We start from the raw sequence: 72,089 nt of genomic DNA on the forward strand, positions 1-72,089 counted from the left end.
CGTATGTTCAGTTGACGGACTTTGAGCGATGGCGTATAGTGGGCATGCGGGAGGCCGGGTGGACGTACCGCCGAATTGCTCAACACGTGGGGCGTGAGGTCTCCACAGTACATCGATGTTGTCGCCAGTGGTCGGCGGAAGGTGCACGTGCCCGTCGACCTGGGACCGGACCGCAGCGACGCACGGATGCACGCCAAGACCGTAGGATCCTACGCAGTGCCGTAGGGGACCGCACCGCCACTTCCCAGCAAATTAGGGACACTGTTGCTCCTGGGGTATCGGCGAGGACCATTCGCAACCGTCTCCATGAAGCTGGGCTACGGTCCCGCACACCGTTAGGCCGTCTTCCGCTCACGCCCCAACATCGTGCAGCCCGCCTCCAGTGGTGTCGCGACAGGCGTGAATGGAGGGACGAATGGAGACGTGTCGTCTTCAGCGATGAGAGTCGCTTCTGCCTTGGTGCCAATGATGGTCGTATGCGTGTTTGGCGCCGTGCAGGTGAGCGCCACAATCAGGACTGCATACGACCGAGGCACACAGGGCCAACACCCGGCATCATGGTGTGGGGAGCGATCTCCTACACTGGCCGTACACCACTGGTGATCGTCGAGGGGACACTGAATAGTGCACGGTACATCCAAACCGTCATCGAACCCATCGTTCTACCATTCCTAGACCGGCAAGGGAACTTGCTGTTCCAACAGGACAATGCACTTCCGCATGTATCCCGTGCCACCCAACGTGCTCTAGAAGGTGTAAGTCAACTACCCTGGCCAGCAAGATCTCCGGATCTGTCCCCCATTGAGCATGTTTGGGACTGGATGAAGCGTCGTCTCACGCGGTCTGCACGTCCAGCACGAACGCTGGTCCAACTGAGGCGCCAGGTGGAAATGGCATGGCAAGCCGTTCCACAGGACTACATCCAGCATCTCTACGATCGTCCCCATGGGAGAATAGCAGCCTGCATTGCTGCGAAAGGTGGATATACACTGTACTAGTGCCGACATTGTGCATGCTCTGTTGCCTGTGTCTATGTGCCTGTGGTTCTGTCAGTGTGATCATGTGATGTATCTGACCCCAGGAATGTGTCAATAAAGTTTCCCCTTCCTGGGACAATGAATTCACGGTGTTCTTATTTCAATTTCCAGGAGTGTAGTAAGTAAAATTTTCACTAATAAAACGAAGAACTGAATCACCTCTGTAGGCGTTTTCCATTAATGGCCGAAATGATAATTGCATACACTGTTGCTGAACTCACAGCCACAAACTATTTAAATTATCTTTTAACAATATTAAATCTGTTTGCAGCTGGAGGATCAGCCCCTAGGTCAGCAGTCTCAGCCTATGATCCAATTGTTTTAGATCAAATGAATGCGGCATTGATGGACGGACCCGTACGGACTAAAACGTAAATATTTACCTGATAACTCCGTTCTTAACTTTTTTTACTATAAACCTTAAACTATAAGGTGAATGACTGTTCTTACACTCGCTACCATTTCATCCAAATATACTGATGAGAGAAAAATTATGACGACCCAATTAATAACTTCTTTGTCCGTCTTTCAAACGAAAATACACCACTGTTTCTGTGTATCAGGTATCCGACAGTTTGTTGGTATATTTGTGGAGGTATGTGGCGTTAGATGTCTAAGCACAGGTCGTGCAATTCGCGTAAGTAATGGCCTCTGATTTGCGTACACGGCGGTGGCGCCCGTTTGCGACCAAGATGCGTTTCGTAGCACTTACATCAGACGAATTTGGTCGCCGAGACATCAACGAGAGTTCACTATAATGCTCTTCAAATCACTGTAGCACGGTTCTGGCTCCGAGACGCGGACAATTATACTTCTGAAAGATGACATCTTCGTCGGGAAAGATATCAAGCATGAAGGGATGCAGTTGGTTCATAGCTGTCAGCGTGTCTTCGATTACAGTTACAGGTTGCATGTAACCGTAGGAGAATGTCTCTCATAGCATGATACTGCTCCCACCAGCCTGCTTCCACAGGGCGCTGCACGTTTCGAGCCGCCGTTCACGTCTATGACGGCTTTTGTGGAGTCGAAAATCGACCTAGTGCAGCACAAATGTGATTCGCACGAAGAGCCGACACGTTTGCACTTGTCGACGTACGAATACCAATCGTACCGCGCCCACTGTAGTAGTAATTGACGATACTGTTGGGTCAACATGTGAACACGTAGGAGTGGTCTGCTACGGAGCTCGATGTTCAACAATGTACGATGAAAAACGGTGAGCTCCGAAAAATTGTCCATGCACCATCATTGTGCTCTTTCGGCAGGAAGGTCGCAGATCACCAGCTCTCCTACTTTGCAGAGGGGACAAGCCTCTTAACCCCATGTTCTATGAAGAGTCATTGACGTCCAACCATTTAGCACCTATAAGTTCAATTCTTTTATCTTGGCAGTTCGCGCATGCCCGCCCAGACGCGGGAGATTGCTGCGTTGCCAGTCGCACACGACGCACGCGCCAATAGCAGCAGCGCCATAGTATAGCATAGTTCGCAAGCTTACGTTTAGGGGGGAGCGCGCAGTTCCTGAAGTAAAGCCACCACGGCCGTATTAACCCTTTCGCTGCTACAAAGACGTGCTCCATGCATTCCGCGCTGTGCGCGCTTTTGTCACTGCACTGCTCGCCTGTGCAGACACATCATGTTCCGACTGCTTTGACACCCTTATCATTCGATTCCACAAAAACTATTTGGCCCAAAAATTAGATTTTTACATGTCTTCTTGACTGATACCTTCCCCCCATAAATGACTTAATTTTGTTTCGATGTTCAACGCAGTTATTATGCCAAATTAAATATAGTAAACCATTGCACGAAATTTTGAATAGTTTGCAGAGGTAAAAGTCCATAGAGTATACTTTCCATATGGTCGATTTTAGTTGCCACAATTTTGAGAATGAAATGTGGACAAGATACCTAAATTTCATATAAAATTACTACATGTAATGCTGCATAATAACTGCATTGAACATCGAAACAAAATTAAGTCATTTATGGGGGGAAGGTATCAGTCAAGAAGACGTGTAAAAATCAAATTTTTGGGCCAAATAGTTTTTGTGAAATCGAATGGTAAGTGTGTCAAAGCAGTGGGAACACCATGTGACTGCACAGGCGAGCAGTGCAGTGATGACAAAATCGCGCACAGCGCGGAATGCGGGGAGCACGTGTCTGCAGCAGCAAAAGGGTTAATGAAGGGACAAAGCACTAGAAATTTCATAAAAATTGCATTCAAACGAATATAATTCGTGAAGTAAGGCACTTCGATATTGTTTTTAAATAATGAAAATATTAAGCAGTGCACAAGGTTTGAACTCATAACCTTTCGCATAGAAGCCCAAAACCTTAACTCTTACGCTAACGCAGCTCGTCTAACTACTAAACGCCATGAGAACTATAACACGTCACGCAAAATACTGACAAACACTGTTGGTATGACTATGAATTACTCACGCTTCGTCGAAGTTCAATAGGAAATAAACAATTAGCGCTGTTCTTTATTGCGAAAAAGCGGTTCGTGAGATTGATACAAACAACTTTCCTTGCTATCGCCTGAATTAGGAGTCTTATTGCTGGTTTGGTTTAATTAATTAATAGAATATGAAGCAATTGGTATAAAGAATGTTTTTTCCAAACTTTCTATAAAAGAAAGTCTGCTATCAAGACATTGCTTTTGTTCTATTACTTTATTTATGACTGAACGTTTCTAAAACTGAAGACACTCGTCCATGCTATGCACTGCAGTCGAGATCTGGCAACGTCGTTCTCTGTTCATTGGCTGACTGTGTTTTGTGACGTCAGATGCGCAGAACGAACCTAAACTCGGCCGCCAACATAAATGACGCGCACTTTAGTGGTAGTTTCACGATACCCATACTTCTTTTCGTAGATGCTCACGACAATAGCACGTAATATTAGACCAGCTTTGTCGATTAAGAGGTAGTCGTTCACAGGCTCTGCGTAATAATAATCTGCCCGTTGTCAAAATCGCTTATCTCAACGGGTTTCCCCATTTGTAGCCCATACCTTCGCTGTGGTGATCCCGTCCGTGTCTGCTCCGCTTACATGTTTTCGTTAACACTTCACGTACCCACAACGCCACCAGGCGTCATCCAATGTCGCGGTGGGTAGTGGTCATAATGTTTTGGGTTATCAGTGTAAATAGGAAACATACAGCTGTCAATTCTCTACTGAATCGTTGCAATGTCTCACTAATTCGAAGGTAGATGATCCCACCACGGATCTAACATGTCAACTGTCAGTTTGTTTCGATTAAAACCAATGGTATTTCGCACCTTCCGCTGTCGTCACTCAGCTGTCTTCTGTTGCAGTGAAGGAGGTCTCTCGATACCATTTCTGTCGACGATTAGCACTGACTGTAAATATTCCGTGGTACCGTCTAGTAAATTAAATAAAGTGGCTGAAAATTTGGGCCGGCCGCGGTGGCCGAGAGGTTCTAGGCGTTACAGTCTGGAACCGCGTGACCGCTACGGTCGCAGGTTCGAATCCTGCCTCTGGCATGGTTGTGTGTGATGTCCTTAGGTTAGTTAGGTTTAAGTAGTTCTAAGTTCTAAGGAACTGATGACCTCAGAAGTTAAGTCCCATAGTGCTCAGAGCCATTTGAACCATTTTGAAATTTTGATTAAACCAGGGCATACGATATTACCCGTCAGCTTAGACCAATAACGTCATACCATGTGGCAAGGTATAGCACACACAAGGTTTGAAGGTGGCGACCAGTACTCATAACCGTTTCTAATGGTAACCAAATATGATAACGATCTACAAAATCGCGAAAATTCTTATTTCTAATTTTAGAAACTGACGGGTCAACCACGGGAAAATAGGGGATTTGGACGGGAAGAAACTATCTTCTAACATAACAACCGGAAAACCGCATTAACAGGAAAATATACAAAACGAAAAAGAAAAAAAAATATAAAGCGAAAACCACGAAAACTGACAACACGCGGTGTCGACAACTTGAGTTGAGCTGTATAGCTCACCTCGAAAGACCAATACCGATACAGAAATCCTAAAGAAAAGAACCACCGGAAACGAAAAATCACCAAAAGTACCGAAACGTGGTGCTGACAACCTAAGTTGACCTCTACAGCTGAACATGACAGATCGACGCCAAAATACAAATTATCAAAAAAATAGCACTACATACCTAACGCAACTTCACGAAAACTAACGAAACGCGGTATCGACATCCAGAGGTGACCTACATAGCGCATCTTGACATACATATACCAAAAGATAAATCCTAAAAGAAATCCTATTACACACCTAACGAAAAATCACGAAAACTAACAAAATGCAGTATTGACACAATGAGTTCAGCTAAATAACATAAAACACCGACACTGAAAATGAAAATGACTTATTCATAAAAAATTACATTCATTCAAAAAATGAAATTCACCTGACACGAAATTCCAAACCAGTGAGAGATCGAGACTTATAAACATTAGCAGACGAAAAACAAGAAACAAAGAATAAGCAAAACCAAAATTAAACATTTCATGAATCATTTTACAAACACCCAAACAATAACAACACGCCAAAATTAATAGAAACAGTGCCATACATGAAACACCCCTATAGCAGTCCCAATTCCCCCTCCCAACGCAACAGGAACAGAGACAACTCACTTTACCGCCGGCCGCTGTGGCCGAGCGGTTCTAGGCGCTTCAGTCTGGAACCGCACGACCGCTACCATCGCAGGTTCGAATCCTGCCTCGGGCATGGATGTGTGTGATGTCCTTAGGTTAGTTTGGTTTAAGTAGTTCCAACTTCTAGGGGACTGATGAGCTCAGATGTTAAGCCCCTTACTGCTCAGAGCCATTTGAACGATTTTTGAACTCACTCCACCAACCCAATGAAATCCCCTCTTCCCGCCAAAATCCAAACAAACCCAAAACCTCTCTTCCCCCAACACAACCCAACCAAAATCTCCTGTCCAACCAACCCATTCTAACCAGAACCACGCACCCCCCAACCAAACAAATAAAAAAGATAATAAAAAATGTGCAACTCACTGTCAGTTAACTAACAGGCTGCGCGGCGCGTACGTTTCCCCAACTAACTTCACGAAAACGTGAAACACATTATGTACCTGCGGAATACTGTTTTCATTACTAAGTGAGACTGCGGAATGGTGTACCGCCTTTTAATCCTCCCAACAACAGATTTTAAAGCCCCCCAATATCTCTCAATAGTATTAGTGCTTTCCGCAGTCGCTTAATTCTTAAGTAATTCAACATTATGATTAACAACCAACTTATTATACCTCCTTCCGCCCAACTCCTTATAAGAGGCAAACCTGTTAGATGTAATGATGCATCCCTCTGCAACATACTCCTCTATTAAAGACGTCAAAGCCCACCTGGTACGATTTTCTACCATCCGGAAAACTGTATTTGCCCCCCCCCCCCCCCCCCCAGAAACAACTACCTCATGCCCCCTTCCACTCTTCAGCTTCCCAAAACATGTCTAGTTACACTATGACCCCCGCCCACCAAATGACAATACAAACTTAAAGAATTCCACCACACACCTAGCCGCAAAGCGAAACCCAGTTATTGACAGTAGTTTCAAAAACCACGTTTGATACATGGCTTTCTTCACTGACGACTGATAACAAAAGTAATACGTCAACATAACACTCACATCCAGATCATGTCTCAATCTCTCAAACCACGATCCTTTCGGCGTCGCCTCATATAGGCGTCAGAAGATCGTAAAAAGGACACTTTCGTCAATTTCATGTTACGTAGCAGTTACAATATTCCGCAAGAACATCCTAATTTTGTGAAGCCTTACGGTAGATTCCAAATCCCACATCTAGTTCCACAAAATACGACCGTTCAGAACAACTGTCAGATCCATTATATACACAGACACAAAGCTCAATCAAAACCACAACAACCTGCTAATAAAACACCACTTCTACCAAAAAAGGTATACAATAAAAAATAAACGATTGTATCACAGAAATGAAAGATATAATGTGACGTAAACTGGAATCATAGTCTACGCCATTTAGTAAAACAACAACAGATAACATTTAATAACCGGCCGCTTACATCCTTCACACTGTAAACTCGTGGTGTCACACATGACATCATTGCTCAAAGCTGACAATTGGAAGCACACATTAGAATTGATCCGAAATTTTGTATGACAGGAATACTGCTTCATAACACTGTCTGGCGACAAGAACTGTTCTAAACAATTTCTGTAGGTCATATGGATGGGATCCAGTGAGTAATTTAGTAAAAACACACAGTTATTATTTGCAACAATGGATACTCACACAGTTATTTATTTTAGTTGACGGAAAGTCAATTTATTCAAAACTTCCGCTTGCAAAATAATGTTCGCTATGCCCTTACAAAACTAATTCTGATTTAACTGCCCAGTTTCTATTTCCTTCGTCTGATACTAAACTTCACATAACAGTTACTTTTCTATAACCAGGCTCATTCGTGTGCGGCAGCCCATCTATGCTTCTGCTCGCTCTGTCGATAAACAACTAATAACTTCTTCACTCATCGTTGTCTCTCCGATTATAGTGTCCAGCCAAGCTTCTTAAAGGCGCAGGCAGGATTTCCCCATTACGTCCAATGCTGGGGTGCTATTCCAGTACCAGAGACCCTCAGCAATAGTGACGTTGTAAGAAGGGGGAAATGAGCTGAAAATGTGAACTGATGTGTTGGAGAGGGCACTGGACTAGGGTGGTCTGTGCAGCTGTTTTAGCTGTACTACTGAGGTCGTCCGCAGCTCGTGGTCGTGCGGTAGCGTTCTCGCTTCTCGCGCCCGGGTTCCCGGGTTCGATTCCCGGCGGGGTCAGGGATTTTCTCTGCGTCGTGATGACTGGGTGTTTGTGTGATGTCCTTAGGTTAGTTAGGTTTAAGTAGTTCTAAGTTCTAGGGGACTGATGACCATAGATGTTAAGTTCCATAGTGTTCAGAGCCATTTGAACCATTTTAAAACAGCCGGCACGGTAGCTCAGCGTGTTCGGTCAGAGGGTTTAGCTACCCTCTGTAATAAAAAAAACTGAGTGAATGGTTCAACGAACAACCTGAACGGGTGTCATGAGACGTCCGCCCCGATCATATACAACGAACAAAATGAGATCAACAAAGCAAAAAAAAAAAAAAAAAAAAAAAAACCAAAAGTGGTGTAATGGCTCCCACGTCTGTATAATAGGCGAAGAAATGTGGGTTCAAGTCCCAGCAGAGGCATAAATTTTAATTCATTTCTTCACCTTCTATCGCTGTCGTAGATGAAGTTGAGACTCAAATAACTCAAGGAAAATTTAATTATATCAGAAAGTCTAAACGATTCTTTCTCCTGCGATGTCTTCATCCCTTACTGGGAGGTGATTTTCTGCATCAGTTTTAGCTTTTTTTTTTCTTTCTTCCGTTCTTGTTCTCTTCTCCTCATCAGGCCCTCTTCAGAGTTTAAAACCTCAGTGTTTCATCTTGAAATTTCAATGAATCGTTACAATAACGACGCCTTCACCTATATATGACAACGTCTTGGTTCTGCTCGCTGCTAGTCTTCAAGGAACTGCTTCATTTTAACTATTCCTCGTGACAATATTCCTGCAGCACTCTTCTCCGCACTTTACCATCCATTTACTGTTGCAAAATACATCTTCCCCACCACAAAGTACAGCTTGATTTGTCACTAACAAACTTCCATGCTCTGTTCACTTACGATCGTCTCCGTTCTCGACGCTAATTACAGAAATGATTTTTACTCTACTGGGTCGCAGAACTTAGTTCTGTATCAATATTACTTACAGTTAAGGCTTTGCATGAAATACAACAAGATGTACGATTATATATAACATTACATTCCTTTAATTATAGACTTAACCTTAGGATTTGTAGAAAAATGTTAATAAATCATGTACGAGGGGCGTTCAGAAAGTAAGCTCCGATCGGTCGCGAAATGGAAACGACTATGAAAATCCGATAAAGCTTTGCACAGATGTGTTGGGTAGTGTCTCTAGTATAACCCCAGTTAGCATCACGTCGCTCTTCTCATTTCTGAGCTCGCAGTGAGTGCGTAAAGATGTCTAGAAAATAGTGTCTGCCGCCAAGTACGAGGGCCTGGTGAGAAATTTCGCCTGAAGCTATGCAGCTAACATTACATAACTGTCGTGCTGTTTCTTCTTCAAGACAATTCTCAGCCGCATTTTGCAGGGGCAATGAAGATGCTCCTGCATCGTGTTCAAATGGAACTGTGAGATTACCCACAATACAGTCCGCAATTGTCTCCCCCTGAGTTTCATCTCTGGTCACATGAACCGCTGTCTTTGAAGACAACATTTTGACACAGACAACGAGGTGTAGGCCAGCGTGGAGAATAGGCGGAAAGCACTGGCGGCTGCCTTCTATGAAGAGGCTATTGAAAAGTTGGTACAACGCTATGACAAAAGTCTAAGTCAGAACGGCGACTGCGCAGAGAAGTAGCTGAAAGGTGTAGCTAATTCTTACAAGTTAAACATTTCTGATGTTCACTGTGGTTTCAATTTGGCAATCAATCGGAGCTTACTTTCTGAACAGGCCTCGTATTTCATTAAATCATCAGTAAAATCACAAAGCACTGATGAAACAATGTACTCCAAATCTGCGTCTAAACTCTGAAAACCACTGTGAAGCGCATGGTACAGGTTACGTCCGGTAGTACTAATTATTACCGTTTTCTCCCATTCCATTCACATATTGCTCGTGTTGAAGAATGATTGGTTCAAATGGCTCTGAGCACTATGGGACTTAACATCCGAGGTCAGCAGTCTCCTAGAACTTAGAACTACTTAAACCTAACTAACCTAAGGACATCACACACATCCATGCCCGAGCCAGGATTCGTACCTGCGACCGTAGCAGTCGCGTGGTTCCGGACTGAAGCGCCTAGCACCTCTCGGCCACCGTGGCCGGCGAAGTATGTATATTGTAGTTAGCCTAATCTTGTCTTTACGATTACTATGGGAGCAATACGTAGGTTGTATTATATTCCCAGATTCAACACTCAAAGTTGGATCTAAAAACTTTCTAAGAAGGTTTTGACGAGACACTTTGTGTCTATCTCCAAGCGTCTGCAAGTTCAGTTATTTCAGTGTCTCCACGACACTACCTCGTTGGTTAAAAAAAAAAAAAAAAACTGTGGCCGTTCGTACTGCCCTTCTTTGAATCCGTTAAATATCCCCTGTTCCCCTGTTAGTGCCATCTAAATTTGAATAATATTCTAGGACAGGTCGCACGAGGGTTTTGTATTCGGTGTCCTTTGTTGAATGTGTGAATTTCTCTAGCATTCTACAATTCAACCGCAGTCTGCCACGTGCTTTACCTAGATCTCAGATTATGTGATCGTTCTGTTTGATAACACCACAAACTGTCATTCGAACACACAATGAAGAAAACTCTCCGACACAAAATCTGACGTTCGCGGAATACGATCTCAATTCCATTAATTTTGGTGTGAGTACGGTTCTGTCATAACACAATCCATGTATGTTGAACGGTGTAAGACCAATAGACGACAAAGAAGCACTGAAGTACCTTCTACCCTCATTGGATTCCTTAGGCACTTTTGGGGAAGGGCCTCCCAAAAAATGGTTCAAATGGTTCTGAGCACTATGGGACTTAACATCTGTGGTCATCAGTCCCCTAGAACTTAGAACTACTTAAACCTAACTAACCTAAGGACATCACACACATCCATGCCCGAGGCAGGATTCGAACCTGCGACCGAAGCAGTCGCGCGGTTCCGGACTGCGCGCCTAGAACCGCTAGACCACCGCGGCCGGCGAAGCGCCTCCCCAAACTGCTTCTATTGGTCTTCATCCCATGATAACAATGCCTGTGACGATCCTCCCCATACATTCTCAGTTTATTTTGCTATCTGCTTTGATGTTTCGTCCTCTTATATTTCTTGTGTGTGGCGGAAGGTACTTTTTTATCATAGCCACATCCCCACTTTCACGTTTCAGTCACTAATGTTTCGAGGAAAGAACGATTGATGGTAAGCCTCCTTGTGAGCACCAATCTTTCTAATTTTATCTTCATGGTCCCTGCAAGAGATATTGGTAGGAGGAACAATATGTTGGTTGACTGTTCTAGGAACGTACGCTCTTGGAATTTTACTGGTAAATTCACACCGTGATACACAACGTCTGTCGTGTAGCGTCTGCCGTTGGAGTTGGAGGAGCACCTCGGTGACGCTTTCAGGCTTACAAAATAAATCGGTGACGAAACGCGCGATCTTCTATGAATCTTCTCCATTTTCTCTTTCAGTCCTACCTGGTACGAATCCCAGACTGACGAGCTATGTTCGACCAGAGTTTTGTAAGCTAGTTCCTTTGTGGATCGACTACACTCTCTGAGGATACGAGTTTTTCTCTCGCTCTTTAGCTAGAAGAACTGAAAAAAATAGATGATATTGATTGGACTATTGGTTGGACTATGCACTGTACAGTGGCTTGGAGAGTGTATATGGAGATGTAAGTACGCGATGGAAAGTATATGATTGGTCTCAAATTGATATTGACTCGTTCCGCGGGGTACTTAATAACCGGCAGTATTCGCACAGTCTCATCGAATGATACACAGCTTATATGTCTCTGCACTGCCCTATATGTTGTAGGCTCACGATCGTTACGTCATATTTGGTGTGGAACCATCATAAGGGTCGCACAGTTTTCTTCTAATAGAGATTTTATAAGTTTACTGGTATTAGACGGGCGAAGTTCCCCAAGACTTCAAGAAGAATATAATAATTCCAATCCAAAAGAAAGCAGGTGTTGACAGATGTGAAAATTACCGAACTATCAGTTTAATAAGCCACTGCTGCAAAATAATAACACGAATTCCTTACAGACGATTTGAAAAACTGGTAAAAGCCGACCTCGGGGAAGATCAGTTTGGATTCCGTGGAAATGTTGGAACACGTGAGGCAATACTGACCCCACGACTTACCTTAGAAGATAGATTAAGGAAAGGCAAACCTACGTTTCTAGCATTTGTAGAATTTGAGAAAGTTTCTGACAATGTTGACTGGAATACTCTCTTTCAAATTCTGAGGGTAGCAGGCGTCAAATACAGGGAGAGAAAGGCTATTTACAATTTGTACAGAAACCAGATGGCAGTTACAAGAGTCGAGGGGCGTGAAAGGGAAGCAGTGGTTGCGAAGTGAGTGAGACAGGGTTGTAGCCTATCCCAGATGTTATTCTATCTGTAAATTGAGCAAGAAGTAAAGGAAACGAAACAAAAATTCGGAGTAGCAATTAATATCCATGGAGAAGAAATAAAAACTTTGAGGTTGAGCGATGACATTTTAATTCTGTCAGAGACAGCAAAGGACCTGGAAGAGCAGTTGAACGGAATTTACAGTGTCTTGAAAGGAGGGCATAAGATGAACATCAACAAAAGCAAAACGAGGATAATGGAATGCGGTCGATTTAAATCGGGTGATTCTCAGTGAATTACATAAGGAAATGAGACACTTAGGTCGATCCGTTCTAGGCGCTTCAGTCAGGAACCGCGCGACTGCTACGGCCGCAGGTTTGAATCCTGCCTCGGCCATGGATGAGTGTGATGTTCTTAAGTTAGTTAGTTTTAAGTAGTTCTAAGTTCTAGGGGACTGATGACCTTAGTGCTCAGAGCTATTTCAACCATTTGAGACACTTAAAGTAGTAGATGAGTTTTGCTATTTGGAGAGAAAAATAATTGATGTTGGTCGATATAGGGAGGATACAAAATGTAGTCAGGCAATGGCAAGAAAAGTGTCCCTGAAGAAAAGAAGTTTGTTAACATCGAGTATAGATTTAAGTGTCAGGATGTCGTTTCTGAAAGTATTTGTATGGAGTGTAGCCATGTATGGACGTGAAACATGGACGATAAATAGTTTAGATAATAAGAGAATAGAGGCTATCGAAATGTGGTGCTACAGAAGAATGCTGAAGATTAGATGGGTAGATCAAATAACTAATGAGGAGGTATTGAATAGAATAGGGGAGTAGAGAAATTTGTGACACAACTTGACTAGAAGATGGAATCGCTTGGTAGGACATGTTCTAAGGCATCAAGGAATCACCAGTTTAGGATTGGAGGGCACCATCGAGGTTAAAAATCGTAGAGGGAGACCAAGAGATGAATTCACTAAGCAGATTCGGAAGAATGTAGGTTGCAGTAGGTCCCTTGGGAAATGAAGAGGCTTGCACATGATAGAGTAGCATGGAGAGCTGCATCAAACCAGTCTCTGGACTGAAGACCACAACAACAAGTTTACTCGACAGGGTTTTGTGAGAATATGTCGTTTGTCTTCCAAAGACTCACATTTAAGTTCTTCAGTCTTTTCTGTTACTCTTTACACTGTGCAGCTGGTGGTTACTGTTCTTTTTTTCGTTGACTATGTAGAGAGGATTTTATTTTGTATCCTGAGGACAGATGCAATCTAGCAGTTTGTTTTGACGAGACGAAAAAGTTGTGTAAACAGGTGGCAGCCAACGAAGGCGAGATTTTCAGTCTATTAACAGTTTTATGAACAGAGTTGCCTCACAGTTTATGCAAAAGCAATGCGACAAGCCGTTCCACCTAGCCCGTTGCGTAGATAAGTAACTGCGATAGAGCGGTATCTCTGCATTCTTCCTGTAGCTGTAAGTGTATATCTCGAGGTTCTCACATATTCCAACACCATATGTAGTCTACAGAAAGATACACATGTGACAAGAGTTTTTCTTGCTGCAGAATCGAATTAAAAATGTTTTGAGTGAATTATAACGACAAAGGTCGTAGAATGTTGCTGATATGACATTCTCCCGCCTTCTCTAATTCGCCGTTGAGGAAAACACGGATCATAACATAGGAATGGTTAGTCGTTCGACATAATATCGCGACGTAAAGCTATGGTTGCTCGCAGTATAGAATGATAAATGGAGCCTACGCACTGCTTACCCTCCAGTTTATGCTTCACGCGGAACTGCAGCGCACAGCCAGAAGCAAACGATAAAGGGGCCCGTAACCCATTCACATGTGACGGAAATCTGATACAATTAGTTCACGGAAGGCCCCACACGAAACAGGATCTCTCTTCTCGGCTAACGAAAGCTTGTCCGCGCCGGCCAGTGTAGCTCCTATCCCTGTCCATAGTGTCTTCGGTTCGATCCGCTCCTGGTACGGACATAACTACCCCATACGGGCATTTACAATTACGCAAGTTCCCATACTACCAAACGATTGTTAAGCACTCACATACTTACTGTACACACCACACTAGTTACAATCAAAATACGATAACTGATGTCAGCGTAAAACGGTAAATCACCACTTACCCGTGTCTACATGCCCAATAAAGACAGCAGTAACCTGAAGATTTAAATATGTGAGATGTTGTTCATCTCATTTTGTCCATTAAAAATAGTTTTGTGAAAACCTGCAACTGTGAAAACAATTATATTATTATAAATTATATTATTATATTATAAATAACTTTTATGCTACTAGTCAAGATTTTCTTTTGCTCATATTTTTACACGACACGTCTCAGGAAATGATTCCCATCTGCAAGTGCGTTTTATCTGTACTCTGTGCCATTTTTACATAATGTTTTTGCTTTGTTTTGTTGAGTATAGTGCAGCACATAAAAACGCCCAACTTTAAGTTAGTTATCGATTTTTATATGTAGTTAGTGACGGAATTTGGAAGGATTTGTACTTACAGTTTTATAATGGTCCATTTGTGCAGAGTCTCACACATGTTAAACATCACACACAGTTTTCTATGCACAGTAACAGTTACAAAGATGTTTTTAGATGTAATCGACAGAGGTAATGTAACAGGTCTATGCTTTAGGACAATCTTAATCATAATTTGCTTATGTCTCAAATATACCCATACAAGAAGCTATAACAGTAATTCAAAAGAACCTTATGAGACACAATAAACTTGCACACACAGAAATTAGCTAGTCCTTAGTTACAACTACTTTACCTTTAATGGCAACATTTATAAGCAACCAGATGGTCTAGCTATGGGATCTTGTATATCAGGTACAATTGCTAACATGTACTTAAATCACTCGGAATAAAAGTTTTTGGCAACCAAGAGCACTGCCTGAAGAAAAATGAATTTTACTGGAGATATGTAGTTGACACACTAATGTTAGTGACTGGGGATACCAAAGACATAACAGACATTCTAAATTGCTTCAGTAATCTACATGAAAAAATCTACATTTACAGTGGAACAAGAACAAGAAAAAAAGCATTAATTACCTAGACCTAAATATTACAAGACACAACAACGTATGCAAATTAAAAAATTTATAGGAAAAGTACAGTGACTGATGCCACAATCCCTGCAACCTCATGTGACCCAAACATTCGTAAACGGGCAGCATACAGGCCAGTGCTAGAAAGGGTGACTAAAATACCTTTGAACCAAGAAAACATGTAACAAGACCCGGGTTCCCGGGTTCGATTCCCGGCGGGGTCAGGGATTTTCTCTGCCTCGTGATGGCTGGGTGTTGTGTGCTGTCCTTGGGTTAGTTAGGTTTAAGTAGTTCTAAGTTCTAGGGGACTTATGACCACAGCAGTTGAGTCCCATAGTGCTCAGAGCCATTTGAACCATTTGTAACAAGAAATAAACATATTGAAACACATTGCAGTTGCCAATGATTATACTGCTTTCATCGTTAACATAGTCCTAGATAATCCGAAGAAAGACTCAAACACAAAGTGCACCACAGAAGAAAAAGACAAAATAAATGGATATCTAGCATCCCATACATTGGCAATGTATTGCAGAAGTTTGGAAATATTTTCAAAAACCTGAAAGTAAAAGTTGTATTCTCTACATCTAATAAGCTACAACAAAAACTAATACACAATATAAAGTGTAATCCTGACTCACACTCAGGCTCTGGAACTCAGGAATATACAAAGTAACATGCCAGGAATGTTACATGTCCGAGCTAGGACAAACAGCCCGAAATTTCAACGCCAGGTACACAGAGCACATTAAAGTCTAAACGCACAAAGGACACACAACATCAGCAATAGTTATACACATACATAACACAGGACAACCATTGGAAAAATAGAGCAAAATGTCGAAGTAATCCATCGACTAAATGAAGGGCTAAAGTGGATCTGTTAGAAGAAAAAAATGTGTGTGAAATCTTATGTGACTTAACTGCTAAGTTAATCAGTTCCTAAGCTTACACACTACTTAACCTAAATTATCCTAAGGACAAACACACACACCCATGCCCGAGGGAGGACTCGAACCTCCACCGGGACCAGCCCCACAGTCCATGACTGCAGCGCCTGAGACCGCTCTGCTAATCCCGCGCGGCTGTGTTAGAAGAACCGGATAGAAAATACGAAGATAAAATGTTAAACGAAAAACATGGAAGTGAATCAGTGAGTTTCTTCAGATGCTTCGACAGTATACTTAAATGAAAATAGTAAAACATAGAAATAAGCACCATTGTAAAATAGGTATAAGCAAATCATGATCCAAATTGTTGAGATAAAAGCCGTCTGTAAAAAAGAATATCATACTCTGTGGAACATTTGTAGCATTATCTCTGTTGACTTCATCTAAAACACCTTTGTAACTCTTTGTTGTTGTGTAAGTTATTCTCGATGTATACTGTGCACAGAAAATTGTGTGTGACGTTTAACATGTATGAGTATTTGGACAAAGGGACCATAAGAAAACAGTAATTACAAGTTCTTCTATATTTCTCCACTAAATACGTGTACGAATCGATAACTAACTAAAATTTGGGCCTTTTTTATATATTACAGTAAAGTCAACAAACCGAAGCAGGACCTCACACATCAAAGACATTACGAAAAAATGGCATAGTACACAAAGAAAACGCACTTGAAAGTGGGAACCTTTTCCGGAACGCGTCATGCAAATTATGAATAAAATAAAATCATGACTGGCACCGGAAAAGTTACTTGTAAACAAACCCAGATGTCACTGAACACAAATATCTAGACTTCTACGATGTTTGTACTAACGGACCTGAGCTCTTATAGAAATTAGGGTGCACCATTTTCTATCGAAATACTGGGAACCTTTTACAACCTCACTTCCCTAAAGAAAAATTCATACTCTAAGTGGAAGCACGTGCCATTCGAGAAGCAGGTTTGTACGATTTAATAATCGTATGTAGGGAACTTGTTGCAGTAGGTACTGGGAGATGAAGAAGCTCGCACAGGATAGAGTAGCATGGAGAGCCGCATCAAACCAGTCTCTAGACTGAAGACCACAACAACGAACTTGTAATTACATAATATAGTATGAACCTTGGACCTTGCCGTCGGTGGGGAGGCTTGCGTGCCTCAGCGATACAGATGGCCGTACCGTAGATGCAACCACAGCGGAGGGGTATCTGTTGAGAGGCCAGACAAACGTGTGGTTCCTGAAGAGGGATAGCAGCCTTTTCAGTAGTTGCAGGGGCAATAGTCTGGATGATTGTCTGATCTGGCCTTGTAACACTAACCAAAACGGCCTTGCTGCTGGTACTGCGAACGGCTGAAAGCAAGGGGAAACTACAGCCGTAATTTTTCCCGAGGGCATGCAGCTTTACTGTATAGTTAAATGATGATGGCGTCCTTTTGGGTAAAATATTCCGGAGGTAAAATAGTCCCCCATTCGGATCTTCGGACGGGGACTACTCAAAAGGACGTCGCTATCAGAAGAAAGAAAACTGGCGTTCTACGGATCGGAGCGTGGAGTGTCAGATCCCTTAATCGGGCAGGTAGGTTAGAAAATTTAAAAGGGGAAATGGATCGGTTAAAGTTAGATATAGTGGGAATTAGTGAAGTTCGGTGGCAGGAGGAACAAGACTTTTGGTCAGGTGAATACAGGGTTATAAATACAAAATCAAATAGGGGTAATGCAGGAGTAGGTTTAATATTGAATAAAAAAAATAGGAGTACGGGTAAGCTACTACAAACAGCATAGTGAACGCATTATTGTGGCCAAGACAGACACGAAGCCCATCCCTACTACAGTAGTACAAGTTTATATGCCAACTAGCTCCGCAAAAAAAAAAAAAAAAAAAAAAAAAAAAAAAAAAAAAAAAAAAAAAAAAAAGGCTCTAAGGACTATGGGACTTAACATCTATTGTCATCACTCCCCTAGAACTTAGAACTACTTAAACCTAACTAACCTAAAGGACACCACAGAACACCCAGTCATCACGAGGCAGAGAAAATCCCTGACCTCGCCGGGAATCGAACCCGGGAACCCAGGCGCGGGAAGCGAGAACGCTACCGCACGACCACGAGCTGGGGACACTAGCTCCGTGTATGATGAATAAATTGATGAAATGTATGATGAGATAAAAGAAATTATTCAGATAGTGAAGGGAGGCGAAAATTTAATAGTCATGGGTGACTGGAATTCGGTAGTAGGAAAATGAAGAGAACGAAATGTAGTAGGCGAATATGGAATTGGAAGTGCAAAATGGCTAAGCAGGGATGTCTAGAGGACAAATGTAAGGATGTAGAGGCTTATCTCACGAGGGGTAAGATAGATACTGCCTACAGGAAAATTAAAGAGATCTTTGGAGAAAAGAGAACCACTTGCATGAATATCAAGAGCTCAGACGGAAACCCAGTTCTAAGCAAAGAAGGGAAAGAAGAAAGGTGGAAGGAGTATATAGAGGGTCTATACAGGGGCGATGTTCTTGAGGACAATATTATGGAAATGGAAGAGTAGGTAGATAAAGATGAAATGAGAGATACGATACTGCGTGAAGAGTTTGACAGAGCACTGAAAGACCTGAGTCGAAACAAGGCCCCTGGAGTAGACAACATTCCATTAGACCTACTGACGGCCTTTGGAGAGCCAGTCCTGACAAGACTCTACCATCTGGTGAGCAAGATGTATGAGACAGGCGAAATACCCTCAGACTTCAAGAAGAATATAATAACTCCAATCCCAAAGAAAGCAGGTGTTGACAGATGTGAAAATTACCGAACTATCAGTATAATAAGTCACAGCTGCAAAATACTAACGCGAATTCTTTACAGACGAATGGAAAAACTGGTAGAAGCCGACCTCGAGGAAGATCAGTTTGGATTCCGTAGAAGTGTTGGAACACGTGAGGCAATACTGACCTTACGACTTATCTTAGAAGAAAGATTCAGGAAAGGCAAACCTACGTTTCTAGCGTTTGTAAACTTAGAGAAAGCTTTTGACAATGTTGACTGGAATACTCTCTTTCAAATTCTAAAGGTGGCAGGGGTAAAATACAGGGAGCGAAAGGCTACTTACAATTTGTTCAGAAACCAGATGGCAGTTATAAGAGTCGAAGGGCATGAAAGGAAAGCAGTGGTTGGGAAGGGAGTGAGACAGGGTTGTAGCCTCTCCCCAATGTTATTCAATCTGTATATTGCGCAAGCAGTAAAGGAAACAAAAGAAAAGTTCGGAGTAGTTATTAAAATCCATGGAGAAGAAATAAAAACTTTGAGGTTCGTTGATGACATTGTAATTGTCAGAGACTGCAAAGGACGTGAAAGAGCAGTTGAACGGAATGGATACTGTTTTGAAAGGAGGATATAAGATGAACATCAACAAAAGCAAAACGAGGATAATGGAATGTAGCGGAATTAAGTCGGGTGATGCTGAGGGAATTAGATTAGGAAATGAGACACTTAAAGTAATAAATGAGTCTTGTTATTTGGGGAGCGAAATAACTGATGATGGTCGAAGTAGAGAGGATATAAAATGTAGACTGGCAATGGCAAGGAAATCGTTTCTGAAGAAGAGAAATTTATTAACATTGAGTATAGATTAAAGTATCAGGAAGTCGTTCCTGAAAGTATTTGTATGTAGTGTAGCCATGTATGGAAGTGAAACATGGACGATAAATAGTTTGGACAAGAAGAGAATAGAAGCTTTCGAAATGTGGTGCTACAGAAGAATGCTGAAGATTAGATGGGTAGATCACATAACTAATGAGGAAGTACTGAATAGAATTGGGGAGAAGAGGAGTTTCTGGCACAACTTGACAAGTAGAAGGGACCGGTTGGTAGGGCATGTTCTGAGGCATCAAGGGATCACAAATTTAACATTGGAGGGCAGCGTGGAGGGTAAAAATTGTAGAGGGAGACCAAGAGATGAATACACTAAGCAGATTCAGAAGAATGTAGGTTGCAGTAAGTACTGGGAGATGAAGAAGCTTGCCCAGGAGAGAGTAGCATGGAGAGCTGCATCAAACCAGTCTCAGGACTGAAGACAACAACAACAACAACAACAGTAAGCTTATCCTTCAAGTTTTGCTGTCACCCAATATGACATAGAAACGAAGTTAACATTTTCTAGAAGTTATGTAAGAAGTGTAAATAAACATATACCTGGTCAACAGGTTCAATTCGCACTGGTGAACCAAAACAATACCTTGGTTAACAGCGTTTGCTTCACTTTTGGATAGCAATACAGTAGCGAGTCTCAGTGTGTGGATTCCACACGTTTGTTGTAGGTTTTTGGAGGTATGACCTACTCATAGGTTACGAAATTCCCATAAATTACGAGCCATAGATTTGTGGGAGCGGAGAAGGCGCCCGATAGTGTCCCAGATGTAAATGAATGTGAGTATGACGTTTTTGACCGTGAGTCCCCTACACGGGAGTTCGACCGCCCGGTGCAAATATTTTTATTTCACGCCACTGCTTTGACATGCGCCATGGTAAGGACAACACGTATACCCAGTCCCGAGCGGAGAAAATCACCGATCCGGCTGAGAATTGTACCCGGGAGCCCCGTGATTGAGAGTCAGGAACTCTAACATTAAGATCACGACCTGCTGAGATCACAGATGCATTTCAGATCAGGCGACTTTGGTGGCCAAGCCATGAACTTGAGTTCACTTCATGCTCCTCAAAACAATGCAGCACGATTCTGGCCTTGAGAAAGGGACAGTTATCCAGCTCGACGATTCCATAGCCGATGGGAAGATATCAAACATGAAAGTCCGGAATAATGTGCACGTGGTCCACAGCTATCAGGATGGATTTTGCAGGGTTACTTCTAAAGGTTCATGTCGATAACGGCTGCTGACCTCAGCAGTTTGGTCCCTTAGGAATTCACACACATTTGAATGTCGAAAACATTGAAAGTGTGACCCCACCAGCCTGTGTTCATGTTTAGAAAAGCCGTTCGCCTAGATGACGGCGTATACGGACACGGCCACTGACCTGGTGTAACAAGAAACGTGATTCATGCCACCACGTTACATGTTTCTAATAATCTATAGTACAATCTCAATGATCCCGTGCCCACTGCAATTTAAAGCCGGCCGCGGTGTTCGAGCGGTTCTACGCGCTTCAGTCTGGAACCGCGCGACTGCTACGGTCGCAGGTTCGAATCCTGCCTCGGGCATGGATGTGTGTGATGTCCTTAGGTTAGTTAGGTTTAAGTAGTTCTAAGTTCTAGGGGACTGATGACCTCAGATGTTAAGTCCCATACTGCTCAGAGCCATTTGAACCATTTTTGCAATTTAAATTGTCTGTGTCATTCGGCAGACAGGCCGTCTGCGGTTGACAGTGGACGCAAGACCGAAGAAAAATCGAGACAAATTCATAGGATTTGTCGACCGGGAAAAGGCATTCGACGGTGAAAAGTTGTGCAAGAGTTTTGAAATTGTGGGAAAAATAGGAGTAGCTACAAGGAAAGACGGAGGTATACAACATACACAAGAGCCAAGAGAGACAATAAGATTGGAAGGCCAGGAACTAAGTGCTCAGATCAACAAGGGTGTGAGACAGGCATGTATTCTCTCGTCCCTACTGTTCTATCTGTACATCAATGAAGCAATGACGGAAATAAAAAATAAAGGGTGAAAGGAGATCAGTGATAAGATTCGCTGATGACATCGCTATCCTCAGTGAAAGCGAGAAAGAATTACAGGATCTGTAATTCCCCTGAATGGAGTGAACAGTCTGATGGGTGCAGAATATGGACAGAGAGTAAATCGAAGGAAGACGAAAGCAATGATAAGTTGCAGAAATGGGGATCGCGAAGCAGACGAAATCAAGGAATTCTGCTATCTAGGCACCAAAATAAGGCTGCTAGTATCAGATACAGACCTTAATTTGGGGCAAAATTTCTGAGAATGTACGTCTGGTGCACAGCATTATATGCTAGAGAAACATGGATTGTGGGAAGACCGTAACAGAAGCGAATGGAAGAATCTGAGATGTGGTGCTACAGAAGAATGTTGAAAATTAGGTGGACTCATACGGTAAGGAATGAAGAGGCTCTGTGCAGAATCGGTGAGGGAAAGAATATATGGAAAACATTGACAAGAAGATGGGGTGGGAGGATAGGATACCTGTTAAGATATCAGGCATTAACTTCGATGTTTCTAGAGGGAGCTGTAGAGGGTAAAAACTGTAGGGAAGACAGAGATTGGAATACATCTAGCAAATACGATGTTAGGAAGAACTCCACTTACAGATGGTAAGCCGGCCTAGGTGGCCGAGCGGTTCTAGGCGCTTCAGTCTGGAACCGCGTGACCTCTACGGTCACAGGTTCGAATCCTGCTTCGGGTAATGGATGTGTGTGATGTCCTTAGGTTAGTTAGGTTTAAGTAGTTCTAACTTCTAGGAGACTGATGACTTCAGATGTTAAGTCCCATAGTGCTCAGAGCCATTTGAACCATATTTATAGCTGGTAAAACTGTTGTTTATCAAAACACGACCGATTTCGCGGCTTCAAGCTGCATATACATGTGAATCTACATGGTAAAAAGCAAAGTACAGCGGATATTAAAATTATTAAAGGAATGTCTCAATTATGGTCACTACGTTAAAAGATCATAGACATACCCGTCGCTCCTAACAAAATTTACTATTCAGAGAATATCGTCGATACTAAGACGAACGAAAGGTAAAGAAAACGTGCTCCCTTCTTTAAAATTTATTTGCATCTAAAAAGAAAAAAAAATATTTTATAGTGAGTGGAATTTTTTTTAAAAATGGGGACCTATTGGAGATAAAAGAGTGTTACTCCTAACATTATTAGTTGCGGCACATGCAAATTTCAATGTGGAAAGGATCAGGTGGCAGTGCCTTTACAGTGTGACAGCAGGACAGCTCAGTGCAGGGCAAGATAAAAACGGCCCGCACGAGCAACAATGAGAGACTAGCTGGCTGGCGGAACGGAAGCTATCCATGTGGACAATGTGACGTCATATACTCATGACTAGGAGCGCTGGGTCGCTACCTTTACAAGGGAACAATACAGAATTTTACTACATACGAACACCTAATCATACAATCAAAATTATCCAGGATGATATGGTTATTTAATTCCAGTTGGTTACTCAACGTGAACTGTGCGTTTCCTTTTTTATGTCTAAAAATTTCCACTTCCTCTAATATATTCAAAATATGGCTTTTTGCTTTTTTGTGGCGGGTTTGTGATGCTGTTCATCGCGTAAGTGCGCTTTTAATTCACTTTATTTAATTTAATGTGTTACTGAAATCTTATTCGGAATGACCATGTATTTCTTAGAGCAATCATTGCATGTAATGCATCATACACCCGCTTCATTACATTTATTTACCGCAGCTTTCTCCTTGTGCCTGAGTTTTCTGGCTGTATCTGAAAATGCAAAATACTCTGGGATAATGTTTTTGGATATCACACGTCTGCCAATTTTTTCGGATAAGGTATTCTACAAAAAATAGGGCGTTTATTTGTCTGCTCGGCATGTCTAAGCGTTGTAAAATCTGCCTCTAATCCGCTATGGGAAGGAAGATTTTTCTTTTTCAGTATACTTATGCTCATTGCATTAGTAAATTCTGGATCGTAATCGTTTTGATACACTACGATCTTATAACCTCATATTCTGACACTTGTGCTTCTCTGATAAGGGACACTTCATACATACGGTTTAACATGGGTCGGAATGCTGCGGATTTATATTTCAGTGGGTGCATGACTGGCTGTGTATGACAAGATCTGTCGTGGTTGGCTTTCGGTAAATATCGAAGCCTATGTTTCCATTTTTTACGGTCACTTGGAGGCCCAAAAACGGTAAGGTGTAGTTTTAAGCTCCCTGCCCAGTGAACTATATCTTTTGGTTCAAACTATTTGGATCCCGAAGAAAATCATCACTTTCAACATTATTACCATCATATAATATGAAAATATCGTCAACATATCAGTTCCGTGAAATTACTCTTCTAGCACGTTGAAGGAACTTTGTCATAAATTCTTGCTCAAAGTTGGTGATAGAAATGTTTGTTATGGAACAGGCAAGTGGAGAGCCAATGGCTAAGCCTTCTTGTTGTGGATAAAAATTATCCTCAAATTTAAAATTTGGGGATGATGCGTTTCAGCAGCTGCGGTTGCCCGGATTATAAAACAGTTTGTGATTCAGTAAGTAATTGAGGACGTAGCTTGCAAGTGCTGCTCTCAGATGAAAAAGGTTGGCACAGGAGAGGAATTGGTGGCGTCAAATCAGTCAAAAGACTGATGAATAAGAAAAAAAGTCTTTGGGCAAAAGTGGAAACACATAGGAGGCCCATATTCAACAACGTGCACTGAACAGTGTGCTGCGAAACAGTTGTGCCCGCACCGACGTTGTACTCTATCGGCAGATCTGCCACGTATCGCCGCCTGTCCTGCTTTACAGAGAGGGAAAGGCTCCGACTCCCGGGATCTTTGATCAGACGTGGGCATCCAACACCCTGTCGCCTACTCGCGGTTTTGCCACGTTCCACAGATACTCACGACAGCAGCTCGCGCACAATCTGCCAGTTTCGCCGTTTGCGAGATGCTCGTTTTCAGGTGCCGTAAGGTCGTAAGGATCTGCGCCGGCCGAAGTGGCCGTGCGGTTAAAGGCGCTGCAGTCTGGAACCGCAAGACCGCTACGGTCGCAGGTTCGACTCCTGCCTCGTGCATGGATGTTTGTGATGTCCTTAGGTTAGTTAGGTTTAACTAGTTCTAAGTTCTAGGGGACTAATGACCTCAGCAGTTGAGTCCCATAGTGCTCAGAGCCATTTGAACCATCGTAAGGATCTGCACTGTGTCAGAGTCGTTTATGTCAACGGATTTCCCCATTTAGGGCCCATATCGTCGCTGTAATGCCTCCCCATTCGTTTCTGCTTCATTTACATTACCGCTTAATGTGCCCTTTGCGCTTGCAGGTGGCATTCAATCTCTCGGTGTGCAGTGATCGTTCACAGATTAATACAATGAGATAATCACCACAAGAATTTACATACCTTCTCATGGTGTTGGCATAGAGGCACTGGTGGCAATGGCAAGCGTTATACCAGTATGCAGTAGCCTCATATTTAACAAACAATGTGAAAATGATCGTAATGTAACGGGTATTAAATGATTCATCATTCATTCCGTTCGTATTTGATGCCCATCAGCGATATCACTATGATCTGTTGCACCCCCATAAGCACGAATACATTTTTCTGTTTGTTGTGGCATGTAAGCCAACAGCTTCTGATTGTCATCTTAAGGAATTTATTGTCATGCCTGAGACGCAAGCTGTACAGTTCATCAAGACTGCAAACTGAAAGCTGGTTTGAAAACATACATCTTCCCATCGCATTCCAGATATTCTATATTACTTCAAATGGTTCAAATGGCTCTGAGCACTATGGGACTTAACAGCTGTGGTCATCAGTCTCCTAGAACTTAGAACTACTTAAACCTAATTAACCTAAGGACATCACACACATCCATGTCTGAGGCAGGATTCGAACCTGCGACCGTAGCAGTCGCACGGTTCCGGACTGCGCGCCTAGAACCGCGAGACCACCGCGGCCGGCTTCTATATTACTCGTGGATCTGTACATTCTTCTAGGCTTCTGAAACTATTGTTCTACTTTCAGATGATACAGTAGTTGCTGAGATTTTAGACATTTTGTGCGACTGCCGAAGAAACATTCTTCAAGCGTTTTCGGTGTAAGTTGCAGTGTAGAGTCTTGCAGCTTAGGATTTAAGTGGAGTGGGGTCCGGACTTGGGGGTTGTGCACACGTGGGGGCTCAAGTGAACTATTATTTTATTTAATATCAACGTAGTACAGGTATACCTTCAATAAAACAAAATATTCTGTAGCTCGAAAATATCCCCAAACAGGGCTTACACAACCAATACAACAAAATGTCTTCCATAAATTGAAGAATTAAAATCCAACCTTTCCTGTAACATACGCAACCGGGCAACAATATTAAAAATTTACGGTAATAATATCTGAGGTAACTGCAATAGTAGAACATGAGATGGAAAAACAGCTCTTAGACTTAACTAGGATCATAAAACACAACTATGCATAGTGAACTGATTATAAACATTTTTATCTTTTAAATAATTTTAGTCTCGCCATTATAAATGCTCAAGCCACCGTCCTGCCGTTCCCCAAAGTCCTTCGATCAGACACATAATCTTGTCGGGTTTGAATTTGCAAGCCGTTGCGTCTTATCGATCAAAATGGCACACGGCACATGGCACATGGATCCATTATGTCCAATCTGGAGACAACACTACCTGTTCTCACATTTCTTCAATAGATTGTACAGGATATCTAATGGAAAGAAAATCAAGCAATACGATGTGCTGTCCAAAGAATGAGGTCCCATGTAAAAGCTTATACCTCACAGTGTGAAAGGTATGTGCTAATGTCTGATCAGGGTAGCTCCAGAAAATAAAGTCGGTGGTTGCCAACCGCAAGGTGGAACGAGTATAATATCTTTGAGTAGGAGGTTCTTTGATGGTTAAGAGAGCCGCGCGCGTGCAGTAAAAACACAGAGGAGTCGCTGCTAGGCGCCCGGAGGAAGCAGACGTGTGCAGACAGTGTTAAGATAGGTCGCTGCCCCTGACCAAACTTTAGCACGTAAATGAGAGAAGATATATAATGATTTCAAATTGGTTTTGTTAGATAATATTGAGTTAGGATTTGTAGGTCCAAGGTTTGACACAGTAAGCGTTTGGTAAAATTTTTTGTAAGAGTGTTTCGTGCTACAAAAATGTTAGAAATGGTAGGTTTTGTGTATGACTTATAATTTTAACAATATATATATATATATATATATATATATATATATATATATATATATATATATATATATATATATATAGAGAGAGAGAGATAAACAATGTGTTTAAATCTAACAGCCTGAATCATAATCCAAATCCTTTTGCTTAAATTGAATATGAAAATGAGTAGTAGAGTAAAGTTACTCACCAATGAAAGAACCAAGTAAACATCTTAATGCCATTGCACAAACGGCATTATTCTCTTAAATTTTATTGTTGAGTCAAATACATGTTGCATTTCTGGCAAAATGGAGGAGTGCAAGAAACAAGTTCACAGACGCAATCAGATGCAGGTTTGCTGAATAATTAATTTAAAACAACCTTATCAATGATACTTTCAAGTGTAACCACAGGTAAGGACAGTTGCTCTATGACGTAGCAACGAATGACACACTTTGGTGTACACATGCCCTCAAGAGATCGCAGGCGCCACTGCTGCTGGAAGATTTCTAACACCATACTGCAGTGCCACTCAGCCCACTGTCTAATCACCGCCTTGGACGACAGCATCATCTTAGTCATATCAAGCAGGGTGAGTCATATTAGACTTTAGAGCTGTATCGAAGTTCATAGTCAACTGTACATTGAATCGAGATTATCATTCTGTACTGTATCAAGTGATAAGTTACGGAGTATAGGGACAGTAATAAATACTTAACCGATATTCCTACGGACGTGGATTGTTTCCAAGTTAAGTATTTCAGATAATTTAAACTGTAATGACGTGATCTAATATTGTGAGTGTGTTGTGGTATCCTCTCGACCTCTCAAAAGCAATTCTAGGCTTTCTATGACCCACAACAGTGTCGCTGCGAATGTCTCAAGTGTTTCTTTTTTCGTCTGACACTACATAACAGATTTCGAAAACTAAAAAGTCCAAAATATCCGAAAAATGAAACATTTTAACTAAAGCAAAAAGGGAGAACAGAATGTTAGGGTTTAAGAACGGCATCATAAAAGTGTACAAGCTAAGGTAGACAAAGGATGGATAAGGGAGTCAACAATAATGTATCACTGAAAGGAACCACTCCACCATCTAATTTATGAGATTTAGCACGTCACCGAAGTACTTATATGTGAGTGGCCAGAGAGACATTTCTCTCCTGCTTTTCCCGAAAATGTGCCCTGTGTCTTAATCACTGCGACGTCCCTTTCGGTAGGGAGATGTGGTGAAAATGAATTCTCTAGAATTATTGAAAGAACATCAATCTGTGTTGTTGTTCCTTTTAAAAATGAGAAGGTGCCTGAGAAGATGTAAGCCCTAAAAATGAAAAAGCCTCTAAAGAACCATCTAGCAAAGTGATGCGGTGGACAGCACAATAGACTCGCATCCGAAAGGACAACGTTTGACAACGTTTTAAGCCCCAGGCCGGCCATCAAGGTGTAGGTTTTCCATGATTTCCCTAAATTGCTGAAGGTAAATGCCGGAATCGTACCTTTTGTAAGGCACGACCGACGTCCATCCCCACCATTCCCAAATTCGAATGTTTTTTTTTTTTCGGTCATCAGTCTACTGACTGGTTTGATGCGGCCCGCCACGAATTCCTTTCCTGTGCTAACCTCTTCATCTCAGAGTAGCACTTGCAACCTACGTCCTCAATTATTTGCTTGACGTATTCCAATCTCTGTCTTCCTCTACAGTTTTTGCTCTCTACAGCTCCCTCTAGTACCATGGAAGTCATTCCCTCATGTCTTAGCAGATGTCCTATCATCCTGTCCCTTCTCCTTATCAGTGTTTTCCACATATTCCTTCCCTCTCCGATTCTGCGTAGAACCTCCTCATTCCTTACCTTATCAGTCCACCTAATTTTCAACATTCGTCTATAGCACCACATCTCAAATGCTTCGATTCTCTTCTGTTCCGGTTTTCCCACAGTCCATGTTTCACTACCATACAATGCTGTACTCCAGACATACATCCTCAGAAATTTCTTCCTCAAATTAAGGCCGGTATTTGATATTAGTAGACTTCTCTTGGCCAGAAATGCCTTTTTTGCCATAGCGAGTCTGCTTTTGATGTCCTCCTTGCTCCGTCCGTCATTGGTTATTTTACTGCCTAGGTAGCAGAATTCCTTAACTTCATTGACTTCGTGACCATCAATCCTGATGTTACGTTTCTCGCTGTTCTCATTTCTACTACTTCTCATTACCTTCGTCTTTCTCCGATTTACTCTCAAACCATACTGTGTACTCATTAGACTCTTCATTCCATTCAGCAGATCATTTGATTCTTCTTCACTTTCACTCAGGATAGCAATGTCATCAGCGAATCGTATCATTGATATCCTTTCACCTTGTATTTTAATTCCACTCCTGAACCTTTCTTTTATTTCCATCATTGCTTCCTCGATGTACAGATTGAAGAGTAGGGGCGAAAGGCTACAGCCTTGTCTTACACCCTTCTTAATACGAGCACTTCGTTCTTGATCGTCCACTCTTATTATTCCCTCTTGGTTGTTGTACATGACCCGTCTCTCCCTATAGCTTACCCCTACTTTTTTTCAGAATCTCGAACCGCTTGCACCATTTTATATTGTCGAACGCTTTTTCCAGGTCGACAAATCCTATGAACGTGTTTTGATTTTTCTTTAGCCTTGCTTCCATTATTAGCCGTAACGTCAGAATTGCCTCTCTCGTCCCTTTACTTTTCTAAAGCCAAACTGATCGTCACCTCGCGCATTCTCAATTTTCTTTTCCATTCTTCTGTATATTATTCTTGTAAGCAGCTTCGATGCATGAGCTGTTAAGCTGATTGTGCGATAATTCTCGCACTTGTTAGCTCTTGCCGTCTTCGGAATTGTGTGGATGATGCTCTTCCGAAAGTCAGATGGTATGTCGCCAGACTCATATATTCTACACACCAACTTGAATAGTCGTTTTGTTGCCACTTCCCCCAATGATTTTAGAAATTCTGATGGAATGTTATCTATCCCTTCTGCCTTATTTGACCGTAAGTCCTCCAAAGCTCTTTTAAATTCCGATTCTAATACCGGATCCCCTATCTCTTCTAAATCGACTCCTGTTTCTTCTTCTATCACATCAGACAAATCTTCACCCTCATAGAGACTTTCAATGTATTCTTACCACCTATCTGCTCTCTCCTCCGCATTTAACAGTGGAATTCCCGTTGCACTCTTAATGTTACCACCGTTGCTTTTAATGTCACCAAAGGTTGATTTGACTTTCCTGTATGCTGAGTCTGTCCTTCCGACAATCATACCTTTTCCGATGTTATCACATTTTTCCTGCAGCCATTTCGTCTTAGCTTCCCTGCACTTCCTTTTTAGTTCATTCCTCAGCGACTTGTATTTCTGTATTCCTGATTTTCCCAGAACATGTTTGTACTTCCTCCTTTCATCAATCAACTGAAGTATTTCTTCTGTTACCCATGGTTTCTTCGCAGCTACCTTCTTTGTACTTATGTTTTCCTTCCCAACTTCTGTGATGGCCCTTTTTAGAGATGTCCATTCCTCTTCAATTGTACTGCCTACTGCGCTATTCCTTATTGCTGTATCTATAGCGTTAGAGAACTTCAACCTTATCTCGTCATTCCTTAGTACTTCCGTATCCCACTTCTTTGCGTATTGATTCTTCCTGACTAATGTCTTGAACTTCAGCCTACTCTTCATCACCACTATATTGTGATCTGAGTCTATATCTGTTCCTGGGTACGCCTTACAATCCAGTATCTGATTTCGGAATCTCTGTCTGACCATGATGTAATCTAATTGAAATCTTCCCGTATCTTCCGGCCTTTTCGAAGTATACCTCCTCCTCTTGTGATTCTTGAACAGGGTATTCGCTATTACTAACTGAAACTTGTTACAGAACTCAATTAGTCTTTCTCCTCTTTCATTCCTCGTCCCAAGCCCATATTCTCCTGTAACCTTTTCTTCTACTCATTCCCCTACAACTTCATTCCAGTCGCCCATGACTATTAGATTTTCGTCCCCCTTTACATACTGCATTACCCTTTCAATATCCTCATACACTTTCTCTATCTGTTCATCTTCAGCTTGCGACGTCGGCATGTATACCTGAACTATCGTTGTCGGTGTTGGTCTGCTGTCGATTCTGATTAGAACAACCCGGTCACTGAACTGTTCACAGTAACACACCTTCTGCCCTACCTTCCTATTCATAACGAATCCTACACCTGTTATACCATTTTCTGCTGCTGTTGATATTACCCGATACTCATCTGACCAGAAATCCTTGTCTTCCTTCCACTTCGCTTCACTGACCCCTACTATATCTAGATTGAGCCTTTGCATTTCCCTTTTCAGATTTTCTAGTTTCCCTACCACGTTCAAGCTTCTGACATTCCACGCCCCGACTCGTAGAACGTTATCCTTTCGTTGATTATTCAATCTTTTTCTCATGGTAACCTCCCCCTTGGCAGTCCCCTCCCGGAGATCCGAATGGGGGACTATTCCGGAATCTTTTGCCAATGGAGAGATCATCATGACACACATGTCCAGGCCACATGTCCTGTGGATACACGTTACGTGTCTTTAATGCAGTGGTTTCCATTGCCTTCTGCATCCTCATGTCGTTGATCATTACTGATTCTTCCGCCTTTAGGGGCAATTTCCCACCCCTAGGACAAGAGAGTGCCCTGAACCTCTATCCGCTCCTCCGCCCTCCGCCCTCTTTGACAAGGCCGTTGGCAGAATGAGGCTGACTTCTTATGCCGGAAGTCTTCGGCCACCAATGCTGATTATTTATCAAATTTTAGGCAGTCGCGGGGATCGAACCCGGGAGCGAAGACGTTTTGATTATGAATCAAAGACGCTACCCCTAGACCACGGGTACGATTTTCGAATGTTTACTGAGTCTATAATTAGGGCCGTACCGAGGCCAAGGCGGGATGGTCCCACCAAGGGCACAGCCACAAAGGTAGCGCAAAAACTGGTCGAAGAAAAAGTTAGAGAGAGAGAGAGAGAGAGAGAGAGAGAGAGATGGTTTAATAATTAACCGGGAGAGGTACGTGAGTTCACTTGCCCTACGTGTTCCTATCTTTTCCCTGCGACAAGTCTTTACCTCAGCCCGAGTCTGTAAACGAACGCCTTTGTTACAGTGTCATTTCGTCCAAGTAGCATCATAAAGAAATTACTATCGAACAGGCATCGTGTGGGTGATGTGTCAACAATACGCTTGGTTCATACAGCTGTCTCCTACTTGCGTAGCCCATGATCAACATTGGGGTTTTTGCTGCAACTTCGCCACCGTATTGTAGTATCTCATAGGTTGGTGTGCGATTGCTGTTGTAAATAAGCTATTGATCGAAGTCTGCCGATTTGTGCCACCTAAGGGCTGAAGTAAAACTGTTTAAGCTAGAGTGCTTATAATTGTTTGATGGAATAATAAGTGAAATGAGAAAGACATCTCTGATATAACATACAATTTCATCTCACTTTAATTTCCGGTCAGGTCCGCCTTAAATGAGAGCATCGTATCTTTTTTTTTTTTAAAAAAAAAACATGCAGCAGATTTTTGCCCTAAATACAGAAGAAATATCGATACATCTGAGCAACTTAATGAAATAGCGGCTTACAAATTCCATTGGAAAGAGCTGATGAACAGCACTCGTTCAGCTTCCCATTTGAATATTTTGAAGTTTTTTTTTTTACCAAAGTATGGCTTAGGAGACGATACCCCAGTCATCGAAATAGGTTTAAGAGTATTTATGACAACTCTAGTGCCTGCAGCATCGTGTCACCACTGTTTTAGCAAATTAAAAATTATAAAAAACTCTTTAAGGTCGAGTACAGGTGAAGTAGATTGTCAGATTCAGCTACTCGTCGATGGAATACGACATTGCTACTAATTTGACTTCAGTGATATAACCTGTGAGTTTGTTTACCTCAAAGCAAAGAAATTATAACAGAAACAAAATTACTTGAAAAGAATAAGTTCTCAGCTCCCGTTAAACCCTTTTTCTGCTACATTCAATTAATAATTTGTACTCTACTAATAATTTATGAGAAATAAATCTGTTCTTTATTATACATCATACTAAAATAAATGTATAGTAGCTGACATAAAAAGAAGACGTATATTTTTATTTATTTTCAGTTCTTTTAGAAAGTATACACAGTTTGTAATTTATTTACTACAATGTTATATTTAACTTTCAATGTACAATATTTTTCATCTGTTGCTGTTCTTGTTGTTGTGGTTTCCAGTCTGAAGACTGGTTTGGTCTCCATATTAACCTATTCTATGCATGCTTCCTCACCTCTACATAGATACTGAAACGCACATCCAGATGAATCTTCTTACAATAATAAGGCCTTGGCCTCCCTCTACAGTTTATACGTTCACCCAGACTTACTTTCATACTAAACTGACGATTCATGATGCTTCAGGATGGGCCCCGTCAGCCGATTTCGGACATCTTAGTTTGTCATTCGATCTTCCCATTCAATCTTCAGCATTTTCTACATCACGATATTTCAAAAGCTTCTATTTCCTTCTTGTCCAAATTGCGTATCGTCCGTATTTGACTACCGTACAAGGCTATATATACTCCAGGCAGTCATCTTCAGAAAAGGCTTCCATATGTTTAAATCTAAATCAGATATCAACAAATTCCTCTTTTTCTGAGACAATTTTCTTGCTGTTGCCAGTGTGAATTCTACACCCTCCCTACTTCGGCACAATAAGGTATTTTGCTGCCCAAGTAGCAAAACTCACATTCTACTTTTGAAGTCTCATTTTGTAATCTAATTCCCTGAGCATCGCCCAATTTACTTCCACTACATTCCATTACTGTTGTTTTACTTCTACTGATTTTTATTTTATACTCACTTTTCAAGACACTATACAAATGCTCTTCCAAGCCTATAGACGTCCCTGACAGAATTACGGTGTCGTCAGAAAATTGCTAACTTCTTATTTCTTCTTCCTGAACTTTAATTTCTTTTCCAAACTTCTCCTTGGTTTCCTTCACAGCTTACTCAATGTACAGATTGAATAACGTAGGGGCAGTCTACAACCCTGTCTCATTCCCTTTCAACTTCCGCTTTCCTTCGATAGAAGTGCAGTCTGTTTTCTCTTCAGGTTTTAATCTTTCGGTCCCTTTATTTTATCCCTGCTGCCTTAAAAATTTCAAAGAGTAATAGTCCACTCCACACTTTCAAAAGTTTTCTCTAAATCGACAAATTCTAGAGAGGTAGATTTGCGTTTTTTCAACCTATCTTCTAGAACAAGTCATAGGGTCAGTATTGACTGGCGCGTTTGTTGCCTATGTCATATATCCTGTACACCAGGTAGAATAATTTTGTCGTGGCTGCTCTCCGAAGAATATCAGTTATTCTGAGGGAATGTCGTCTGCTGCAGGGACCTTGTTTCCACTTAACTTATTCAGTGCTCTGTAAAATTCTTCTCCTATTTCACATTCATTGGCTTCTTCTTTATTTTCCAAAATGTTGTCTTCATTTCAAATAGTTCAAATGGCTCTGAGCACTATGAGACTTAACATCTGAGGTCATCAGTTCCCTAGAACTTAGAACTACTTAATCATAACTAACCTAAGGACGTCACACACATCCATGCCCGAGGCAGGATTCGAACCTGCGACCGTAGCGGTCGCTCGGTTCCAGACTGAAGCGCCTAGGACCGCTCATTTTCATTTCTCTTGCAGACCTCCAGCGACAAACTTCGAGGGGTTGTACAGAGTGTCTTGAGGAACAAATTGAGGCTAGGATCATGTGTCCGGAAAAGTCATCCAACGACGCTAAACAGCGTCGAAGTTATAGGTACCGGCGCCTGTTGTTAAGCCACCTCTTCTGCAACAAATGTGATTTTGTACGCTAACGGACAGTAGGGAAAACGTCTCGTAATGTTGTTTGTTACTCAGTGATCGGGACTGATTGCCACGATCGCCAGTGGAGAAGATGGAACTAGCTGCTTCGTAGTCAGTCCTTGTCTCATATGATGGTAATGCTCTTTTGCCTTGGTGGATGATGGATTTGGACACGGGTTTCCACTCACAATTTATTTTTGTTCTTTATAACGACGGTTCCAAAGGTGTAGGAACACCATTGTACAGCTCTGCCTGTAATGACCTCGTTGTCAAAGAAACGCTAAATGCAAATATTCATTTCGCCAGTTTCTAGAGAAACAGTTGGTCGGAATGAGATAAAACGGCGGAAATGGGAAGTGTTAAGCCACGGACACGTTGCCCGAACGTTGGCAAACTGATACTCCAGTATTTGCATACCTGTGGGAGACGTTTGATTAAAATTTCAACCTTATGCGAGCTTATTTTCCGCAATATAAGAAAAATGGAAAGAAGCGTATGGCATCGATGGTCGGAAGGCCCCTTGCGGTGAAGTTCGGCCGCCAAGTGCAAGTCTTATTTCGGTCGGCGCCACAATGGGCGACTTGCGCGCAGGTGATGAGGATGAAATAATGACGAGGACAACACAACACTCGGCCGGGAGTCGAACCTGGGTCCGCTTGTATGGTAGGCGAACATGTTATCACCCAGCTAAGCAGGCGGATAGCAATACAATAAATACGGTCCTATAGATAAAAACGGTATGACCAAATAATGGGTGTAGATGTGTCTAACATTACTGAAAGAAAACATCATATAGATACCACAACACTGCAGACCGACGTCACTTGCACATGCCGCTTATCGCATCCTTTCGGAGTTTGTGAAAGGCTGTATCATTGGTGTGAGGTCATATGTTGTTGTGGTCTTCATTCCGAAGACTGGTTTGAGGCAGGTCTCCAGGCTACTCTATTCCGTGCAAGCCTCTTCATCTCCGAGTAACTACTGCAGCCTACATACGTCTGAATCTGCTTACTGTATTCATCTCTTGGTCTCCCTATACGATTCCCCCTCCCCCTCCCCCCCGGCCCCCACGCTTCCGTCCAGTACTAAACTGGTGATCCCTTGATGTCTCAGAATGTGGCCTACCAACCGATCCCTTCTTCTAGTCAGATTGTACCACAAATTTCATTTCTCCCAATTCTATTCAATACCTCCTCATTAGTTACGTGATCTACTCATCTGATCTTCAACATTTTTCTGTAGCACCACATTTCAAAATCTTCCATTCTCTTCTTGTGTAAAATGTATATCGTCCTTGTTTCACTTCCATATAAGGCTAAACTCTATACAAATACTTTCAAAAAAGACTTCCAGACACTTAAAACTATAATCGATGATAACATATTTCTCTTCTTCAGAAGCGCTTTTCTTGCCACTGCTGCTTAAATTTTGTAGCTATATCTATATTTTATACCTTCTCTCTTCCATCCATCATCAGTTATTTTGCTGCCCGAATAGCAAAACTCATGTACTACCTTAAGTGTCTCATTTTCTAATCTAATATCCCCGGGATAGGTCACAGAAACATCATATTCACAGATCGCACAAACAGCTGCAGGCCATTGACTGCAGAACGAGTAGCGACGAGTTGGACTCAGGGCAATGGTGAGGCAAGAAAAGTGCTTCCAGAAGGACTGTATCGCGACAATGTCGTAGAACTGGTCATCTGGCACTGACGGACAGACGGCTGAAAATAACTAATATTTGAACGGAGGTTAGACGCAGAGGGGAATCGTCAACGATCGGGGAACAGATTTGCCTACTGAGAGCTGTGATAAGATCTCAAACTGTCGTGTGTCGTCTACCACAGACAAGAGAGACTTCCGTGGTGAAGAGTAAGAGTGAACTTGGGCAATGAGTGGCGTTCTGCGGTGTTCAACGAAGAGTCTTCCTCTTCTTCTAATAATTTCCGGGTATGCGCGAGAATCGGCATAAATACCGCGACTGCACCTGGGCTCTTCAGTAGTTGTGTACTCACCTGATGATGGCCGGACGTCTCTGGGCCGAAATATCGTGGCAGAATGTCGACGGGATCCGGCTGCATACCCGGAAATTATTAGAAGAAGAAATACGCCGGGAAAATTTCAGAAGTCACAGTCTTCCTCATGTTTGTGAAGGTCAGGTCGGCACCTGCATGTCCGTAGAATGTTACAGAAAGCAGTGATTTTCAAGAATTTCCACTCACCAACTCATGATTTTTGTATCTGCTGGATATGACAACAGAACTGGCTTGGTTATTGTTGAAGGGAGGCTGAATGCTCGACAGTACGTGGTAAAAATGGTACCCATGTGGGCATAAGTTTCGTTATCAGGGTAAAAAATGAAATATGTTAGTATCATTATGCAAACCCTATACTGAAGATCACATTACAAACGACCTGAAGACTGTGCCGATCGTTGAGTGGCCTGCTCATTCCCATTATGCGCCACCGATAGAGCGTGTCCGGTGTACGTTGGGGAAAAGTGTGCACTATCTGGTCAAAAGTAGTGAACTTTTACGTGTAGTGTGTCCATCCTCCACCTTTATGACGGCTTTATCGGAATATCTGTTGAGGAATGGCAGCCCTTGATGTTCGACTCTGGGGTTTGAGCCGAAATCGAGGTTCTGTTTCATTGCAAATATGTTCCACTGAGTTCAGGTCAAAGCTCTGCGAGGCTAGTCTATTTCAAGAATGTTATTGCCTACAAACCACTGCCTCACTGTTGCTCCTTTATGACAGGGTGCAATGCCGTGCTGATACAAACAATCATCGTCTCCGAACTGTTGCTCTACTGTACGCAGTGCATAATGCAAATGTGTTCACTTTCTCCCGCAGTTTGCCTTTTCTTAAACGCAATAAATGGACCACACCATGACGACAAAAAATACCATCAACCGTAACACCAACTCCTACGTACTTCACTACTGGCACTCCACATGATGGTAGGTAACATTCTGCAGGTATCCGCCAAACACAACCCCATCCATCAGACTGCCATAGGGTACAGCGTGATTCATCGCTTCAAATAACTCGTTTCAAGTCTTTCACTGTACAGGGCGTCGCTTTCTGCGCCACCGCAAGCATCGCTTTAGCATTCACTACATAAAAAAGTGGCTTATGAGGAGCTGCTCGACAATTGTAGCCCATTGTTTTTAGCTTCCTATGCACGGTCATTGTGTTTGTTGGATTGCTTGTAGCACTTCAAAACTCACGAGTGATTTCTTTCTCTGGTTTAGAGCGAGTTTTGAAAACCACCATTAGCAATGCACGACTATTCCTATCCGTCAGTACATCGGATCTGCCGGGTCTTGGTTTAGCTGTGGTTCTTCATTCGCGTTTTTACAATCACATCACCAAATCGTCTTACAAGCGGAGTACCAGGGTTGGGAAAAGAAGTTCGGATTGGGACGGCGCGTGTTTACAGCACTAACCCATAGAGTTACAATGCCCCAGCCATTCGGCCGGATGGCCAGCCATTCACGAAAAAAAACGCTCCGAAACTTTCAGTCCTACAGTATATAATACCCATTTGTCCGCGCACTGAACCGAATGGCACGGTGGCCGATGCAATATTGGTAACAATTCGTGCTTCGTATTTTGAAAGTATCTGTTTGCTTTTCCTTATTGAAAAAAAAATACAATGACGTTCAAATTGAAAACATTTGTTCTTTCAACATTTTCAACTTTTCCAATCAAATTATTTCCTTCATATATTCGTTCGTATTGTATATTGAAAACTGTGTACATGGGAGAATAATATTCATATTGTGAAGACTATGAATAAAGATATGTTTATTCTTTATTCGCCGGATTCCGAAATTACACAAGAGCCAGAATGATATTTGTCATAAAACCACTCGAAACAAAAGATGTCTGAACAATCTGCGCATCGAATGAATGAAGATTTTTTACACGAGCAGCGAGTTTTGAGGATATCTGTCGAAAAGCAGACCTCGTTAACATTTCTAAAGATGTGTCTTTCTGCGGTTAGTTTCGACGCGAACCATGCATATTGGATCATATCGTGAAAAACAGATGATAACCGATGGTGGAGGATCGAGTGAATTTTAATGCAATCTTTTCGTGAATTAATCTCTCGTTCCTATTCAATTAACGTGGCGCAGTTTTGAAGGCATTTAATGAAATTTTCACTTGTCTGTGAAAATAAACATCACAGGGCTGCACTAGTGGTGTACACTTCGGTGGAATAACGTTGAGGATACAGGTGAGACGTTGTGCGTCGTCCTGGAAAACCTCGTTATACAGTTGTGGTTGTGATTGCCCTCCCCAGGAGTCGACGATGAGGAGAAACCTTTTGTTTCCAACATAGGGCTTCAAAAATGTTTTAATAAACTCGTTGTACGTGTATGTAGTCAGCTTTCCAGATTCTGATGACGTCATAATGACGTTCTTGTATGTTTTGGCGTATTCATCGATCGTCTTCTGGACTCGGCGTCCAAATGCACCTGTTCTCTCCTGCAGGCATACGAAAACACTCGCCAGGACATGCCCAGAAAAAGTAATAGCATATTGTGCTGTATATGAATGCGTGACTTTCTTCATGTCCACTCTCTTCACAAGTACGGTCTTGCTTCCTTTGTAGGTGAGAGTCCGGTTGAACGCAGACTGGTACTGACATCCTGGAAGCAAATGAAACAGCACGAATTATTCAGATGGGTTTACGTTGTTTGAAATACCATTTATAGAATGTGATTTCATTTTGTGTCACATACCTGTTTGATCGATGTTGATAATATAGTCCTTGTCAAAAGTGGATATTAAATCTCGAGCTTGCAGCCGGAAAGTTTCTGCAACAGCCAAGGTTTCTTCCAAGGTCACTGTTTCCTTTCGTGATACGAATTTCGTTACTTTCCGTTGACGAATTCTGTGCCATTGTTTACAATCTCTCCACCCATCGACTAGAAGCTTTAAATTCAAAGATTTCATATTGTGCGGCCGCTGCTAAAGCCTATTGTTGCAGTTTTCGAGTGGTAACTTGCTGGTAATTGTGCCTAGCTTCGACAAAACGATCCACGAATCTATCGCTGTGTGTTTGTCAAATACAGATCCACCCTTTTTAATTTCGTCTTCCCATCATAATAAATATTCCTTTTTTTTTTTTTTTTTTTTTTTTTTTTAAAGCGATGATATCCTTTACTTTTCAGCGCCTGCAGACTCCACCGAGGATGTGTTTTCGCAATGTTGTCGCATTGTGTTTTGTATTCTAGTGGAATATACGTAGGCTCTTTGGATTTTTTCCCTGAGGGTTCATACTCGGCCGAAGAATCGTCTATTGTAACCTCTTCGAATTCTACACCTTCACCACCTTCATTCTCGTGAAGTAACTCTTCAACTCTTCATCAACCACGATAGTGTTTTCACTCAAGAAATCTATCACATTGTTGTACAACTTCTGTGCCATCAGCATAGCTTCGTGTGGAATTGACGGCGAACCTTCTGACGCTAGTAAATCGTTTTCAACCAGCAGTGCATTGAAATGGGTAACTGCACCTTTAATCAGCAACTTCGATTTCTCGCTGTGTAGAGAATCGTCGGTAATATCTGCTACAAGTCCCTCAGAACGCGCGATGTGTTCACTTCGAAGCATTGTAACCACAAAACGTTAGCAACAGGAAAAACGTTCACACATGTGTACTCGTTCCAAGCGCGCAAAAGCAACTGCTAGGTTCTTCTTCCCTGTTTGTAGTGCAGGGAGCGCGGATGCGCGGCGATCCCTTCGCTCTCCAAGTTTGTCAAATGACCCTTTGTGGGGACGCTCGGTTATAGCGGTCTCATGACATTGAAGTCGATCGTGTGCCTGAACTAATCGGATAGAAGCCGTACGCTCCTGTTCGACGGATGTTATGTATAATATACATGATAGAAATGAAATATTGTCAGTATACATACGAACGAATATTTGAAGGAAATAATTTGGTTGGAAAAGTTGAAAATGTTGAAAGAACAAAAGTTTTCAGTTTGAACGTCATTGTATTTTTTTAATAAGGAAAAGCAAATAAATACTCAGAAAATACGAAGCACGAATTGTTACCAATATTGTATCGGCCACCGTGCCATTCGGTTCAGTGGGCAGACGCATGGGTATTATATACTGGCCGTATGGCTGGGACATTGTAACACGATGGGGTAGTGCTGCAAACACGAGCCGTCCCACTCCGAACTTCATTTCCCAGCCCTGACACTCCCCTTGTTAGTCTGCTCTGGAAGCGTTGGCAAGTCCCTGATGGATTTGTTACTCAGGTGTCGTCCAATGACTAGTCCACGTCCCAAGTCGCTCAGCTGTTCTGATTGATCCATTTTGCTGTTACTGCTCCTCTACTCACAACGCAATGCTTTCTACCTCCTTTTATAATGGCGGGGCTATTTCTTGTCACATCTAGTGGTCAGTTCCACATTACATATTACTGTCCGTTTACTTTTGATTAGATACTGTATATTTATACCATACTCCAGCTAGCAATCTCCATGAACTGACACAGCAAGTGTTTTAAGCATGGCAATATACTAGTCAAGAAGATATTATGAGGCTATTTGCTTGGATGCCACAACGGATACAATAGTGTATTCATGCTCTTTGGGGTCACACCTCATACTAAAGTTAATGACTGAAGTCAGTTTGAAATGGAATATATGTTTAATCATTTAATACTCGTCATGTGATGAAAATACCCACAAAATTTGACAGATATCGGTCTGATGCTTCGTGGTGCAACATTTACCATTTCCGTCAGTGTACTTAAACAACTGTTGCATAAAAAAGCTTTCATCTAAAGAAGTAAAACACAAAGCTAGACTACGTACACGGCAATTATTGTGAATATGGTGCTGGAGACAGCTCGAAATAAACAGGAGAGTTAACATCGGAAAGAACTTCCACATACTTTCAACCGTAGCTGTCAAGAACATATATTGCATTCTGATGAGATAACTTGACTGACGTCGCAAGTGACACGTAGATACTTATTAATTCTGACGTTATGCTCGATTAGCACTACGTTTTTCTTCGAATGAGTAATTAATCGTCTCGATAAGAAGTATCAGGTGACCTACCGAGTTATCAGAAAGCTTATTGCATTTCAGCGATCGTCAGCTTCTTGACAGCCGACGTCACAACTTGCGCTTTAATGGCTGATTACAGTTGTGTCGTAAGCAACTAATATCGTTTCTGTGTTTGGCAGGCTGTCCCGCCCAGATTGCAAAATAATTCGTGGCAGTTAAACCTCTTCACAGTGCAACATTTTCCATTTCAGTCAGTTTATTCAAACTATTAGTGCATAAGAAAGGATTTCGTCTAAACAAACAAAACACAAAGTCAGTCTATGTGCACGCCTATTATTGTGAAAGCAGTGTTGGAGAAAGGTCGAAATAAGCAGGGGAGTCAAAATCAGAAAGAAATATCACATATTTTCAAGAGCAATTTGGAAAAATATATTGTATTTCTGAATAATGTATGTTGATCAGATAACTTTACTGACGTTGTTTAGTGTGTGCTGTGTGGTCAACACACATGACTTCCATTATTTTTCAGATCGAGTACAATTGTCTGTAACAATCTTCTCACTAGTTTTCGGTGGTAGTTCAGTACACTGCACTAATTGTAGCATTCACTAAAGCATACAGATTAGTGGATCATTTCTGAAAATATGCGAGAATGCTTTGGGATAGATGTAAAAGCAGTTGAAAATCTCTAAGCCATAATAAACCAATTTGACGATTGAGAACGAATTCACTAGTGCGCACAAGTTACATTGCCTGTGATTAATATATCGTTTTGCCACTGACTTAAGAAACCACCACTACAGAAAAGCGTGTAAAACTTCGCTTGTTTTAGCGTCTCATGGTCAGCGAGATAGTAACGCCTGGATGAAATCCAATGACCGATCATACATACAAATAAAGTTTGTAGATGACTGGTAAGATTGTTACTGGGCTGATTACCACGGTAGCCTTTTTATTTGCGTTGTACTATCAATATGCTTCTTCACGGCAATTACTGGTCGTCAAACACGACACTGCAGCAGTCTCTTCATTAATCACACGCGCCTTTCGGCGAAATAACTGAATTACTAAAATACTTTCTTCTACAAACCAATATAACACTTCCAGCTATTAATTACACTTACTGCCAAATTTTTCCTACAACTTATCCTCGATGCAGCTGCGCTTGATAGGTCCATGCGGGAGCGGCTAGTCGGCGCGTAACTTGATGTTCGCCCGCATCTCGTGGTCGTGCGGTAGCGTTCTCGCTTCCCACGCCCGGGTTCCCGGGTTCGATTCCCGGCGGGGTCACGGATTTTCTCTGCCTCGTGCTGGCTGGGTGTTGTGTGCTGTCCTTAGGTTAGTTAGGTTTAAGTAGTTCTAAGTTCTAGGGGACTTATGACCACAGCAGTTGAGTCCCATAGTGCTCAGAGCCATTTGAACCATTTGAACTTGATGTTCGCAAACAACGATAGAATTTTTATGGATTACAATACGCCATATCACTGGGTGACAGTTGTTCGGTATTGATTTTAAGAACATTCTGGAGAGCTGGAGTGAATTATTTGGCCATCTAGGTCGCCCGACATGAATCCTATCAAACATTTATGGGGCATAATCGACAGGTCAATTCATGCACAAATTCCTGTACTGGCAACACTTTGGCAATTATGGACGGCTATAGAGGGAGAATGGCTGAATATTTCTGCAGGGGACTTCCAACGACTTACTGAGTCTATGCCAAGTCGAGTTGCTGCACTACTGCGGGCAAAAGGAGACCCGACACGATACTGGGAAGCATCCAGTGACTCTTGTCACTTCAGTGTAAGGCTGTACCGCTGATATACAGGGTGAACCAGAGCTCCACAGAGAAACTTAAAAGAGATAGTATTATGGCTCAAGACATGGACTCTAAAATGCATACTTAAAGAGCTATGAGCACTTATTCGGTAGAAGAGACGGATTTCACGATAGTGAAGATGAGAAAGTGCTCCCAGCTTTTAAGGTAAGCGTTTTACAGCTCATGTTTACTAGCCTTTTTTTCTTGTTTTGATCCTTTGTAACACCTTTGAAAGTTTGCCGACGGAGTTCTGTTTCACCGGAAAAAACTCTAAATTAAATAACTATAATGTAATGCTCTCAAGCAGACGAAAAGATCCAATGTCGATTTGAATTATGGTTGTGCAATAAATTTTCTTGACCAGTGTTTCGTCGATGAGGGTCAGACAAATGGTGGTGTACATTTCCTAAACACTAAATTGTCCGACAATGTCACAGACTAAATACTAAAGTGCAGAACATTTCAGAAACTCACAGTTTTCACTACGTCTTTTGCATGAATGACGATCGGAATTTGGCGCGAATTATAATTTAGATGCCTAACTATATATTTTTCTTTAATTTTGAAAAGACTAATCCGATTCAAGTAATATCTTTTACCTGCATGTTTTCATTTACTTCTCACAAACATTTAATGCATCCTGCACCGGTCGCGTGACAGAAATATAAACCCTGACCACAGTTTTGCGATCATTCACTACATCACTACGTTCACTGGTGGTCCTAGACGGCAATGTAGTTCACCGAAAATTTTTGAAAGGGACGCCTCATGCAATCTTTCACAAAAGAAAAGAAAACTACGTCGATGTCAGGTGACCCTGTTGGACAGTGGTGCAGTGTGAGATCCGTACGACTCTCTCCCTACACCCCTTTGTAGGAGTTGCCGGGCTGTGCTCTCGTGGAAAATCACGCTGTGTAGTTGCAAGGGAACTGCATCTCTTGAAACGGAGATCGCAAAACGCCATTTGTTCCTCTGCTATCTACAGCTAGAAACAACGCAACAGGAATCTCTACTATCAATGAAAGCAGGCAAATCTAAACCAGTTTCCGAGCGGATATAGTGCATAGAAATGCCGGCAACGAAAATGTGCTGCCACAAAGTTGCATGTCTTTAGTAAGCCAAACAACGTAGAAACTATACTAACTGACTGGAGGCATATAAATTGATCAGAAGAGCCACAATTTTGCCTCGTTTCGAAAGATGGAAGGCGTCGAATATACCGATGACCCAGGGAGATGTTTGATCTGCGTAGAGGGCGCATTTCAGACCGGACGTTCTGTGTTGTTTTCGAGATGCGTTTCCCACCATGGCATGGGGCCACTTTAGCTCACGTGAAAATGAACCAGATTGTTTTTTGACATTATCGATGACCCTCCCTGGTGTTCTGTCAGGACTACAGACACGTTCGTCGTTTGTCAAACACTCATGCTTCCAATAGCATCTTGGCTAGACCGCTAAACATCCGATCTTAATTCAGTGGAAATGATATGTACGAAAACAGCAGAGGGATTCTCAAACTACCGTGGATACGTGCATAAAATAATATATACTCAAATCTTCTGAGAGTATTGTACAGAGAGTGAAAGGTAACAATCAACACCGTCGCAGTTTGGGTTCTAATCTATACTAATAATAAATCTGTAAAACTGTTGTCTCTGTCTGTTTGAACAAGCTAATCTCCAAAACTACTACACGAATTTTCATGGGTTTTTCGCAGGTAGCTTAAGCACAGCTTTGGGCACCGTGTTAGCTTTATTTTTATCAAAATCGCGTCACGGAGAAAAAGATATCGTGATCTGAAGTTTTATCTAAATCCGCCGTATCTGTATATTTCTCTGGACTAATTTTCATGGGAGGTTTCGCATGTAACTGGAGCATACCTTGGGCCAAGATACAGGCTTCATTTCATCGGAATCGGATCACCTAAAAAAGCTTGATTTAAAGTTTTATTTAAAACCGTCGTACCTGTTTGTTGAACCACGTTAATCTCTCTCATGCGCTTTTCACAGGTAACTTGGGCGTAGCTTGGAACACCGTATAGGCTCTATTTCATCAATATCTGATCACAGAAAGAAAATTTATCGCAGTATACTAATACTATAAATGCCAAAGTAACTGTGTCTGTCTTCACGACTAATCCGCTGAACCGATTTCGAAGAAATTTGTTATGGAGATAGTTTGAACCCTGAGGAAAAACATAAGCTATTTAGAAACTGTGATGTACAAGATACTTACTGGTTTGAAGAACAGTACGTGGATTAGGGAAAAATACTTACTGACAGAAAAAGCTATTTATTCTATGACTTTTGCTCTTTATCATATTTGTTAAAATGCTTTTGTTGACTGATATGTGCTACGGATACGATTCAAAGCCACGAATACAACGCTTATACAATCTTTATTGTGCTTAAACCCTATTTCCACACTATTAGTTGCATCATGGACGCATTGTATAAGGTATAGCACGTCTAAATGAAGGATTATCAAAGACAGAGGCGCTTAACACAGTATTAGAGTGATGTTTCCTAGGGATGCTTAATTTTATGTCCCATGTACCTATGTGCGATGTGTACTCTTCACTGGAGATGTTAGTTACCAAAAAATAACAGAAATAAGTTCCTTTTCTTTGAACTACCATCTGTACACATACGGTGTAGCCTGAAGTAACTGGGTTTAATTCTCTAATTGCTTACAGAAAATCAAAATTCTGATAACGAGTATATCCCCATACAGTCTTTCCCATTCGTCATAAACGACTAGGTATACGAAACGAAAGTTGCTGGACCAATCTGGGCAACACTATGATTCTAAATTTTGTGGATGTACGGGGAAATGTTTGTAGTTTTGTCTACGAACACATCCACTTGTATTTATGGTCTGTGGATAAATAATAAAAGAGATTAGCTGATTCGATTTTTCCACTCCTTGTCAGATTCATCAGTTAAGCATTTCTGGAATCAGCGAAACATCAGGGCAGCAGTTTTGTCACTTGTGTAATTAGCAATAAGCAATATGTTTGTTCCTGCCAAGAGATTTCTCCTGTATCGATCACGAATATGCTGTATGCTGGGTGTTATCAACATAAGCAGATTTTCGGTATTTTATTCATGTACTCGTAAAAGTGTGCGAATCAGAAAAACTCGCTTTGAAAATCTCCATCCAAACACTCTGCTTAAATTTAAACGTGATTTCAAGTTGACTCTAGTAAAATAAGTATATGTAGCCTGAAATATTTTTCATTTTTTAACGGTGAGTGCCACGAAAAACGTATTTCGTACTAAGGGGTAAGTTGTTATTTATGTTTGTGCTTCATACAATTTTTGCAGTAGTATCCTCATCTGTATCATCGTTCTCCATAATTTCATTGTGTATCTACGTGAGTCATGGTAGCCTATATTTTTGAGGAATTTGGGAAGTATTTCGCAGTTTCTTCGACGTTTACGTGTTACTGCTGCGTATTCTACAGTTACCAGCATCAACACCATGTTACAAAAAATCTTTTTCACTTAATTATAGTGTAGGTATTTACGTAATTATTGCAATGTTTATACTTTTTTCCGCTCGTTGAGCAGCTTTTCTAAGGAATGTTTGAAAATTTACAATTAGGACATATATAACTCACACGCTGCTAACTGATGTGGCGGATTGGTGAGTTCTACGCAGATAATAGCCGTCATCGTCTTTCCTGTAGTTGCTCCTTTCAAAAGAGTGTATTTTGGCTGCATTTGTCCTAAATTTCTGCTGTTTTCGAGTTTGTTGCTGAAGATAACCTCAACATAATCAGAAGTTTGAGACTCAAAGTTCCAAAACTTCAGGAAATTAATACTTTTTATACTGCAGTTATGCACATTGCAACAGTATACTAATCAAATACAACCCAAATTTTTGTGCAAACACTTGTAATTCTTTTGTTCGTGTTTGACTAATAAATTATTTTTCTGCTTGTGGACAGCAACCAATTGTTCAGTTGTATTGACTATGACCTGCAGTTTACGCAACACAATCATGGATATCTGGCCTGGATCACTGGCTGAGATTAGTAGCACATTATGGACGAAACAATATTATCAAAATCTCGGATTAAATTGACAATACGAAAAGAATTAAAGGTGAAGCTTATAAAATATACCGTTGTCAATAGGACGCAAAAAGCACGTCTAAGAGACGGATTAGAGCAGAATTTCCTGCGTGTCTATGCGAAGGTAATGTAGATAAGCAACTGGAGACACAATTCTAGTGAAACACGACAGTTGATTAGATACGGAGAAAAATGAAGACATTTAATACGGTACTTAACAGTAAAGAATGACACGCAATGTACGAGAAGTTTCAAACATAAGGGCGTCTACGGGGAACCTTGCAGTTGCTCAAGGCAGATCTGAAATCACTGTTTTTTAAATTTTTATTTTATTTGTTTGGAATCGTCAATGTACTGACTGGTTTGATGCGGCCGCCACGAATTCCTGTTCTGTGTCAACCTCTTCACCTCAGAATGGCCCATGCAGCCTACGTCCTCAATTATTTGCTGGATGTATTCTAGTCTCTGTCTTCCGCTACAGATTTTACCCTCTGCAGCTCCCTCTAGTACCATGGAAATCATTCCCTGATGTCTTAACAGGTGTCCTATCATCCTATCCTTCTTTCTGTCAATGTTTTCCATGGGAATCTCTTCATTCCTTCTCTTATCAGTCCACCTAATTTCCAACATTCTTCTGTGAAATCATATCTCAAATGTTTCGATTATCTTCTTTTTCGGTTTTCCCACAGGCAGCGTCTCACTGTCATTATCAGAAACTCCTTCCCCAAATTAAGGTCTATGTTTGATACTTGTAGGCTTCTGTTGGCTAGGACTATCCTTTTTAACAGTGCTAGTCTGCTTCTTATGTTCTCTTTGCTCCGTCCGTCATGGGTTATTTTGCTGTTTAGGTAGCAGAATTCCTTAACTTCATCTACTTCGTGATCACCAATTCTGATGTTAGGTTTCTCGCTGTTCGCATTTCTGCTACTTCTCATTATTTTCGTCTTTCTTCGATTTACTCATATTCTGTTCTCACGAGACTTTTCATTTCATTCAACACATCCTGTGATTCTTCTTCACTTTCACTGAACATAGTAATGTCATCAGTGAATCTCATAAGACTTGAATTATGATTCCACTCTTGAACCTTTCTTTTATTTCCATCATTGCTTCTTCGATTTATAGAGTGAACAATAGTGGCGAAAGACTACACTCCTGTCTTACACCCTTTTTAATCTGAGCACTTCGCTCTTGGTCTTCCATTCTTATTGTTCCTTCTTGGCTTTTGTACATACTGTATATTACCCGTTTTTCCCAGTAGCTCACCCCTATTTTTGTCAGAATTTCGAACATCTTGCGCCATTTGACATTGTTGAACTCTTTTTCCATGTCGACAAATCTTATGGCCGTGTCTTGATTTTTCTTCAGTCCTGCTTCCCTAATAAACCAGACGCGTATGCTCACGTTACTTTACTTTACTTTACTTTACACGTGGCTAAGGCCTTATCGACCATACACCTGCTCTACGAGCCTCTTCCAATTATTTCTATCCAGGGAAATTGTTGTCCAATCAGAGTTGATGCCCATCCTAGCTGCATCTTCCCGGATATTCTCCATCCACCTAATTCGAGGTCATCCTCTTCTTCTCTTTCCTTCTAATTTCTCAGTGGATGCTATTTTGGGTAGTCTGTTCTCCGGCATCCTTGCTACATGACCAGCCCAGTTCAGTCTTCTCTTCTTTAACATTTCCACAATGGTACTATGTTTGTACAGCTCCCGTAGTTCTTCATTTTTCCTTATCCTCCACTCCATGACATTTTCATCGAAGATTGGTCCAAATATTTTTCTTAGTATTTTTCTTTCAAATATCAACAGTTCTTCTTCATCTTTTTTCCTGAATGTAATAGCTTCACATCCATATAATGCTACTGGTACAATAGTTGACTGATAAAAACGGATTTTGAATTCAGTACTAAGTGATCTCATCCTTAAAATTTTGATACAGCTGTAAAAAGTTCTATTAGCTGCTGCTAGACGGGCGTCTATTTCTATTTCTGCTCTATTGTCTCTGCTAAAAAGACTCCCTAAGTACTTGAAGTGGTCAACTGCCTTGAAAGTGAGACCATTTACGGTCAGTGGTGTGTTCTTTTGGAGTTTTTTTACTTATGACTAGATATTCTGTCTTTTCTTCATTCACATGAAGTCCAGCTTTCTCAGCTATTTTGTAATAATTTTGCATCATCCTGATTAATTCAGCTTTTGAAGTGCTTATTAAGGCTACATCATCTGCATAAGCAAGTCTAGTAATGTCCTGTCCCTGCAGTTGGATCCCTTGTGGATTAGTTTTGGTGAATTCTCTATCAATCTTCTCTAAGATAATATTAAATAGAATAGGTGAGATGGCATCCCCTTGTCTCAGTCCAGTGTACACCTTAAAATTTTCAGTCTCTCCTGCAGGTGTCTTAACTTTGCATATGGTTTCTTCCAAACACATTTTAACTAATTTGATTAATTTTAATGGTATTTCAAATTCTTTCATGGTGTTTAAGAGTGTCTGTCGGTGTATGCTATCATAGGCCTTCTTGAAGTCTATAAATAGAATATGGATATCTACATTAAATTCCCATGCCTTCTCATTTATTTGTCTCAATGTGAATAAGTGATCCAAAGTGGATCTGTTAGTGCGGAAACCACATTGGTAGTCCCCAATCAGTTCTTCGGTTATGGGAATCAGTCTGTGTAGTATACACATCGACAAAATTTTATACGTGACATCGAGTAGGGCAATTCCTCTGTAGTTATCACAGACAAGGGGATCATTCTTCTTAAAGATGGGGCATATAATTGCAGTTTTCCAATCGGCCGGTATGTTTTCTGTCTCCCAAATTGTTTCAATTAAGGAATGTAGTTCTATTTCCAATTGTGGTCCTCCATTTTTTAAAAGCTCAGCATATACCTGGTCTTCCCCACAGGCCTTGTTGTTCTTTAATTTCTTTATTGTTTGTCTTATTTCATTTACTGATGGTGTGTTGACTTGTATATCAACTGTATCTGGTACTTCAAATGTAAAGTAATATTGTGGATCATTGCAGTTGAGCAGCTGTGTAAAGTATGTCTTCCATGTTTCTTGTATGTCATTCTTGTTTGTAAGTATTTTCCCATTATGGTCCTTTATAAACTGTTCCCTTTTAGTGAATTTTCCCAAGGACTTTTTTATATTCTGGTACATCTGCCTTGCTCTGTGATGCTTGAAATCATCCTCCGCTTCTCTTACCATGTTGTTGTAGTGTTTTCTCTTCTCTTGTCTTAGAGTTCGTTGTGTTTCCTTGCGGATTTTATAGTATCTCTCCTTTAGTGTAATATTGTCCATGTCTTGTAACCATGCCTTCCTCGCATTTTGCCTCTCCAGTACTCTTTCTTGGCACTTTATATTAAACCAGATTTTGTTAGTTCGTTTTCTTTTACCTATAGTTTTGGAAGCTACATCTTGAATACTGTTTCTGAGGTGTCTCCATCTACTTTCCACGTCTTGCTGGTCACTATGTGTCAGTCTAGATTCCGATAGGTTAATTTCTATTTCTTTCCTAAAGTTTTCTTTTATTTTTTCTTCTGCCAGATTTTCTACATCGTACCTTTTAATTTCAACCCTATTTGTACTTTGCTTCTTTTTTAGCTTTATTTTTATTTGAGCTATGATTAACATATGGTCTGTCTCACAATCTGCTCCCCTAAAAGTTCTAACGTCTTTAATACTGTTTTGAAATCGTCTTTGGATGGCGACATGGTCAATCTGGTTCACTACTTTTCCATCTGGTGATATCCATGTCCCTAAATGAATGCGTTTGTGTTGGAATTTTGTGCTGCTTAATGTGAGACCATTTGCCATTGCAAAGTTTATGAGTCGCACACCATTCTCTGAACTTTCATCATGTAAGCTGTAATTCCCAATGGTTGGTTTGTAGATTTCTTCTTTTCCTACTTTGGCATTAAAGTCTCCTAACACTATTGTTACGTTATGTCTACTTATTGAATTATATGTCTGTTCCAGTTGACTATAAAATTCTTCTTTCACGTCATCTTCCTTATCTTCTGTGGGTGCATGAACATTTATAATTGTAATATCAAACCACTGAGCCTGAACTGTAATGTGTGATATTCGGTTATTAATTGATTTGAATTCCTTAATTGTGTCAATTGCTGTTTTATGAATGTAAAAGCCCGTTCCAAATTCATGGCGCTGACCGCAGTCTCCATACATTACTGTCCCGTCTCCTATTTTCATTGATCCCGTTCCCTGCCATCTTATTTCTTGGAGCGCTACCAGTTGTACCTTGTATTTTCCTAGTGCGTTTATTAGTATTTGTGCGCTTCCTGGGCGGTATAGACTTCTGACATTCCACGAACCAAAAGAGAAATCCTTGTAACTTTGCCAATTTCTGTTCCAGTAAATTCTGTCCTGTTTCCGAGGCATACCTTGAGTGTCCTGACCGGCCATTGTTTTACATGAGTGGGTTGGTAGCCCTCTGCACAACCCCCAACCTGGAGGACCAGGAGTCTTGATTTTGGGGTACTCTACCCCTAGGGATTTGCCTTCACCATGGCTTAACGAGTCTTCCCTACCCGTGCTAGTTTTGGTCCACCCCGGGTATTTTATTTCCCCGGTACCCCCCATATCTGGAGAGCATTCCCCAATCCGCCACCCGGGGAGGCGCCCGATGGGGGACTAGCAACCCCACACGGGGCGTATGCTCACGTAAGATTACTAAAATTAATGATAGTTTGACTGTAAATAGAAATTAAAATTAATCACTGGAAAGAACACTATTAAAATTAACTGGAGCAGACGGCCATTGTTGGGGGTGGGTGCACCTTTGTTAGTCGCCAAACTGACGCTATAAAATTTAGTTATTAACGAGCGAAACGGAATCATAACTTGAAGATCATTTAAAGTTCCGCGCAAAATGCTTCGTGATGATTGGCAGTTACTCTCAGGGACAATGTAGCAAGATGCAGATGAATAAATGGCAGAATACTAATTGTGTTCGGCCATTGCGTCTCCACGCCACGACCCGTTAAGATCGTATTGGTCGGTGGCTGTCACAAGAAAGCATTAAAACATTTCATGTATCATATATCTGTGAAGAGGATAGTCAAAATGAGAACACATAAGACTTAAGCAATTTACATTAATTTAATTGCAAACGGCTCTAAAGCTAATACATGACGCTTACATTCGTCTACACAAAAGAAAGATTAATTAATGATAGGTAAGGAACGCAGCTATAGTGCGTCCTATCAGTATAAAAGCTAACAGAGAAGAGAGAGATATCTGAGCAGGAACGCTCTTAGTTAACCTTCTCAAAAAAAAAAAAAAAAAAAAAAAGAGTATCGATTACAGTCAGCCACAGGCTGACTGCAGCAAATCTTTGAAATATTAGTTATTTAATAATAATTACATTTCACAAAATAAATTTAAACACGTTATTTAGATTGGGAGTTATTTACAGTAAATAAATAGATGTAGATAAGTGCACATTTTTGTGCTTTCCGTCTTTTCTGTGACGTTAAATTTACATGAAATTACGCCGTTCTGTGCATGTTCACACCGCAACGTCAGAATACCCTCTCTTGTGCCTATTCCTTTCCTAAGGGCGAACTGATGTCACCTAACACATCCTCAATTTTCTTTTCCCTTATTCTGTATATTATTCATGTCAGCAGCTGGTATGCATGAGCTGTTAAGCTGATTGTGCGATAATTATCACACATGTCGGCTCCTGCAATCTTTGGAATTGTGCGGATAATATTTTCCCGAAAGTCTGATGGTAAATCTCCAGTCTCATAGATTCTACACATCAACGTGAATAGTCGTTTTGTTACCACTTCCCCCAATTATTTTAGAAATTATGGTGGAATGTTATTTATCCCTTCTGCATTATTCGGTCTCAAGTTTTCCAAAGCTCTTTTGAATTCTGTTTCTAGTACTGGATCCCCTATATCTTTCCTGCCGAAGCCTGTTTCTTCTTCTAACACGCCACCAGACAAGTATTCCCCGTCGTGGAGGCCTTCAATGTGCTTTTCCTGCCCATCAGCTCTCTGCTCTGCATGTAACAGTCGAATTCCCATTTTACCCTTAATGTTACCGTCCTTGCTTTTAATTTCACCGACGGTTGTTTTGAATTTTATATATTCTGAGTCAGTCCTTCTGACAATCATTTCCTTTTCGATTTCTTCACATTTTTCAAGCAGCCATTTCGCCTTACCTTCCGTGCACTTTCTGTTTATTTCATTCCTATGTCACTTGTATTTCTGTACTGCTGAATTTCGCTGAACATTTTTGTACCTCATTCTTTCATCAGTCAACTGAAATATTTTTTCTGTCAGCCATACTTTCTTCGCAGTTACCTTCTTTATACTTGAAATCTCTGTACACAAGGTAGGATACGACAAGGAAACCATAGACGGGCGAACCCAGAATAGCAGCATCACTTGGCGATTGAATGGTTACAATCCTTTAACCACCACATAATAGCATCGATAAATATGTATAATAATCACAAATAATTATGAGCGACTGGTTAAGGTTAATTATTTCTTATGGCATTAATAGACTTTAACAAGTGATTTTACCTCAACAAGCAACAAAATTCAGTGCCAGAATAAATACAAAACAGTATTAAAAAAAAAAAAAATTCTTTCCTTAGACAACAGGCGCTGCTCAAAGGGCAACAACAAAGATATCTCTAAGATAATTTAAGAAAAGGTCACTTAAGGCCTCCAAAGGATTTTCGGAAAGCTAATTAAATTGTTTTAAAAATCAAACAGCCCCTTAACACACAAGAGGAAAAACACTCTGCTAAAATCAACATAAAATCTATTGAAAATTTTATCAAATGCAAGAGCAGTAAAATAGATTAAGTTTCTCCAGACTTGAGGCAAGTACAATACCAGTTTAGGGTCGGAACAGTAATTATGGAGGAATGATATGGAAATATTTGTGTAAGATAGTAATCAAGACAGTACCTTCTGCTTACGCGAGTTTGAAAAAACCTTGGCTACCCGAAATTCATAAAATGGACGATACAAGCATATTCCAGAGGAAATGGACAACTCTAAGTAAAACTTTAAATAAGATTCCTTAGCTCAGAACATTAAGTAATACAGCCACTAATTAATATAGCCACTACTTACAACAGCAACAAGTCCCCCGCGGCCACCAGCCGCTGAAAAACCGGCCGCGAAGTTCAGGAGAGTAAGTAGGTTTCTTAACAAACATAGGGCAAACATACAAGTTAATCAAATATTAATGGTCACCTTCTCAAGAAACGGTCAGCAAAAGACCTCTTCATATGTCACAAAATTTCAGAAATTTATCTTTAACCAAATTTACAAAATATCCAGAATGCATATAGTGGCGAAGGTAATGTCACTTAAACCATTTAGCCGAATAAAATTTGATACAGGAAAACTTAATAAACGCCCGGGAATAATATCTGACAGTAATTTAGCCGAAGCACACAGCAAGGAACCTTGCGTGAACCAAACACTTACGTAAGGAAAATGACAAGTTACCTTTACGAGCCAGTACTTAATAATTATGTCTTACAAGCAATGCTTTCTTCCGTGATACTTAGACATGAAAATCTACAACACAGTTTTAACACATATATTAAATACAGGAAATTACTGTTAAAACAAATGAAATATAAAATAAAAGAATAAATGCTCAAATGGTTCAAATGGCTCTGAGCAGTATGTGACTTAACATCTGAGGTCATCAGTCCCCTAGAACTAAGAACTATTTAAACCTAAGTAACTTAAGGACATCACATACATCCATGCTCGAGGCAGGTTTCGAACCTGCGACTGTAGCGGTCGCGCGGTTCCAGACTGAAGCGCCTGGAACCGCTCGACCACAGCGGCCGGAAGATTAAATGCAAAATCCTTAAAAACACTTAAGATCACAATATAACCATCAAAAGTTTTGCCACGGCTTGTTGCCGAAACAGTTTCCCAGAATATAACGGCGCAAGAAAGCCAAAAGCTACACCATTGGGAAAATCTTACACTAAGGTTAACCACTGAATTTAGTCTTTCACGCTGCCTATAGCCAACACAAACACTCCAATGAAGCTCTCGGTGGTACGTAGAAATCCCCAATACAGGCACAAATACATGCACAGCCAAATATGCAACTAATCAGAAACATAAATAATAAACAACAGAGCCTTCCAAAATCCTTAAAAACACTTAAGATCACAATGTAACCATCAAAAGTTTTGTCACGGCTTGTTGCCGAAACACTTTCCCAGAATATAACGGCGCAAGAAAGCCAAAAGCTACACCATTGGGAAAATCTTACACTGAGGTTAACCACTGAATTTAGTCTTTCACGCTGCCTATAGCCAACACAAATACACTCCAATGAAGCTCTCGGTGGTACGTAGAAATCCCCAATACAGGCACAAATACATGCACAGCCAAATATGCAACTAATCAGAAACATAAGTAATAAACAACAGAGCCTTGACACAGATAAATACACTTAAACAAATATTTCATTAAGCTACCAAGCGCAGGGAATAGAGATGGGCATATCGTAATATGAGGAATACTGACGATAAATACACGATGTGGCAGATATTTGACAATCCTGGAAATCTCCAGTGTGGCTCCCAGCAGCCAGTCCCGCACAGCATGGAATATCAGTGCCGAACAAATCAACGGGCGAAGCAATCTTGGCATGAACAGAACTAACGGCCGCCTGACCCTCTACTTCCGGAACTCGGCCAGTAATAGCCTCTAGTCCACTGTCACTCGTTGCCTGAATTTTACTGCACCCCCACCCCCCCACCCCTCCCGCCGCACCCCGCCCTCCAACCCCACAACCCCAACGCTGCTCAAGGCCTACTTAAGGACTCGCTTTGCCACAGATAATCAGCGACAAGCTACAATCGATTTGCGCTGCCAGTAGTAACGCTAATTAATAACGCCCAAAATCAAAATACGCAAAATGAATTGCGATCACCCTTCAGCTCAGCACCTACGATTTTCTTTCCGGCTTCTGTGATTGCCGTTTTTGGAGATGTCCATTGCTCTTCAACTGAACTGCCTACTGATCCATTCCATATCGCTGTATCTATAGCCTCAGACAACTTCAAGCACATTTCTCCATCTTTTAGTACAGCTGCATCCCACTTCTTTGTGCATGTAATCTAACTGAAATCTTCTCTGCTCTCCCGGCCTTTTCCAAGTATATTTCCTCCTCTTGTGATTCTTGAAGGGAACATTCACTATTACTAGCTCAAATTTATTGCAGAAATCAGTTAGTCTTTCTCCTCTTCCATTCCTAGGACGAAGCCCATATTGTTCCATAGCTCTTCCTTCTACTCCTTACCCTACAACCGCATTCCAATCCCCCATGACAATTTAATTATCATCTCTCGTTACGTGCTATATTACCCATTGAACATCTTCATATACTTCCTCTATTCTTCATCTTCGGCTTTCGACGTCCATATGTATAGCTGAACTGTCGATTAAAGTATTGGTTCACTATCGATTCTAATGAGAACAACTCTATCATTTAACTGTTCACAGCAACTCACTCACTGCTCTACTTTCTTATTCATAACGAATCCTACTCCAGTTATACCATTTCTGCTGCTGTTGATATCATCCTATACACATGTGACCAGAAATCGTTGTATTCTTTTTCACTTCACTGATCCCCATTATAACTAGATAGAGCCTTAGCGTTCCCCTGTTCAAATTTTATAGCTTCTCTACCACGTCAAATTTCTGACGTCCCACGCTTTCGTTCATTACTAAATCTTTTTGTCATGGTCACCTCCCCTTTGGCTGTCCCCTCCCGGAAATCCGAATGGGAGACTAGTCTGGAATGTTTGTTTTCCAATGGAGAGATCATAACGACACTTTTGCAAATACAGGCCTCATGCCCTGTGGCTATACATTATGCGACTTTAATGAAGTGGTTTCCATTATTCTCATTTCTGATTCTTCAGCCTTTAACGACAGTTTCTCACTCCAAGCGCAAGAGAGTGCCCTGAACCTCTGTCCGCTCCTCGGCCCTCTTTGACAAGGCCGTTGGTAGAACGAGGGAAGTCTTCGGCCGCCAATGCTGAGGATTTTTATTCAAAATTTAAGCGGTGGCATGGCTTCAACCCAGGACCAAGGACGTTTTGATTACTACTCAGAGACACTACCTCCTTTTTCTTTTATTTTTTTAAAAAAATCTTATCGGACTAAATTCAACTTCCAAAAAGAGGAGAAACTAAAACCAAATCTACCCCTATTTGGCACCGCCACTTTAACCCTACAATAAAATAAGAACTATCCCTCTTCAGGCGTTGCCCGTAAATATTCCCAAAATTTATCGCAAGGCCACAGGCCTCACGGATCTGTAATTTGTTTTTCTTTCAATTACATGATTATACGAGGGTTGGAACTTAAATAATGACAACTATTTATTCACAACCGATACAAAAGAGTTAGGTGTTTGCATCTGTTGCTGTCCTTCAAAGTAGTTACCAGCGTTGTGTAGAACCAGTTGCCAGCGATGTGGAAGGCATAGTATACCGTTAGCAGAGCCTGTTCTGTTGTTGGTGCGAAAGGAGCGGTCTATTGCCTGTCGAATCTCTGGAACAGTTCTGAAGCGAATGCCACGAAGTGGTTCCTTCATCTTCGGAATCAAATCATGCATGCCTATGGGGTATTGTTTCAGTTGTGTGACTAGAATAGTGGTTTCCTGTCACAAGGACTTAAGTCGGGAGTATGGTGGATGGTACAGTAGTTCCCAGTCCCATCTACCGAACAGAGGAGCCGCAGCTTGCGCCGTGTGCGCCTGTGCATTGTCGTTCATTGTCTATATTGTATACCAGTCAGGTTCTTTTCAGAGTATGTTGATACGATAGTTCCATACTTAGTAATCACATACGACCGCTCGCTCGTAGAAAGATCCGTACCTGAAGACTGGAAAATTGCACAAGCCACACCAATACCAAAGAAAGGAAATAGGAGTAATCCGCTGAATTACAGACCGATATCACAAACGTCGATTTGCAGTAGGATTTTGGGACGTATACTGTGCTCGAACATTATGAATCATCTTGAAGAAAACCATTTATTGACAAATAGACAACACGGATTTAGAAAATATCTTTCTTGTGAAACACAACTAGCTATCTATTCTTACACAGTAATTAGTGCTATGGACAGGGGAATTAAAATCGATTCCATAATTCTGAGTTTTCAGAAGGCTTTTGATACCGGTTTTACAAAGCGACTTATAATTAAATTGCATGCCTATGGGGTATTGTTTCAGTTGTGTGACTAGAATAGTGGTTTCTTGTCAGAAAGGTCACAATTAGTAACAATTGACGAAAAGTTATCGACAAAATAGAAGTTATATCTGGGATTATCCAAGGAAGTGTTATAGGCCTTCTATTGTCCTTGATCTTCATAAACGATTTAGGAAACAATGTGAGCAGCCCTGTTAGATTGTTTGCAGATGATGCTGTCATTTACCGTCATGTAAGTTATCAGATGACCAAAACCAATTGCAAAATAATTTAAACAAGGTATCTGCATGGTGCAAAAAGTGGCAACTGACTCTAAATCATGAAACATGTGAACTCATCCACATGGGCACTAAAAGGAATCAACTAAATTTCAGTTACACGATAAATAACGCAAATCTAAAGGCTGTAAACTCAACTAAATACTTGGGAATTACGAATTACTGAAATTGGAACGATCCCATAGATATTGCTATGGGCAAAGCAAAGACTGCGATTAATTGTCATAACGTATAGAAAATATAATGGGTCTACTAAAGAGACGACTAACACTATGCTTGTCCGCCCCTTCTATAGAGTACTGCTGTGCTGTGTGGTGTGGGATGTGCATCAGACTGGATTGGTGGAGGACGTCAAAGTTCAAAGAAGGGAAGCTCGTTTTTTGTTAGCGGGAAAGAAGGGTGAGAGTTCCACTGATGTGATACACGAATTGGGGTGGCAATCATTAAAACAAAAGCGTTTCTCGCTGCGGCAGGACCTTCTCATGAAATTTCGATCATCAACTTTCTCCTCAGAGTGTGAAAATATTTTGCTGGCGCGCACTTACATAGGGAGAGATAATAAAATAAGAGAAATATTTAAGTGTCCGTTTTTCACGCACGCAGTTACAGGTGGTTCGATGAACGCCCTACCAGACTCTTAACTGTGAACTGCAGAGTAACCATGTAGATGTAGAAATAGGTTTAGTCACAACGCAGCAGTGAGCCACTATTTGTAGAACGTAGTTATAGTGATCGATTTATGCTGTCTGTTCTGCTTAGCAATTAATTGTCTTTCATTAGCGACAGCTTTATTAATTATAATTTGCGTGTATTATTTTTTTGTGCGATTTTTTTATTATAACGGTCATGTCACGTGTAATGGTTGATTATTTCCTTCTGTGTTTCCTTCAGGATCATAGAGATTTTAGTGAGTCAACGGCCTTTAGTAATTGGCGAAAGATGGACCGCGCGAATAGGGCTCGATTTCAGGAAGCGAGAAATATGATGCGAGACGAGACTCCGTTAGAATCCGAATCCATTCCCACAAAACCTCCCCAGGAAGAAGTAGTAGAAGAGAAAGAGAGCATGAAACGTTATGGGTAGGCAAGCTATTACTAACAGTCAAACAAGAATGGAAAGTATAAATCTGCCAGTAAATCTATGAATGAAAGTGCGTGGGACATTCCCCCATGGGCCAAAGAATCGACGGAAGCCGATAGAAAGAAAGCAGAAGCCTGTAGAAATAAAGAAAATGCAGACAGACAAAAAGCAGAAGCCGTTCCGAAGTTAATGTTCGAAAAAGCAGAAACTGACAGGAAAAAGGAAGATGCAGACAGGGTTGAAATGAAAGAGTGTAAAAAGAAATTTCTGAAGAAACTGGAGAAGATAGAGTTTACATAAAAAATGGATAAACGTAGGTTCGAATCCTGCCTCGGGCATGGATGTGTGTGATGTCCTTATGTTAGTTAGGTTTAAGTAGTTCTAAGTTCTAGGGGACTGATGACCTTAGATGTTAAGTCCCATAGTGCTCAGAGCCATTTGAACCATTTTTTGGATAAACTTATAGATGGGGTTGAAAAAACGGGAGTGCAGTAGAAAGACTTTGCCAGGCAGAAGACAAAGTAAAGAAAGTAGAGTAAGGTAACTATTCCCTGGAGAGTAAGATAAAGTTAGGGAGCTCAAACTCAGAACTCGCTCAGAGAATGCAGAATCTAGAGGAGCGTCCACGTCCAGTTTCGGAGACAACCAATCTGACTTCCTTGTCAGAATCATAAGATTTTGTCTCACTCAAACAAGACACTGATGCCTTAAAGAAAGAAGTGAGGCGTCCGCGAGTGTCGGAACCACTCACGCCATTAGCGGTGAGTAGGAATATAAAAGTTCGTAAGTCAAATGTGGCATGCGGTACCCCAGATTGAACTGGAACAGCACCGTCTAGTGTAAGTAGAGAAGACTCGGTAGCCTCCGTACAAGCACCCAAACCAGAACAAACTTTCGATGAGAAACACGTGTATTAATATATTCTTAACGCTTAATCGGAACGGGGAAGTCAATGTGAAAACATGTTTATGTCAATTCCAAAACAGTTTGCCGTATCATTGGCCCGTTCACCGGTAAATTGTACACTATGTGATCAAAAGTTTCCGGACACTCCCAAAAACATACGTTTCTCATATAAGGTGCATTGTACTGCCACCTACTGCCAGGTACTCCATATTAGCGACCTCAGTAGTCATTACACATCGTGAGAGAGCAGAGCCGGCCGCGGTGGTCTCGCGGTTCTAGGCGCGCAGTCCGGAACCGTGCGACTGCTACGGTCGCAGGTTCGAATCCTGCCTCGGGCATGGATGTGTGTGATGTCCTTACGTTAGTTAGGTTTAAGTAGTTCTAAGTTCTAGGGGACTAATGACCACAGCAGTTGAGTCCCATAGTGCTCAGAGCCATTTTTTTTGAGAGAGCAGAATGGTGTGCTCCGCGGAACTCACGGACTTCGAACTTGGTCAGGTGATTGGGTGCCATACGTCTGTACGCGAGATTTGCACACTCCTAAACATCCCTAGGTCCACTGTTTCTGTGTGATAGTGAAGTGGAAACGAGAAGGAAAACGTACAGCACAAAAGCGTACAGGCTGACCTTGTCTGTTGACCGACAGAGACAGCCGGCCGTTGAAGAGGGTCGTAATGTGTAGTAGGCACACATCTATACAGACCATCACACAGGAATTCCAAACTGCTTCAGGATCCACTGCAAGTACTATGACAGGCGGGAGGTGAGAAAATTTGGATTTCATGGTCAAACGGTTGCTCATAAGGCACACATCACGCCACTAAATGCCAAACGACGCCTCACTTGGTGTAAGGAGCGAAAACATTGGACGACTGAACAGTGGAAAAATGTTCTGTGGAATAACAAATCACGGTACACAATGTGGCGGTCCGATGTCAGGGTGTGGGTATGGCGAATGCCCAGGAGAACGTCATATGCAGTGTGTGTAGTGCCAACAGTAAAATTCGGAGGCGGTGGTGTTACGGTGTGATCATGTTTTTTTTCCATGGAGGCTTGCACACGTTGTTGTTTTGCGTCGCACTATCACAGCACAGGCCCACATTGATGTTTTAAGCACCTTCTTGCTTCCCACTGTTGGAGAGCAATTCGAGGATGGCGACTGCATCTTTCAATACGATCGATCACCTGCTCATAACACACGGCCTGGGGAGAAGTGGTTACACGACAATAACATACCTGTAATGGAGTGGCCTGCACACAGTCCTCACCTGAATCCCATAGAACACCTTTGGGATGTTTTGGAACGCCGACTTCATGCCAGGGCTCACTCACCGACATCGATACCTCTCCTCAGCGAAGCACTCTGTGAAGAATGGGCTGCCATTCCCCAGGAAACCTTCCAGCAACTGATTTAACGTATGCCCGCGAGAGTGGAAGCTGTCATGAAGGCTAGGGGTGGGCCAACACCATATTGAATTCCAGCATTACCCGTGGAAGGCGCCACGAACTTTTAGTCATTTTCAGCCAGGTGTCCGGACACTTTTGGTTATATAGTGTATTTATGCGCAGTTATCTGAGTGATTAAGCATTTTCCATGGTTGGACCAGCTGTGCCGACATGGAATTCTTTTCGGGAATTCGGAGGGGAAACGGTTTGTTGGTCAGCGGCCGAGCTTAACAGGGTGCGTGTAAACTTAATTAAAGCTCCACTCCTGGCGGAGACACGTTTCACATCCTATGCTACTATTTTTATGAGATAATAAAGATAAACCAGCATCTCAATAAACCCATACACAAGTGCGGAATTGATACAGTTGTATTCATCATTTCGATGCCCGCAGATCACATGTGCTCACTAATTGGTGTAGAGAAGTAAGATGTACAAGCGTTTACGCTGATTTTGATTGATTCGACGAATATGAGCGAGAAGAACGTAATTCCAGGGTGGAATGTGAAAGGAAACAGTATAATAAGTATCATAACGGGGAGCACGTTAACACGAAACCAAGAAAGTGTGGTAACGGCAATAAGAACCATAACCTGAAATCCAACAGGCAGAGTCATAATCCTCGTTCGTTCAATGAGAATTTGAGTGAACAGAATATGATGCCGGCACAACTAATGGAGCGCGGAAATGATTCGCGTGAATTAGCTAACACTTACCAACCCGTTAACAGGGAGAAGCCATCAGGCCTAACTAAATATGGGACAGCAAGCAGGTGTAGATGAGGGCCAGGTCTGCAGTTCTATATCTACATCTACATCTACATGGGTACTCTGCAAATCACATTTAAGTGCCTGGCACAGGGTTCATCGAACCACCTTCACAATTCTCTATTATTCCAATCTCGTATAGCGTGCGTAAAGAATGAACACCTATATCTTTCCGTACGTGCTCTAATTTCCCTTATTTTATCGTGGTGATCGTTCCGCCCTATGTAGCTCGGTGTCAACAAAATATTTTCGCATTCAGAGGAGAAAGTTGGTGATTGGAATTTCGTGAGAAGATTCCGTCGCAACGAAAAACACCTTTCTTTTAATGATTTCTAGCCCAAATCCTGTATCATTTCTTTGACACTCTCTCCCATATTTCGCGATAATACAAAACGTGCTGCCTTTCTTTGAACTTTTTCGATGTGCTCCGTCAGTCCTACCTGGTAAGGATCCCACACCGCGCAGCAGTATTCTAAAAGAGGACGGGCAAGCGTAGTGTAGGCAGTCTCCTTAGCAGGTCTGTTACATTTTCTAAGCATCCTGCCAATAAGACGAAGCCTTTGGTTAGCCTTCCCCACAACATTTTCTATGTGTTCTTTCCAATGTAAGTTTTTCGTAATTGTAATACCTAGGTATTTAGTTGAATTTACGGCTTTTAGATTAGACTGATTTATCGTGCAACCGAAGTTTAACGAGTTCCTTTTCGCACTAATGTGGATGACCTCACAATTTTCGTTATTTAGGGTCAACTGCCACTTTTCGCACCATTCAGATATTTTTTCTAAATCGTTTTGAAGTTTGTTTTGATCTTATGATGACCTTATTAGTCGATAAACGACAGCGTCATCTGCAAACAACCGAAGATGGCTGCTCAGATTGTCTCCCAAATCGTTTATATAGATAAGGAACAGCAAAGGGCCTATAACACTACCTTGGGGAACGCCTGAAATCACTTCTGTTTTACTCGATGACTTTCTGTCAATTACTACGAAGTGTCATCTCTGACAGGAAATCGCAAATCCAGTCACATAACTGAGACGATATTCCATAAGCACGCAATTTTACTAGGAGCCGCTTTTGTGGTACAGTGCCAAAAGCCTTCTGGAAATCCAGGAATACGCAATCGATCTGAAATCCCTTGTCAATAGCAATCAGAACTTCATGTGAATAAAGAGCTAATTGTGTTTCACAGGAACGATATTTTCTAAACCCATGTTGACTGTGTGTCAATAGACCTTTTTCTCCGAGGTAATTCATAATGTTCGAACACAATATATGTTCTAAAATACTGCTGCATATCGATGTTAACGATATGGGCCTGTAATTTAGTGGAGTACTCCTACTACCTTTCTTGAATATTGGTGCGACCTGTGTAGCTCTCCAGTCTTTGGGTACGGATCTTTCGTCGAGCGAACGGTTGTATATGATTGTTAACTATGGAGCTAATGCATCAGCATACTCCGAAAGGAACGTAACTGGTATACAGTCTGGACCAGAAGACTTGCTTTTATTAAGTGAATTGAGTTGCTTCACTACTCCGAGGATATTTTCTTCTACGTTACTCATGTTGGCAGCTGTTCTCGATTCGAATTCTGGAATATTTACTTCTTCTTTTGTTTTCGCATCCTAAGATATGAAGAAGTTAGGGACGAGTTACTGGTAGAAGTAGGCAATGCCGAAGAACCGATGTACTCTATTTTCGAGATTAATACAAAGAAACAGAAAATATCTGCTGGTTTGGACCCTGGTAGTGTCGTAAACGGGGTATCAGAAACTTTATTTCGAGAATGAAAAAAAAAGGGTTGCTTTTCCTCTGCAAAAGAACAAGTGTGAACGGTGCTATTCCTGATAAAACCGTTGAAATAAAGAAAAAAGTGCGGTTTGCTTTCAGTTGCGAGGGTATGGAGTTTGTCACCAGCGCATTAATCATCCCACATTTGACATCTGACGTCATACTAGGTTTATAGTTCAAGTGTCAGTATGCCGTGATGATAGACACGAAGCGAGGCGCAATTACACTCGCCATATGAGACAATAAAAGCATCTTGTATTTCAGAGGACGGGAAAATGGCTGCAGTATGTATCGTTGTCTCATAATTTCCGAGACACATTCAAAGACGTATCGCCGTGCTTAAACATCTCTCACCCGCGGTCACGCAGGACAGCACAGCATTGAATTTCTAGAGCACGGCGAAATCCTCCGTGTCACTGACGACGAAGTCGGTGAAATGCAGGATATCCCGCCAGAAAGCAATGGAGAATTAAGACAGATTTAATAGAACATATGGGCGTGTTAAGACCGGCTTACCACTAAAAGAAAATTAGTGGATATAAGAATGAATTTTTGACAGGTTGAATTAGACCCGAACTGCACGCAGTACTCAGTCTTCCTGTGTTATGGGAGGTGTACCTAGTTAAAGAGTTCCATTCGGGCGGTCCAATTTCTCTTGTGTTTTCACACGTGCCTGGGACAGAGCTCTGAACGATGAGATCAAAGGACTCGTCACAGAATATATCAACGATATATTGTTCGCTGCCACGACCTGGGACGAACATAACCGCTATGCCAGACAGCTTCTGCAAACTATACAAGAAGTTGGTCTCATGGTCAATTTGGAAAACCCGTTTTTGGGACGTCAGAAATAGATTTCCTAGGTCATCGAATATCCAGATTTGGTGTACTTCCGATTGAAGATAAGCTGAGGGCTATCATGGGAATCCCTACACAAGCGACTAAGAAGTATCTTAAGAATCTATTAAGTGTTGTACATTGGAAATAAGAGAGAATTTTTGCTGTTGACGCGTTTGTTCGCAAATGTGCACGTTCTCGTCCATGTCGATTTGAGTTTACCTTTCTGCGTAGCAACAGACTACAGCAGAACTGTGAAACGCCCCCTTAGAAAAAGTAATGAATTACTGTGCTGATAAACCGCTTACATTATTTGATTTTCAAACAGCTGAGCGGAACTGAACGTACTCAGACATTTCGCTCCTTACCTATTCTGATCAACACTAATCTGACACACAATATTTTTAGCGCAACGCAATCTGACTTTCAATAATCCCTACAAAAGAATGGCCCTGACTAACATTAACCTATACCTTTCACAAATCACTTGACTCACAAAAATCTTCGTTACTCGAACTACTGCAATACAGCGAGCGCCACTACTGCCAGCTAAATAAAAGATTCAAACTACTGAAGGCACTAACTACTGATAGGCATAGTTAGCAAATGAAAGATTTTGATAGAGAATAAACAATGTATTTACCTTAATAGTGTTCAAAAGTCATACTATATATATCAGTTCATGACATCCAGTGTTACAAATTTACTCTCTCTGATGGACACGTGCAGATCATCCGCTCTCATAACTCCGCCATCTCACTACCCACATCCACCACTGCTGGCGGTTCACCTCCAACTGCGCAACGCTACGCGCTGTTAACAGCCAACTGCCCAACGCTACAATGGCGAGTATTACAACAATGCCGACCAGCCACAGACTGCAAACAGCACAGCCAGTGATTTTCATACAGAGTGCTACGTGGCGTTACCAATATAAAAACCGAAACAGCCTACTTACAACTGGAGTAGGTACAGAAACCTTTCAGGAGATAGATATCGACGGAGCAACTCATCCCGGAACAATTGCGTTTGGCAACAGGGTGCTCGGCAAGGGTGAAAGGAACTACTCCGTTTCGGAACTTGAGGCGTTTTCGAAAGATTTAGGCACTACTTCCAAGAGAGAACTGCGATAGTGTACATAGATAACAAGGCCCTAGAGTTCCCTTTGACTGCCAAACTGACGCATGACTGGGTCTTCCGCTGGGCGCTCTATCTGCGAGAGTTCTCTTTCCAGATACGGCACATTCCGGGTAGAGATACTATTGTGTCCAACGCTTTGTGTAGCTCACCGATCGGCCCAACCAAAGGCACTGAACAGGAGATTCATGAGAATAGGTTTGATATCCTACATCTCACGCGTCTTCCGTTCGAAAATTATACATGAGATGTCCTTCAGAACATTAACGAGGAACGAGATAAGGTTGAACTCCTGAAGGGTATCAAGAAAAAAATAAAGGACAAAGACCTTCTGGCAGTCAGGCAGCTCTACCTACTCCATAACGATGTGCTCTTCCGTAGGAGGAATCTAAATGACTCGAGTTGGGTAGTATGTATACCAGAAGATGTAATAAACAACTGATTTGGTACACCCACCTCAGTACGTGCATTACGAACATGGGAGATATCCCAGTAAATTGAAGGAATCAGTGTACTTTAACAGTATAGACAGGAGGGGGAAGAAGGTGTTGACGTCAACAACGCTTGCCGTCCCTTCTTCCCCGCTAATACCGAAGAAGTTAGGGAATACGCTGCCACAGACTTTAGGGCCCTACTATGAGTACAAACAGGGAACCCTCGAAGCCGTGGAAATCGCCTCAACGTACATAACTCTTGCGCCACTAAAAAAGGCGATTGGGAAGTCTGTCTCTAAGGCTTTTAGAAGAGACTTCTTAGGTGTGGTAGGGTATGTGAAACGTGTTCTCTCGGACAAAGGGAAATAATTTGTCTCTAAACACTGAAAGATCGTTTTGTGCCGGAATAGAGTCACAGGCATCGGTATCGCTTGATACCACCCTCAAACAAACTACGCAGAAAGGCTGATGCATGAATCAGGTAAACTGTTACGCATCTGTTGCAACGAAAGACATACCACTTGGGATGCGTAAAAGACTTCACGGGTCAACAAAAGATTCGGAACAAAAGTGTTGCTGAACCTCGACCCAGCTGCGCGGGATTAGCCGAGCGGTCTGTGGCGCTGCAGTCTTGGACTATGCGGCTGGTCCCGGCGGAGGTTCGAGTCCTCCCTCATGCATGGGTGTGTGTGTTTGTCCTTAGGATAATTTAGGTTAAGTAGTGTGTAAGCTTAGGGACTAATGACCTTGGGCCAGCCAAAGTGGCCGTGCGGTTAAAGGCGCTGCAGTCTGGAACCGCAGGACCGCTACGGTCGCAGGTTCGAATCCTGCCTCGGGCATGGATGTTTGTGATATCCTTAGGTTAGTTAGGTTTAACTAGTTCTAAGTTCTAGGGGACTAATGACCTCAGCAGTTGAGTCCCATAGTGCTCAGAGCCATTTTAATGACCTTGGCAGTTAAGTCCCATAAGATTTCACACACATTTGATCATTTTTGAACCGTGACCCAGAGGACCAGATAAGAGATGTGGTTCTTTTACCACCACAGCAGCCACCACGGTATAAGCGTATCATCGAGGAAGTAATTGCGAACATTACAAAAGCGGTGCTTCAACGACAGTGCAGAAGCGATAAAAATACCAGACAACTTTTCTTTTTTCCTGGGCAGGAAGTCCTAATGAGAAATCACCGCTTCTCTTACAAAGCGAAGAATAAGACACGCAAATTTTAGTCACTGAACGTTGAACCATTACGTAAAGCGAGTGCTCTTCAAAAATGCGGCTGTGTTGGAAACTCTAAGGACAAAAAGACTCATTGGGACGGTCAGTTCTGAAACAAAGACTTGCACCAGACGAACGGTCTACCCGACGGGAGGCCCTCGTCACACGACATTTCATTTCTCAAAATAATACGTTAATATGTACTTTTCTTTAGTCACAAATTATACAAAGCAGTAGATATAGTTTTCTATTCCTATTAATGTTCTGTGTTCTAAGTGTTCAGTGTTTGCAGTGTTTTAGCTTTCGTGTGGGGTTGCTCTGTGGATAGCCCTACAGTTGTTTGTTTGGTTTTTGCGGGAATCTTGCGATGTTTTGCGTGTAGCTTTTGGGAGGCACCTGTGTCAGTGTACACACATGATGTTGTGTACTTTGTGACGCCAATGCAGTGGAAGTTCTGCTCTCTACAACATGTTAAAACTTGTTTTTGCACTGTTTTAGTGGTAAGTTGTAGCGGCAAGCCACGAGAAGTACTGGCGGAAACAAAGTGGACCGCACTACTGATGGATGAGCAATGTTTTTGTTAGAGAGGTATTAGAAACTACCGCAGAAGGTAATGTGCTATCTTGTTTCGTTTCCTTCGCGTGTAAAACTCCGATCTACTCTGAAAACGATTCCTTCTCTTTGAGTATATATGTCTGTTAGATCTTGTGCTTTGAACCATTTGCAATTGTGAATCGGCAGCAATTTTCCTTTTTTTTGTGAAAGACACATGTTCTCACCCACGTTTTATGAGCATTGTGGAGAGGCGTTTGGCCTGGTGTAATTATTGTTTAGGGGAATGTTTTGGAGTCCTTCACTCACAGCATAACTCGCCATAAGTTTAACACTTACTTGCACTGAAGGTGGAGAAATAGGATTTATTTGCTTTTCTTCACCAGCAGTTTCTTGATTTTATACTTTTTGGTTTGATTAATCTAATCAGTAACAAATTTCTTTTGCCACTATTGTACTGTCAACTCAGTCTCTTCCACACGTCTAACTTTAGGGTTTAGAAAGGAAGAGACGATGTGTAGTACTTGAACGAAATTTCGACGTGTTTCAAGAAGCCATGGCATTCAGTAGCAGCTGGAAGAGAGATTTCCGCGACACCTGTGATGATGATCAGCGGACAATGGTGACGCCCACGCAGCCTGTTTACTTCGGTCTTAATCCTTGGCGGAAGCCACGGAGAGGCAAGTGTTGCATCATGCCTGCGGGCGCTGTTTCTAAGCGATCAACTCATCTCTTTTCAGCATCTCTTCGGCGCTACTAACTGGTTTGCCACCCGACCACGATCAGCGGTCATGAACCCGCAGAGGTAGTGTTCTAGAAAAGTATCAGTACAAGTGTTCATACAGATACATATTTAGTTAATTCCACACTGCAACCTGACGTGAACAATACATTGCACGGCAACCGTTCTTTTCATAAATCATTGTACTACATAATTTTTCAATTGTAAAGATCCTATGGCCCTCGAATTACATTATGTTTAGTCAATAAGTTTGCTATTTTAATTGAGCACAAAGATGCCCCCTATGTCTAATGAGAAAAAATTTTATTGAGTTATATTTTTAACCTAATGCTCATAGAAGCCGAAATTATAAATATCGTTTAGGGAGCGTATTTAAATGTTAATGATCAGCTCACGTTAATCTGCAAGGGCAGCACAAGAAAAAAGAAAAGAGAAACTTAGACCCACTGAAATGCACAAGTTTTGTTAATCGAATATTATTACGTAACATAATCCAATTATGCAAATCCTGCTATGAAGAGCCAAATGTAACTTTACCATGATCTAGGCACAAAGATTCCATGTATGATTCAATGTCTTGCAAATTATTGCTCGTAATAACAGAAAAGGAGTAAATGATACTCTCTTGTGTATTACACTCCTGGAAATTGAAATAAGAACACCGTGAATTCATTGTCCCAGGAAGGGGAAACTTTATTGACACATTCCTGGGGTCAGATACATCACATGATCGCACTGACAGAACCACAGGCACATAGACACAGGCAACAGAGCATGCACAATGTCGGAACTAGTACAGTGTATATCCACCTTTCGCACCAATGCAGGCTGCTATTCTCCCATGGAGACGATCGTAGAGATGCTGGATGTAGTCCTGTGGAACGGCTTGCCATGCCATTTCCACCTGGCGCCTCAGTTGGACCAGCGTTTGTGCTGGACGTGCAGACCGCGCGAGACGACGCTTCATCCAGTCCCAAACATGCTCAATGGGGGACAGATCCGGAGATCTTGCTGGCCAGGGTAGTTGACTTACACCTTCTAGAGCACGTTGGGTGGCACGGGATACATGCGGACGTGCATTGTCCTGTTGGAACAGCAAGTTCCCTTGCCGGTCTAGGAATGGTAGAACGATGGGTTCGATGACGGTTTGGATGTACCGTGCACTATTCAGTGTCCCCTCGACGATCACCAGTGGTGTACGGCCAGTGTAGGAGATCGCTCCCCACACCATGCTGCCGGGTGTTGGCCCTGTGTGCCTCGGTCGTATGCAGTCCTGAATGTGGCGCTCACCTGCACGGCGCCAAACACGCATACGACCATCATTGGCACCAAGGCAGAAGTGACTCTCATCGCTGAAGACGACACGTCTCCATTCGTCCCTCCATTCACGCCTGTCGCGACACCACTGGAGGCGGGCTGCACGATGTTGGGGCGTGAGCGGAAGACGGCCTAACGGTGTGCGGGACCATAGCCCAGCTTCATGGAGACGGTTGCGAATGGTCCTCGCCGATACCCCAGGAGCAACAGTGTCCCTAATTTGCTGGGAAGTGGCGGTGCGGTCCCCTACGGCACTGCGTAGGATCCTACGGTCTTGGCGTGCATCCGTGCGTCGCTGCGGTCCGGTCCCAGGTCGACGGGCACGTGCACCTTCCGCCGACCACTGGCGACAACATCGATGTACTGTGGAGACCTCACGCCCCACGTGTTGAGCAATTCGGCGGTACGTCCACCCGGCCTCCCGCATGCCCACTA

This window comes from Schistocerca nitens, chromosome 5 (genome assembly GCF_023898315.1).
Source record: "Schistocerca nitens isolate TAMUIC-IGC-003100 chromosome 5, iqSchNite1.1, whole genome shotgun sequence".
NCBI classification, from domain to species: domain Eukaryota; kingdom Metazoa; phylum Arthropoda; class Insecta; order Orthoptera; family Acrididae; genus Schistocerca; species Schistocerca nitens.